General features: G+C 46.6%; 3 protein-coding genes across 4 annotated transcripts; all 3 read right to left on the bottom strand.

Moving 5' to 3' along the window:
* Window positions 1-6294: 6294 nt before the first annotated feature.
* LOC135825326 (uncharacterized) lies at window positions 6295-8952 on the bottom strand. Its single transcript, XM_065338063.1, has 2 exons — window positions 8631-8952; window positions 6295-7418 (listed from the first exon to the last, which is right to left on the bottom strand). Exons 1-2 carry the CDS (start codon window positions 8796-8798, stop codon window positions 6372-6374), a joined length of 1215 nt encoding a protein of 404 aa, XP_065194135.1. The 5' UTR covers window positions 8799-8952; the 3' UTR covers window positions 6295-6371.
* Window positions 8953-13162: 4210 nt separating this feature from the next.
* LOC135825147 (uncharacterized) lies at window positions 13163-38245 on the bottom strand. Its single transcript, XM_065337879.1, has 25 exons — window positions 38046-38245; window positions 36982-37041; window positions 35861-35942; window positions 35401-35504; window positions 34766-34938; window positions 34344-34422; window positions 33680-33793; window positions 32909-33003; window positions 30736-30826; window positions 30165-30332; window positions 29511-29580; window positions 29088-29226; window positions 28561-28770; window positions 27860-27994; window positions 27366-27410; window positions 26878-26960; window positions 26292-26414; window positions 25939-25981; window positions 25523-25651; window positions 24496-24661; window positions 20370-20470; window positions 18749-18998; window positions 16001-17968; window positions 14753-14862; window positions 13163-14340 (listed from the first exon to the last, which is right to left on the bottom strand). Exons 2-25 carry the CDS (start codon window positions 37007-37009, stop codon window positions 14065-14067), a joined length of 4782 nt encoding a protein of 1593 aa, XP_065193951.1. The 5' UTR covers window positions 37010-37041; window positions 38046-38245; the 3' UTR covers window positions 13163-14064.
* A 204-nt stretch (window positions 38246-38449) lies between these two features.
* Window positions 38450-54565, bottom strand: LOC135824485 (hornerin-like). Of its 2 annotated transcripts, none has more exons than XM_065337219.1 (7): window positions 52366-54565; window positions 45077-45592; window positions 44225-44496; window positions 43261-43475; window positions 40196-40374; window positions 39369-39475; window positions 38450-38591 (listed from the first exon to the last, which is right to left on the bottom strand). In XM_065337219.1, the coding sequence occupies exons 1-7, from the start codon at window positions 54293-54295 to the stop codon at window positions 38568-38570; spliced, it is 3243 nt and encodes a 1080-aa protein (XP_065193291.1). In that variant the 5' UTR covers window positions 54296-54565; the 3' UTR covers window positions 38450-38567. The 2 variants fall into 2 exon arrangements, with proteins under 2 accessions (XP_065193291.1, XP_065193292.1); XM_065337220.1 differs by lacking the exon at window positions 52366-54565 and adding an exon at window positions 47224-48693.
* Between the last annotated feature and the right edge of the window lie 17312 nt (window positions 54566-71877).

The following is a 71877-nucleotide window of genomic DNA, read 5'->3' as shown; positions in this document are numbered from 1 at the left end:
TACTGTACTTAATCCACTGTTCCTGTTCCTTTTCCCTTTCCTTTATTTCCCCTGATTAGAAGGCTTGAAAGTATAACTGTGATACCAAAAACTTTTACGATGTTCGTAAAGAGCCTCAAGTATGTCCTTCTTACCAGTATTAATATAGCAGTATTTGTCTCAGAGGAAAATGTGTACCATATTCTGTTTTCATTCTTTTTATTATGTACTTGTATTATCAATGATTGTCTGTGCATTCCCGCAAAACGTCATGTAGAAGCACGACCACTACGTGTCTAAGTATGAACTGTAATACAATCACGTGTCCAGTAGCTGTTCTGTGCTATGCACGTAATGCAAGTGATTTTAATTTTACCTACGCATAATCGTCACTGCCGAAACAGCAAACTGGCAACAGCCAACTGTTAGGGACAAGTGGGACTATGCTGGACGATTTAGAATGTAGAATGAGCTATCCGTTTTGATCCCGAACTTTGGGACTAAAGGTTTATGACGATATTATGATACAACTCCTACTGAGATAGGTATCTAGTCATACACGTATGGCACGCACGTTTGTGCCCTTCCTTGCTTACTACGGGAACTCACTGTCACTACTACCGCATATAAGGTATAAGCCAGCGCTTTCAAGCATGCAAAGAATCAGTTGAGTCTCGTAAAATCTGAAAAACTGAAGAAACTAGTTTTCTCCACCGCTGAAAACGTTGTACCTTCAGCATGCCCGATATAGTAAAGTAAGTGATGTTTTCATACTCCTAGGGGTTTTCCCTCTTCCTGTTGTTGAAAACGATTACAAAAGTGCCGAAAAAGAATTGTCGCAAGAGATATCCGTCACTAATATATCGGCCTCTGTGTATGGAACTAAACTGAAGATCTGCAAAAAGCAATGGAGCAAGAGTCAGTCGAGCCTGTTCTGAACAGTGTTCTTTTGGACGTATGGGAAGCAGATGTATTACCTTTGTTGTCACTTGCTGACATATTTCAGCTATGTGGTGTTACGAGACACGTCCGGAAGCTGTAACATGATGAAAACACGTTCAGGCGTTTATGTCAAGTGAGTAATATGTGATGTTTCTTTGCCGAAATTTGGTTTATTACAAGTACATGTATCTTGCTGTAAGAAGTTCGAAAAGACGTTCCTCTTCGAGACAGTCCTTCTTCTTCTATTGCACTAGCCGTTTCTAACCAGGCGTTGTTGGTAGTTGGTAGAGTGAGACTTTCGGCTGACAGGTCTCTTTGAAACTTATTTCTTACGGGGACTTGCGACTACATTCTAAATGGCAGACTATTATTGAACCACGTGAAGATGTAAAAGAATGTGAGCTGGCCTTGTGCTACATGTATTTTCCTCGGTCAGTATGGCTGGACTGTAAACTTCCCATCTTATGTATACAGTACACACTGTTACGGTACAAGTAAAGTATACAAACTAAATCTGTAAACTGCCTTTTACCCAATGTACCTGTTCATCATCAATTTATGTTGTCGCTGTTTTCCCATGCATGTAGAATTGATACCAGATCAGTCCAAATTTGAAACGGTCGTACATCACAGTTGCCAAGCACCTCTGCATCGCCACCAGAGTAACCAGCATACATAAAATCGTATCTAATTCTGGCAATGCCTGTGTTGTGCATAGTGATGATCCTCATGATCAACACCAGGTGTTCAAACAAAGAAATTCAATGTTCGTGCAATTGTGCAGCTTGGCGTTGATGCCGACTACAGGACGGGCCCAAACCATTATTAGGTACAGCCTTCCGCTATCGAAACCTTTAATACGTATGCTTTGTCTGCCATCCAAAGCCACATCTTCCTACCTACCCAACCTTTCAATTTCAATGATTGAGAAACATTGTAGAGTATCGGGACAACAGGCGAAGTACAGGTTAGAAGACGCGACGAATTTGTTGTTGGAGATGTGCGGCTCCTACGAAGTGTACCAAACATGTATCCTGAAAAAACTGGAAAAGGATATTCCGGAGACTGCATCATTCTTGAAATATTCGAATCGCTCTTGCAGGCAAGTTGAGCTTGCAAAATGCTTTGAAATCGTTTCAAGAAGAGATCCAGAATTGCTCTTATCCCTAAGATGTGAGAATCTGATACCAACACCTCCTCAGCACATTACTACTCGGTGGAGCTACAACTCATACGACTTTATAAAAATCAAGAAAGGTGACAGTGACCTCAGCGATGATGTTTTAGCCAGTCATACTTGGATCGACTTCACGGAGCAGCTAGCAGAGCATCACTCAGTACTCCAGCTCTTTATCAAAGGAAGCCCACGTTTATCGCAGTTGGAGGATTACTTCGTGGCTGTCATGGCGTACGACGAGCTTTGGTACAGCCTGCCCCAGTCTATTCGCCCAAGTCGAGATGTTCTCTATCGTGACCTGGGAATCTACCTACTTTCCACGCTACCAAGGTCGCAATGTGAAAAGAAACTGACCAAAGAGGAACTGCTGAACGCCATGGAACGGTGTGGCAAGATGATTGTTGACAGTGCAACCCGTGAAGTGTGTTGCAGCGCGCGTTCATCTTGCTGTATCCTGATGTAGTTGTGGTTGTTGTAAGTTTGCCATCGTGGGCAATTTGGCCTATGACGCAATGCCACCACATGTACTTGTTAATTCTGCACTGTGCTCTTCCGCCTTTTTGCCAATTGGATTTTGCTTCATCTCTCCGTTTTCCTCAGTTTTTCATAGTACATAATTATTACTGTACTCCAAGTGGGGTATTTGCTTACCTGAGGTGGGATAAACATTGGATTCCAGTTTCCAAAACAAGGATTGACTGTAAGGGCCAATTTACGATCGACTGTAAAACCAGGCATGGCAAAAGGAGAATAGTGGGCACATAATAGGGTAAACCCCTTGACTCATTACATTAATATTAGGTGCAGATTGTGTCTCAAAACCTCAATCATTGAAGTTGAAAGGTTGGGTAGGTAGGAAGATGTGGCTTTGGATGAGAGCCATATCACACTGATCACAGGCTTCGATAGCGGAAGGCTGTACCGCATAATGGTTTGAGACCGTCCTGCAGTCGGCATCAACGCCAGGCTGCACAATTGCACGAACATTGAATGTTTTTGATTGAACACCTGGTATTGATCATGAGGATCATCGCTCTGCACAACACAGTCATTGTTAGAATCAGGTATGCTTTCATGTATGCTGGATACTCTGGTGCCGATGCTGAGGTGTTTGGCAACTCTGATAATATTATACGAAAGTTTCAAATCGGGGTTGATCTGATAGCGATTCTACATGCATAGGAAAATAACGACAACATACATTTATGATGAACAGGTACATTGGGTAAAAGGAAGTTTACAGATATAATTTGTACACTTTACTTGTACTGTAACAGTGTGTACTGTGAACATAAGATGGAAAGTTTACAGTCCTGCCATACTGGCCGAGGAAAATACATGTAGCACCGGCCAGCTCACATCCTCATACGGTTCAACAATAGTCTGCCATTTAAAATGTAGTCGCAAGTCCCCGTAAGTGATCAGTTTCAAAGAGACCTGTCAGCCGAAAGTCTCACTCTACCAACGCATGGTTAGAAACAGCTAGTGCAATAGAAGAAGAAGGACTGTCTCGAAGAGGAACGTCTTTTCAAACTTTTTACAGCAAGATACATGTACTTGTAATAAACCAAATTTAGGCAAAGAAACATCACATATTACTCACTGGACATAAACGCCTGAACGTGTTTTCATCATGTAACAGCTTCCGGACGTGTCTCGTAACACCACATAGCTGAAATATGTCAGCAAGTCACAACAAAGGTAGTACTGCTGCTTCCCACACGTCCAAAAGAACACAGTACAGGCTCGACTGACTCTTGCTCCATTGCTTTGCAGATCTTCAGTTCAGTTCCATACACAGGGGCCGATATATCAATGACTGATGCCTCTTGCGACAGTTCGTCTGGCGCATATCTGTAATCGTCTTCCACAGCAGTGAGAAGAACACGCCCTATGAGCATTCAAGCATAACTTACGATATCGGGCGTGCTGCAGGTAAAAGGCTTTCAGCGGTAGAGAAAACTAGTCTCTCCAGCTGATTTTCAGAGCGTCAAATAACACTTTGCATCCTTGAAAGCGCTGACTTCTACCTTACACGTACTACTAGTGACAGTGAGTTCCCATAGTAAGCAAGGAAGGGCACAAACGTGAGGGCGCCACGCTTATGACTAGCTACATTTCTCAGTAGGAGTTGTATCACATCGTCATGAACCCTTATCCCCTGACCCCACTGAAAAAACAGCTCAGCCTAAAGTCCACTACTGAAATGTGCACCCTCCTGCGGAGCCCACGCTGCTTTGGCAGTGGCGGAGGCTCGCTTGCTGACGTAACCGTCGGAGACCATCATGAACAATGGACTGACTAATTATTCACTTGTCCTGTCTTTCTAAATAATATGTTATTGCACATGTTCTTGGTTAAGTTTTGTGCCTTTTTCGTGTATGTGGCGGTAAAATTTATATCCTTTATCTTACGTGCAGAGCAAAGAGGTGCTAGTGGATATGTGATTGTACTACATCATGTGAAACGTACATGTACATGACGGCGTGCGAGAAGGCCCAGTTAGGGTCCAGCAGATAATGCTCCAAAACCGTTCGTATAATGCTGACCGTAATGCTCCAAAAACCACCTTATAGGGATATTGCTCTTGGTTTGGGTCAAAAAGGAAGAATGGTTGCACATAATCAATCTTCTCCTGAATCTGCAGGAATATTGTCCACGAGCTCCACGACCTTTTGGCACTATCAGACTTCATCGATTCTCCAGTGGCTGCTCCCCATTGCAGTCTTGACGGACAATGTGCGAACGCGTTCTCCAGTGTTCCTAACAAATATGCGCCAAAAGCGCTTGCACCATAATGGTTTGTGGTTATCTTGTGAAAAAACTATTTTCGTACTTCAGTGATATAAGTCACAGAAAAGAAAAAGGACCAAGGAACTACAAGTTACGCTATAATGTCCACCTACACCACCAGTTACTAAACGATCATCTCATGCGATAACTTTGGACGTGGTGTTAGTGGACATTATAGCGTACTAGTTACTTGTAGTTCCTTGGTCCTTTTCCTTTTCTATAAACGTATCCTTGGCTTTCCAAGCGAGTCCAAAATATACGTCCAGGTGACAATTATGCCCGATAGTATGAGTAAACACTCGGATGCTAAGCAATTAGTAATAATTATGGGGAATTGGGTTTTGCTCTCTACATGGGAGCTCGCGGTTTTCCTCCAAACTTCAATTGTCACATAACTGACTCAGCACAGCCACCCAGAGCACACGAGAAGTCCAACGAACCATCCACTCGGCAAATCTGCAAGAAAGCACTACTGCCTGCTCAACACACAGTGATTCGTGGAATTCATGCCTCATCATTTGAGCTTGAGTAGGTTGAGGAAAACATTGCCTGAAGACCACAACTTACATAGTGCTCTCCAGGCGCGAACACAACAGAGACGCTCCGTTTCCAGCGCCACAAACACCTCGTGAACATCAGATAGCTGCGGGAGTCAGTGTCGCTCATGGATGTGCTGAACAAGCGTTGAAGGCAATTGGCCATTCGCAACGTTGTTGCCTCCAAACAAATATATTTTGCAAGCCCGATCTGCGGACAACAATGTGAAGACGAGGTTGGTGGGACTTCGGCGTTACTTGGGGAATTGTGTGTTGCTGCCTACATGGGAGTTCGTGCTTTTTCTTCTGACTTGACTGACTCACGACTGCCATCCGGAGCACAAGAGAGGTCAATCGACCCATCCACTCGGCGAACCTGCAAGAAATCACGATTCCCTGCTCAATACACATTCCACGTTGTGAATGGCCAACGGTCTTCAGCGCTTGTTCAGCAACTCCACGAGCGACACTGACCCACGCTGCTATCTGGTGTTCGAGAGGTGTTTGTCGCCCTTGAAAAAGAGCGTCTCTGTAAGTTTGTATCCCTGGTGATGCTTGTGCCTCGAAAGCACTATATAAATGGTGGTCTTCAGACACAATGTGCACATAAATTTAATGTCATGAGTCTACGCGAATACCCTATTATGTGTCCACTATTCTCTTGTCGCCATGCCTGGTGGTGCAATCGATCGTAAAATAGCCCTTACAGTTCATCATTGTTTTGGAAACTGGAACCCAACGTGTACCGCACGTTAGGTAAACAAACACATCACTTGGAGTACGGTAATAATTATGTACTTTGGAAAACTGAGGAAAAAGGAAATATCAAGGAAAATCCAATTGGTAAAAAGGCGAAAGAGCCCAGTGCAGAATTAAAAAGTACATGTAGTGGCATTGCGTCATAGGCCAAATTGCCAACAACGGCAAAATAACAACAACCACAACTACATCAGATTACAGCAAGATGCACGCTCGCTCAAACGCACTTCCGGGGTTGCACTGCCAACAATCATCTTGCCACACCGTTCCATGGCGTTCAGCAGTTCCACTTTGGTCAATTCCTTTTTACACTGCGACGTTGGTAGTGTGTGAAGTAGGTAGGTTCCAAGGTCGCGATAGAGAGCATCCCGACTTGGGCGCCTAGACTGGGACAGGCTGTGCCAGAGCTTGTCGTACTCCATGACAGCCACGAAGTAATCCTCCACCTGCGAAACACGGAGGATTCTCTTGATCAGTAGTTTGAGTACTGAGTGACGCTCTGCTAGCCGCACTGTGAAGTCGATCCAATTATGAGTTGCCAACACGTCATCACTGAGAAGGTCACTCTTATCATTCTCGATTAATATATAGTCGTATGGGTTATAGATCCACCGAGTAGAAACGTGCTGAGGAAGTGTTGGCACCAGATTCTCACATTTCAATGATGACAGCAATGTTGGATCCCTCCTTGCAACGCTTTCAAAGCATTTTGCAAGCTCGACTAGTTTGCAAGTGCGGTTCGCGTAGGGCAAGTATGCCTCAGTCTCCGGAATATCCTGCTCCAGTTTTTTCAGAATACATGTTTGGTACTCTTCATGGGAGCCACAAATCTTCAACAACAAACTCGTCGCGTCGTCTAAACTGTACTTCGTCCCTTTTTCTAGTCTGCATGTTTCCTCAATCAATGAAGTTGGAAGGTTCGATAGGTAGAAAGAAGTGTCTTTTGATGGTAGCCAAAGTGTTTTTATTAAAGGCCTCGGTAGCGGAGGGCTGTACCGCATAATGGTGTGGGCTTTAGGCGGCGTCAACGCTAGGCTGGACAGTTGCAAAATCGCTCTGAATTTTTGTTTGCACAACTGGTCATGATGATGAGGGAAATTGCTGTCGACAACGCTGTTATCGCCACACCTAGAATTGCGTTCATGTATGCTGGAGACCCTGGTGGCGATGCAGAGATGCTTGGCAACTCGGATATAAGACAACTTCAAATGAGGACTAATCTGATAGCGATTCTGCATGCAAGGGACGAAACAGAAGAAACCATCATGAATAGGTATATTGTATAAGCGGCGGATCATAGTTTTAGTCAATGCTTTTGTACCTGTGTTGTACTGTATCGAATTTACACTTGTTAAACATAACGAATCGTCGATGTTCTCGCTCTGCTTGCAAATCTGTGGCGTCAGTTCCTTGTTGGCATTGTTAGGATTTTATAACACTCTGTGTGAGACATAACCACTTTTCACATTTGTTTCTAATTCCACTTGAATGTTCACGATAATTTGGAATATTTTAAAATTACTTCTGCCCTATGTTTCCTCATATCTGTCCTCATCACAATTCCAAAAAACTTCTGACCAAATATTCTTTAATTTAAAAAGACTGCGCGTGATATCGATCTCAATGCCTGTGGTGAATCCTTGCTATGAACAAAGTGACTTTTAGCATTTTGTGGTGAGTTTTTCATTTCAGTTGACAATGTGTGCGTCCTCTGCTTCGTGCCTTTCACCCTCTATCCCATGTGGGAAACAAAGGACTGGTTCCTCGGCACTCCTGAGGAAGAAAATCATCGTCCTCTCCCAGACGTGCTGGAGCTGGAGAACCATTACAGTCGTCGCTGCTGCGTTTAGGAAAAGTTTTCCAAGGACCTGGCTGGGCACAGCGAAAACTCATTTTCGCCGTGCCTTTGCCATTCCTGAGTGAAAGACCTCGCCATGGCAAAGAATTTATTCGGAACAGCATCAAACATAACAAATCCCTGTTTCAAAATTTGAATTTCCCGCACTTGTTTCCACGAAACGTCATACTGGTAATTATCGCCATGGTTGTCACGACTACGTCGTCTGAACTATAACGTAAATTGTGCTAGGGGAAAGGTCAGCTTGAACGATCCCAAGAACGGTAAGGATTGCTTTTACGTTAGCGTTCTTTTACCTAAGGATATCTAATAATCTGCATAAGTGCAAATTTTTGTTCACGAAATCTTTCGTTAGATCACTACACCAGCAGGCTTACTACGTACTAAATTTCGTTTTTGGTCGAGGTCTGTCACCCCGAACGGTCAGAGAAAAAGCTTTAGTTTGGTACAAATTTTAGTTATTTCATGCCCCCTAACGAATAAAGGGAAAATTATTTCCAAACGAAAAGTTGTACTTATAATTATAGTATTATTGAAACCGTGTTTGGAACCAAGTTTCGGCAAAGAAACATCACACATTACTCACCTCACATAGACGCCTGAATGTGTTTTCCTTATGCAGCAGCTCCCGGACGCGTCTCGTAACACCACATAGCTGAAATATATCCGCAAATGACAACAAAGGTAATACTGCTGCTTCCCACACGTCAAAATTAACACTGTTCAGTACATTCTGGGCTGACTCTTGCTCCATTGCTTTGGAGATCTTCAGTTCAGCTACACGTACAAGCAGGGAGCCGTTATCATTGATTGTTGTCTCTTGCGACAGTTCTTCTTGCGCACATCTACAATAATCGTCGTTAACAGGAGCAAGAGGAGCACCCAGTCTTACGTAGATGCAAAAAACTGAACTGACGATATCGGGCATGCAGCAGGCACAGCGTATTCAACGGTGCAGAAAAATGAGTCTCTTCACCTGATTTGCAGAGACTCGAGTGACGTTTGTAAGCTTGAAAGCACTGACTCCTACCTTCGTACATGATGTACTTGTGACAGTCAGTTCCCGCAAGGAAGGACTGACGTCACAACGGTGTCGTGAGTGCCCTACGCGAATGATACTAATAGTTCTCTCACAGTCTCAGTGGGAGTTGTACTACACCTACTTGTACATGTACATGTACATGTATGTATTGTTCAGCGGATAATGCCGGCATTATAATTATTCGGCATTATATCATAAATGAGGCTAACTCGGCGAGCATCAGAGCATTATGGCGGATTAGATTCTGATTGGAACAAAACGAGCATTATGTGAGGTTTGAGTGGCATTACAAGTTGCACATTGGATAAAATCCAGATTTTTCTCAACAATCGGCTACATGAAGTCATGACTCATGAGATCCGACCCTCATCTGGTCTGAAAAGGGTGAAGCTAGCTGGAAGTTAAGTGGAACCCATTGTACGGGTACATGACTTATTGGACACGTAACACTTTTAGCACTTTGTACGCTGTACTCCTGTAGCGGACATGGAAATCCAGTCGATTGACCGGGGCCGGCGCCCTCATGCATGCACTCATGCGCGTACAGAAGGCTGCGTGCAGTGGTGCACATGCATAATAATGATGTGTGTACCGCTTATCCACGGCTGCATGGCCAGCGCCCTGGGGCCGCTAGACGTGCGACCGGATTTCCATGTCCACTAATGTAGTATGTAGCAATGCAGTTAGGTACGTACCGGTAAATGTAGTCATGTACAGTCGTAGCCAAAGAAATCCCACCCATAATATACAGTGAGACCTCGGTAGGAAGAACACTGATAAGACAAATGTTTGCTAACTCCATTGGATAAATCACTGTGCATTCACTGGGTATAACATACGGATAAGAAGAACTATTGTTATTATTATTATTTTGCTTGATAACGTTGGCATCAACCTGCATAAAGCAGGTTATAGCCTTCGCTTAAGCTGCCATAAAAAGAAAGCTCATCCTAAGCGAGAGGGCCAGAGGAAAAGATAACGATAAAGAGATATAGAATACAAAGAAATCCAATGAGTTAAACATACAATTCAAAACAAGAAAGAAAGAAAAAACAGAGCCGAAGCTACTAATCGGAGTTAAAGAATGTGTTGGTACCGATTGATCCGTCAATCGACAAAGGGAACTAATCCGTTAATATTGCGAAGTAGAAACTGATTGTAGCTGCAGATCTCCAGGCCAGGGCCAGCATATTGCCGAATCTGGATAGGTCTCTGCAGCATTTGATGTGGTAATTATCATAAATTGTTGATAAAATTGTTAGAGTATCTAGAGTATCTAGTATCTAGAGTATCTAGTGTGGTAGAGTACATAGTGTAATTGTATCCGTTATTATTGTTAAGAGTATCTAGTGTAATTGTATAACTTCAGCCACTACACACAGCACACATTATTCTCGCTCCACATACACCGACATAAAGACATGGACCCAGACAACAGAGGCAGGAGCACACCGAGCGAGGGTGCATGTAGTAGGCCGCAGCCAGATACACTGGTGAGACACAAAAAACTGACTGAAGGAGTCAGGCAAAAAGAACAGCAACAAAAAGAGAAAACATCAGATTCCATATTCGCACGAAAAATGATTTTGTTTCGCGAGAAATCATTTCTCGCCTCACTCGCTCCGCTCGGCCGGCGAGAAATAAAACGTTCCTTCCACTTTGGACGATCCTGGGCGAGCTGCCTCAGTGCAACTAGATCCTAGTGTGATGTGAGGGAGTTTGTGGATCTGGAATTGTTCAGGTCGTTGTTGATAGATCGCGGGAGGGTTGTTCTCGGGCGGCCTCGGAATCCTGAGCTTCCTGGCTGAAAGTATGCTGACATAGCCTACTGGACCGGGGATGATGTGTCTAGTCGAAGCATGTGGCCAAGCATTCTCCACCTAGCAGACTGGATGATTCTGCTGAGTGGCTTGGAGCCAGTGCGCATTTGTTATTGCGAACAAATATTATCGGTCCCTTGGTGTTCGTCCTAACGAGGTTTGACTGTGCTTACTAGTAAGCGAACAGCAGCACCCATGCGGCGCTCGGATAGACGGTGCAAGATGTACGGATTTTGGAATTTGAATTGGAAACGTGGCACTACATTTGTCTGAATTTTGACTCGTGGGGCAACCAAAGCTGTTCCATTATTGCATTAATCCGAAGCGATGATTTACATGGAGCAGATGTTGTTGTTAGAAATCATGGAGAGCCATGGATCATGGAGGAAACAAACGAAGAGGAGTTTTCTGGTTGTACCAAAGGCCCCCACTATAGCGTCTCCGCAAGATATAGCGATATTGAAGTAGACAGATCCATTGCTAAAGTTGGACAAGGATGAAGGAGCGACACATGCGTGTACATGTATTGCATTTCGGTGCGCCCAAATCACTAAACCATAAACCTCGCTATAACATAACTCCTGCCTTGTCCCGGAGTTTTCGGTATAGCGAGTCTGAGCGGTAGTAATGACAGTATGCTGTACCCATTACCAGCGACCGAGTTAGCTGGTTCTGATCTGGGACTTCACAGAACTCGGCGTTCACTTGACCCACTTGACTGGATTTCAATGGACGCTTTCGATTACACGCATTTCGGTCAATTCTAGAATTAGTTATTGTTGATGCACAGTTCGATTACACAAAAAGTGACAAATTCCGTCGTTAGAATTGATTTTATCCAATTCCGTCGAATCCATCAAGTCTGAAGAGAAGGCGGAATTTCTCTTATTCTGGCGCCAGAATTGCACTGTCGGTGTGTTACCCATTTGGTCATGACTCAAGCGCGCGAAGAGCCTCCCTGGCCGGCGTGTGCGCGATGCTAGGTCCACGTGCGCGCGATCGATCGCGAGGGTGTACGTGATCTCTTTTTGCGATTCATCAATTTCGTTTGTGACATGACATGAATAAAATGCGTTGTGAATTCCAGTCGTTCGTTTACAAGGCCGGAATACGCTCATTCTGGCCATTCCAGAATTTAAAAAACCAGTTCCAGAATTGTGTAAACGTGTACTAGTAATCGAAAGCGCCCAATGAGCAGCTCTGTCCAATAGGGCTTGAAAGTGATGACGTCCAGGGAGTAGTAAGTTGACATCAGATTTCTATTTTGGATCCACTTTGCTATTGCCTCAGTATGTGGGTGCATAGCAACCCACTCATGTCGTATGCAGGGGTGACTTTTACTTCACCACCAGTTGTAACCCTGCCCCCAGTAGCCAAATCGGTCAGTTTCACTGGCTACATCACTTTGCTGTAAGACGGCTTGAAATGTGCTTGGATCCATACAAAACTGGATCCAATTGCATCCAGTTTTGAATTTTTGAAAATAATTGTTGCTATGCTGTGACGTAGCACTTTCAAGCCCTATCAAGTACTACAACTAGTACAAGGGGAAATGCCTGGTACATAAGCGTCATGTGATGTGACAGGTCTGCTCAAGTCTGAGTCCTTGTTGTATGATATCCTGTCGTCGACTCTCTGTTACAGGCGAAAGAAGATGCAGGATCCGTCACCGTTTGTCATGACGTGTAGAAAAAAGAAAGAAGAATCAAAACTCAGTCAGAGCAAGTTTTCGGTATCCTTCGGGATCTCCCCGACCCCCCCCCCCCTGCCCCCTCCACGAAATCAAGGTGCTGACGTAATGAAGCGTGGACCGTGAATCCGAAAACACAATAATTATTAACCTTTATCACCCCGACCCATCAAGGAATGATGGGAATCGGCCATCTTGCATTCACACCATAGCATATTGAAACGGAAACCAACACCTTATCTTAGAAATGTCACTGCCACATTGTTACTACCACAGCACAAATATACAAAGGCTGTCAGGAGTGCTTTTCTAAAAGGTAAGGGTACACGAAACGGGCTACCACACGCGGACGCATGTTTATGTAGACACATGAATAGAAGAACTGTTCCGTAATTCTGAGTTACACGTACTGCATCGATCATCAGACGGAAATTCAAGATACGTGTACAGAGAATTATCTTCTCTGCATCTCAATAAAACACACGACCCCAAAGCACGACAGCACACCCAACCTGTCAGCACAGGCACAACCACACGCTAAAACTCATTAGCACGGGTATGAGGGATCCGGTTTTAGAGTGTATCGCAGAATCTGTTCAAAATTGAATACTCTCATCGAAACTCCAGAATATAATCAGCAAGTAGCCTTCACAATAAACGTACACTGTGTTTTAAGTCATTCACTTCAGATAGAACTCAACGCTATAAATATTATAATAGATTCACTCCCACAAAAAAAAAGTGCCAGAGCATTCAGTGTAGACTTTTGTCCGCAGGATCAGGGGGATCTAGTGGAGCGGAGGTTCTAGACACGGGCTCCCAAATGGTTAGAATTTACTAAATAGAGAAATAGAATATTATGGTCGCTGCAGCTCAGAGACAGTATGAATTACGTGTATAGTGTGGTTATTTCAACATGCATAGCACCACACGTATAGCACAGGCATGCCATAACATCATTTCAGTGGTCTCCAACATAGGATATCATTTCATTTCAGTGGTCTTAATTAAAGACTATATGAATAGCGGATATAATCTCAGCATTTCAAAAGTGTAAAACCTACATGTAAGTACGTGCCTGTGTGTAGGCAGGCACAAATCCACTATCCATCTTTTGTTTCAAGGGCTGGTAAAATAGCATAATAGTATACATGGCAAGCGGGTCCTGCTCCTTGCACATGGTAACAGGATAAATTGTGTTCACAACGAGCAGCTATTGGACACAATTTCCCATATTTTGCCACAACGGATGCTGGGCAGACATATTCGGGCGATTTGGCCGACCAACACCACTCAGGTGACATTGAACAGCACTACTTCTCCAATGCAAGTATCACTATCAATAATTACTTCTACCTCTGTTAGCTTGGTCAAACACTCGCTGAGTGCTCCTGCGTGTAGCTGACGAAATATTGTCACATACTTGTTGACTGCGCTTGCTTGTAGCTGACCACCGAGTAGTATAAGATCACACACTCGTAGACTGCCCCTGCTGCAGCATTTGCTCCGCGGCGCTTCTCTCGCGTATGTACATCTGACGACGGGACTCCTGATCGGCTAGCTCGAGCGGTTTGAAATCATCGGGCAGTGGGCAGTCGCGGCCCTCCACCTTGGAAACTAGACAGTACGCGTTGATGTCGAGAATCAGTGATTGGGCACGAGTTGAGCCAGACGTCAATCTCCGGACTTCGTCCATGACAAGTTCAATCACCTCGCGACAACTAGTCGTAGGGGTGATCTTAATCTGTTGGTACGCAAAAGAGAGAGAGAGGGAGGGACGGGGGAGAGAGAGTGATCGAGAGAGAGAGAGAGAAAGAGAGAGAGAGAGAGAGAGAAAGAGAGAGAGAGGGAGAGGGAGAGAGAGAGAGAGAGAGAGAGAGAGAAAGAGAGAAAGAGAGAGAGGCAGAGAAGCAGAGAGGCAGAGAGAGAGACAAATTAATTAGCACGCAGACAGATAAACATACAAACCGTTCGACCGACAGACAAGCAAGCCAAACTGAACAAATTTAATAGAGGTAGGGTCTATAAGGAATCAGAGAGAAGGCGAAAGGATGAGAAGGAGGATAAGGGGATAGGAACAATTTGGGAGTTAGAGAATGACCAATTTGGGACTGTTGAAGAATGACCAATTTGGGACTGTTAGAGAAGCAAATTACCTTGATATTGGTTCCCTTTGCCAGCAGTTGAGGAGAGGCGAAGAGTGGAAATACTCTCACCCAGTTTGCTCCACTGGTCGATATGCCACCGGGTGTCAAGAGCGAACCAGCTAAAGAACACACACAGCAGAACAAAATACAATGCAGATTGGATATCAAACTTCAAAGATCAGGTTTGAAAACAATGACTATTCCAAACCGGACCAATGAAAAATACAAGCTTCAGGCTCTTTGCAGTCAACATTTCAAAATGTCCACAAGCAGCTATATCCATGCAGAAGAATATAAAGGCAACAAATTAAATCATGCTTCAAAAACTTCATGGAGGTTTGAAATCAAATCAACAACCAAATTTTTTTTATTCTCTCTCACTGTATATTCATTAAGCTCAATTGATATGGATCAAGAGCTTCTTAAGCAGCCAGCATATAAACTGATCGCATCGAGGAGGAGTGGCGAACCACCAAGAAACTCGGGTCCCTATTAGGTGATGCCGAGGATATGCTACGGCGACAGCAACTGGCAACTGTTGCCTTTGGTAAACTCTGGACGCTGTGGATCCGTAGGTCGCTAGTTTCGGAGGATCTCCGCATCCGGCTCTATAATGCCTTTGTACTCCCTGTACTCTGCTACAATTGTGCAACATGGGCACCAACGAAACAGCAGCTGAGCCGTATTGAGGCCTTCCACCGAAAACAGCTGCGGGCGCTAATCAGCATTGTGTTCCCGAATCGGATTAGGAACGAGAGGCTCTATGAGCGAACCGGCGCGGTTCCTCTCGGCATTATCATCTTGAGAGCTACGTGGAGGCTCTTTGGGCACGTCCTCCGGCTCCCGGCTGACTCCCCACCATCACTGGCCATGGGAGCGTACTTCGCAGAGCCTCGCCCAGCGGGCTGGAGGGGACGACCAAGACACACACTACCAACGCTACTACAAGATGATGCCAAGCGGATTGGACTTTCCTTGTCAAGCAAAGTCGATCTGGAGGCGTTCCGTGCCCTTGCTGCTGACCGAAGCGGTTGGGTGGGCATCTGTGCCCGAGTGGTGTCGGCACCCTAGTTTTTGTCTTCTTTTCGCATATTTCTTCTTTTTCTGAAACTGTTATGGTCTTTTGTATCTATTCGAAGTGGCTTATGCGAACATTTTTGTCTGGTTTGCATGATTTGCATGCCCATTAATGCAGCTGCAGGCCATGCTGATGTCTACGCGAACAAGCACATAATAATAATAAATATATAAACTGACCTGGAGTTGGCGAGGAGCGGGCTGAGCGGTCGCTTCCGGAGTCTCCGCCCGTTTCTAAGTACGTCCGCCTATGCAGATGTGACTGGGTGGCTTGTGTTCGCATCACCCTCGCTGTGCTGCTCTGCTGCTGCTGTTGGACGTGTTGCTGCTGCTGCTCGTATTGCTGCTTCTGCTGCTGCTGCTGTGACGGCGGGCTTCCGAAGCTGGTGTCGGAAATGCTGCGTCGCGGGCGGCCGTGCGGGCGAGCGGCTCGGTCGACGGACGCAAACGATGACGCAGGACTGTGGTGATTGGTGGCGGCGGCAGCGGTGGTGGTGGTGTTGTGCCGTTGAGGGTGTGCGTACGTCGGTGGGGGCGGTGCCTGCTGCGGTGCCGGAACGCGGGCACCGAAACGGCCGAACTGCCCGTCGCCGCCGTGCACTGGCGGTTGCTGTGATGATGAGGATGTCGTCGGGCCGGTTGGCACGGAACTCCGCTTGGCGTTGCCGGCAGATGGGGGTGCGGCGTGTTGGTGCGTCAAGTGGTGCGATTGCTCCTCAGCCTGAGATTGCTGATGTTGCGTGACGGCTGATGCACCACCCGGCTGTTTTCGACGCAGCGGTGGCGTACGTTGAAACGTTGACGCACCGCTCGAGTCTGTCCGTGCGTAGAGAGTTTTCCCCGCCGGCGCGGACGGGTGAATGCGACTCGCTGTGGACGCTGGCAGAGTGCTGGACCGGTTTGACGAAGAGCTGCCCGCTGACAATTGCAACGTGGCAATGTTCCCGCTGCCAAACTCATCCGGTGACGATGAGCTAGTCACATGACCACCAGAGCGTGCCGAGGAGAACGAACCAGAGCTGTTCGACGGAGACAGGCTCCGGTTGCCGGTGGCGACGGCATGGCCGGTGTTGACACGACTGGAGCTGGAGCGAGAGAATGTGGACGAGGCGGAAGACGAACCCGAGTACGAGGAGCTCGAGTAGGTCATACTGTCCGGGGATGGTGTAGTGCCGTGGGCGTTCATCGGAGAGCCCCGCGTGTGCTCCAGAGCGCCCACGGCATTGGCGACGGCACCCATGTTTCCGCCCTGCTGCACAAACGTACCATCCGGTGACGTCGCCATCGTCATGGTGTGATGATGTCGCTGCTGTGCGGCGTGCTGCCTGCCCAGTGTTCCATCCGGCGAGACGGAGTTACTGCTACTCGTGTACGGAGGCGGGTGTTCACCGCCGTCCTCAGAGTACTGTGGGCTGCCGGTGCGAGACAGGCGATGGACGTTCATGGCAGCGTGGGACGAGGAGCGTTTCGGCGGCGCTGGGCTGGCCCGTCCCTTGTCCATGTTGTCGGTCAGCGCATGAACAGGACTGCCGTGAGGAAAGCTACGGGATAGCTCGTCGTCTGGGCTGCCAGCTTGCGCATGCGCGTGACGCCTGTGCATCACGGAATGTGAGTGCACATTGCCGGCGGAGTCCGCCTTGTGACGCGATATGTTCGGGTCCGACATGACCGTGTTGGACTCCGACGCGGACTGCGTAGCGCGGTCCATGGCGGCACTGCTGCGCGAATGATGACCAACGGCAGCATTTCCGGTGGCGTGCGAAGATTCACTTCTCTCCTCGAGCAGTGCACCGTGAGTGGAGGAGGAACGGCGCGAAGAGCGCGGCAGGGTGGAGAAGCTTCCGGCACCACCAACGTACCCAACGCTTGGCAGGGATCCTCGGCGATTCGTCGGCATCGTGGCCTGGCGATTGCCTGCGTCCCGTGCACCACCGCCACCATCTCCGCCCTGTCTCAGAGTTGTGCTATTATTCGCTCCGCCGTTGGCCGGTCCGTTGCTCTTGTCGACAATGTCATTGAATATCTCGGTTGTCTCCAGCGATGCACGTCTCTGCAGGTGATTACGCTGGCGCTTGGCCTGCTGCAGGAGCAGCTGCTGCTGCTGCTGAAGACGTACGGAGTTGGACGACCAGCTATTGTGCTGTAGGCCTGTGATCGAGAACACACAGACGTACACACGTGCACATACACGCGGACACATAGATATGGACCCACGTACGCACATAGACACATAGAAACATCAACACAGAACTCAATATCACGAGAGCTAGCTGTTTCAACCTTGTTAGGTCCTAACACCGGAACACCAACGGTACAGTAAACCCTGTAACTAAAGACCATCGTGATAAGTGATCAGCCTGGTACTACAGACCACTTTGCCCGGCACGGACGGTCTCACATTCACATAATGGCTGTGCGGGGCAAACCTTTAACTAAGGACAACCTGCCACGAAAGACCACTTTCTCTGGCCGCAAGGGGTGGCCGTTAGCCACAGGTTTTACTGTTGTTATAATTTGAAGAGCAGCAGAGTATTTTCAAAAATCTCAAATGCATTGTATAGAACAATCGACGAGGAGACAATAGTCGTAAAATGGCAATAAATAAGATAAATTGTGCACTCATAACAACAGCAAAAATGAAGAAAGTCAAGTTCCATAACGTTTTCTTGTGACTGTCATCAGTGGAACGCCGTCTCGCTTTTTGTACTTGTTAGCTGCTGTATTTCTACCTGAAACCATATTACCTACATGTATATTAAAGTGTGTGTTTTAGTTATTACATTTTTATGTGACGGCGTTCCACTGATGACAGTCACAAGAAAACGTTATGGAACTTGACTTTCTTCATTTTTGCTGTTGTTATGAGTGCATTGTATAGAGTTAGTTAATGTGTTGGAGTACAAAATGAATACCATCTGCATCACTTACTTCTTCTAGTGTTCACACCACGAGCTCCTCGTCGTGCAAAGCTTGGCAGAGCATGGGCCGACGAAGTGCCAACGCCCGCCGTGAACATGCGCCGGAGCACAACGGTGCAAGATGGAAGCTTGTCCTTGCCCTGGTGCACGATGTCACGGACCCACCTCATCTTGTCCCAAACGGCATCGAGATCCGACTGCAGGTGGTTCACCTCGTCCAGTTCAATCTGTGCTGCTAATGTCTCTTCCTTGGTGAATGCCTGAGAAGTGAAGGCGAGGCAAAGAGCGGTAACAATTTATGTGACTTTACTTTTAGTTTGCAAGCATGTATAATGTATTTATGTGCATATGTGGGTCTGTGCATGTATAATGTATTTATTTTATGTGCATATGTGGGTCTGTGCATGTACGTGTATGTACAGTCAACTTTGTGTATAACGACACTCGGGTGGGCATCAGAAAAGTGTCTTTATCCGCGAAGTGTCGTTATACCCGAAGTCTCATTACATGTATATGGGTAGAATGGACTTTGCTCTGGGCAGAGAAACTCTGTCGTTATCGGCGAATTGTCGTTAAATCCGCAGTCGTTATTAGCGAAGTTGATTGTATATGTGTGCGTGTGTGTGTGTGTGTGTGTGTGTGTGTGTGTGTGTGTGTGTGCGTACGTGTTTATGCATGCGTACGTCTGTGCATGTGTACAGTACATGTACGTTTCTGCATGTGTACATGGGTGTCTGTGCAAGTGTATGTTTGTGTTTGTGTATGTCTGTTCATGTGTGTGTGTGTGTGTTTGTTTGTGTGTGTGTGTGTGTGTGTGTGTGTGTGTGTGTGTGTCTGTCTGTGTGTCTGTGCATTATGTATGTTTGTGTTTGTGTATGTCTGTTCATGTATGTGTGTGTGTTTGTGTGTGTGTGTCCCATATGGTGCAGTGGTATGTGCAGCGATTTCCAATCGATAGATTGCGGGTTCGATTCCCGACGATTATGGTCACACACGTCTTTCTTCTCTTTCTCAGACTCTTCCTGACTTTTCTTTCATTCTCCTGGGTGGTTACCAACAGCCAGTGCATGCCGGAGTATGTGGTGTGATGTGTGTGCGGGAAAAAAAAGAAGAAAAAAAAAGAAAAAAGAAAAAAAAAGAAAAAAATGAAAAAGACCAAAAAAAGGGATTCACTGGCCAGAAAATGTCACTCCAAATAGCTGTATGGTGTAGACCAGGCTGAATGGTGACGGTCAATTCTTCAGCCTTGCAAGCTGTTGAATGGTGTAATCCCAGCACAAGTTGCTATGGCTTCTGCCGTAGCATTGCTATCATCGCCTCCGGCGATGGGCGTCAAAGGTCAAAGGTCAAAGGTGTGTGTGTGTGTGTGTGTGTATATGTGTGTGTGTGTGTATGTGTGTGTATGTGTGTGTATGTGTGTGTGTCTGTGTATGTGTCTGTGTCTGTGTATGTGTCTGTGTGTGTGTGTGTGTGTGTGTCTGTGTGTGTGTGTGTGTGTGTGTGTGTGTGTGTGTGTGTCTGTGTGTGTGTGTGTGTGTGTGTGTCTGGGCATAACGTGTCTTTGATCCAGTAACAGTTTTCTTTAAAATGCACGCCGAACTCAGCAGCAGTGAGTGTATCATGTTCCGTACCTTGCGTGACAACTGCTCGGAGCAGAGTCGTCGACAGTCCAGCACGGACGACACACGAGTATACAGATCACAAAACGGTTGGGAGAACATCACCTTGTGAGCTGCATGGGAGCAAGAGAATAGGCAAGAGGTATGTGAACTTCATGCTTTCTGGTGACGGGCTATTCAACCCGATGATGGGCCACGCCAAACGAGAAGTCATTTATTACCGTAGTGACGCGCATATAAGCACATGTGCCTATACATCAGCGCATCTATAGGCACATGCATCAGCGCACCCTCACAAATAAGCGCATGGGCTTATAAGTGAACCCAAATGCAATCCATCCCGCGAAACACAGACACCACAAAAACACCATGTTCACATACTGTAAAAGCCATTATTCTAACCAGGCGCATATATAACGATTTCCCAAAATCGACTAGTTTACGTGTACCAAAGGTAACGATTCTCACTCATTCTCAACGCTCAATAGGACAGTATATGTATCGATTTCTGTACAACGATTTCTATTTTAACGACAGATTTCTCCTCGTTAACCCTTTGAGACCCCAACGATCGAATTCGATCGTTTGGTATACAGTGACACTAAAATAATTTTATCTCTTGTGTTCCTTCACCGATTCTCATAAACAAAGTATCTACGCTTAGAAAAGACCCTTGGCTATCATGTCGAAGTAAGCCGAAGTCTCTAGGAGTTACGATGCCGCCGTGGTGAGACTCGAAGTCGGAGACAAACTGAAAAATGCACTCAGATCGAAAAATTCAAATTTTCACGCTGCACTTGGCATGAGATTTCCCCGGAATGGTACGTCATACTCAAGCATGCTGCACACAAAGATTTTGCGCTTGAAACGAGCTTTCCGCTGTAGTTTATTTGAAGTCGATGCGATGAAGGAGAATGGAATGGCGGCTGTTTGAACTTTGCTGAAGCTGTTCGCGCACGGCTGCTGTTTTGGGCGGCATTATAGGCCACGCAGAGCAGAGGCTGTGCAGGTAGTTGGCTTGAGTGTGGCACTATTCTCTTCGTCTTGGAAATACCTTTCCAACGGTGGTTAGTTTGTAAAAATCGGTGAATGTTTCATAGAGATACGAGCGAAAGTGCATGTCATTTGAAGGTGCGTAAATTGTCGTACTTTCAGTGGGGTCTCAAAGGGTTAACTCGTTAGAGTTAGCACTTCGTTGTAATATTATGGCTTTTACAGTAGTTCAATGTGCATTGCGGTATTGCACTATGTTGTTGTTGAAATTTTATTTTGTATCGCAGACCAAACGGGCAATGGTGCCCAATATTATGATGGCGATAAAGTAACGGCCGAGAGCCAAGGATACAACAAGCAAGCCTCCACGAAAGAGAGAAAAACACAGGTAACACAGACTGCAAATACTCAAAAAGAAAAAGAGAAAGGGAACAAAAGAAAAAGAAAGAAGAAGAAAGCACAGTTGAGTCACGACTCCAAGTCCAAGCCTAGATGCTGGCTAACCATAAAAATAAACCTTTAAAAGTCTCTTGAATGATCTATGGCAGGCGAGGGACTTGAACTCTTGGGGCAGGGCGTTCCATAATTTAACAGCAGAAACGAGCGGCCGACAGTCACCAGAGACTCGCCTGGTGGCAGGGACAACATACGCATTTGGATCATTGATCCGAGTGACGCCTTCAGTCTGGCGACGTAGGCGCTTGGACAGGAGATTACTAATTGTGCATAATTGTGTAAGGTACCGGTACACTAGCAACTCAAGTGCATGTGCCTATGCGTGAGACAAAACGACCCGCAAAAACTAGCAAAAAAAAGCAAAAACTCACTCCTAAGCGCATGTGCCTTTACGTGCGTCACAACGGTAGCAGTAAACAGCGCGTTTGGGAGTTGGAGAAGCAATGCTCAAGGCTTGGCCAAATATTCGAGTAGGCCACGGTTGCTTCAGGGTATATCCCGAAAGTTTTAGGCGTAAATGGAAAGCAGGCCACATTACAAATGTTTCAAACTGTGCTTACTATCATCACATGAGAGCGTCTATAGAAATCGCAGGTCAGTAGGCACTTGCAATTTACACCAGGATACAGACCCGAGCAGGATACACTTTGTTGTCCCGATGATACAGACGTGGACCCATACCTGCCAAGTACTGAGAGTGCTTTTTCTGGATCGCCATGGCAAAATCCCGGGATTTGCCTTTGTTTTTCGGGATATGTCATATCATTACCAAAAAATCCTTTTCCACTTTTGATGGCACCAACAATTCGATAATAGATGGTTGATGGTGATCATCGGATCACACTTACACATGTTCAAGACTCATAAACGGAGGTTTTTCAGAGACTGCTCATGGAAGGAGCACTAGTAGATCCACTGGTACTGCAGGCTATGGCGGTCCGGGATCAATAAGGACAACTACTGGCCTGTGACAAGTCATTTGAAGTGCTCCAAGTACAATATCAAGATTGTTTCTTGTACAGTGAATTTCGGGATAATCGACAGGAATTTCGGGATAATCGACAGGAATTTCGGGATCGCGGGCAGGGGCGTCACAGGGTGGCTGTGAGTGGTACGACGGGGGTCGGGGGGTGTCCCCCGGAGAAAAAAATAAGGGTTTTTCGGCTATTGTTAAACAGGCCACGTTTTAGCACTCTACAGCCGCAAAGGAGGGTTCCCCTAGCACTTATTAGACAACCCCACTCCAGCTCCAAACACATACTTCTCATGGATTTTTTGGTACTTTCTGTACATCGTAGGTAGCCAAGCAAGGCAAAAGGAACCCATTCAATGATTCAGGGCCATTGCCCTAGGAAAAATCGCAAAATTCGAAGTACAACAAGCGTGCTGCGCCTTCTATCTGATCTAGCGCCAGCCGCTGTGGAAAAACGTATGTCGTGTCCTGCAAAAGTCTGCCGCGTCGCGTGCACTATGTACACGGCCGCGGCCTGGACAGTCGCGAAGTAATTTTAGTTGTTTTTAGAGAGAGAAGAAGATCCTTTTTTTTTTGTTCGGTGGGATTGAAAGATCTGCCAGTGGACCGGAGAGCTGCAACACTGGAAGCAGAAGAAAGCGCTTGCGGACTCTTCTCTGTCTTCGTGGCAACAGGACTTTAGTTTGCGAGAGACTTTCGTCCTGTCGTCGCGGACGCAATTCTTGTTGCTGCTACCAGAAAACTCGGGGAACGAAACAATCATAAATCGTTATAATAATGGGTGAAGCGGGTCGCGTCGGTGAACAGCTGCAATATTCTGCCGCCGTGGAGCAGCAGTCCAAACAATTTTCAACTTCGGAGAATGAAGCGCTTCCCTTTTCTGTTGACAAGCGCTGCGTTCGCGGATGTAATGCATTTTCGAATCCGCTTGCAGTAGATCGTCAGGAGCCAGAGGTACTAGGTAGGTGTCGTTGTGGAAAGAATAATAATAATGTTGTAGCTGACAAATGAGATGCTTGTAGTGTCTCTTGACCGTGCTGATCACCATTGTAACATGGCCGATCTTGGAAAATTTTAGTTCTGGACCCAGTGATCGCCGCCAGCTCAGCTCTGTTTCCGTCAAGTTTGCAGTGGATGCGTCCGTGAGGAATCCATCGTCTGATTGTCTCTACCCGTGACTCCAACCGCCTATCGTAATGGATAGCTGCCTGGAGTCTTGGGCAATAGCTAGCTGCTAGTGCTAGGCATCAAGTCTGTATGCTCCTTGCAATGAAAGTAACAGTTGCGATGTTTTGTACAAGTCCGAAGATCCTTGAATTTTTTTATTGCTTTTTCGGATGAATTGGGTGGACCATCCTGGACGAAAAGTGGTACGACCATAGTCGTAGTGGTCGTACCGTGTGTGACGCCCCTGGCGGGAGTTCATCCAAAATTGCGGGATAATCCCGAAAAAATCTGGATACTTGGCAGGTATGTGGACCCCGAGACGAAACGGGGAAACGGAATGGCTGCAGTAGTCTCTGCAACTCTGCATACTACATGATTACACTTTGATCATGCCTGCACTTTGCAGTGTCACAATACACCATCAAATGGCCATCAGACAGATTTCGCAAACTGCAGCCTGCCTTGGCTCAAATAGGCACCGCACTACGTAACGTTAGGTGCACTCAAATACGTCAGACGCAGCACTTGAAATCACTGGACCCTGCTTACCCAGTTCAAAGTAGTGCAATGGCAGTGGTACGATGTCAGGGTTCTCATCCAGCACACACTGCTGACCAGGTGCTAGGCACAGTGAGTCAGCCGGTGGTAGGAGCAACACCATGGTGATGTCATCGCTCACTTCTATCACCTCACGGCAGTACAGGTGATAGTTTTCCTGAACACACAGGAACACACACACACACACACACGTGAACGCACATGCGAACACAAACACGCGCACACACGCACACACAAGTACCCTCACACAGACCAACACACAAGCACATTTGCATGTGCACACACACACACACACACACACACACACAAATACGGGAACACACAATCTATTTCGAGTACAAAATCACAACATAACAAAAACCCATTCTTCCTGAAGACAATACATAGAGTGAAATAAAATATATACTGTTTCTCTTTCAATTTGAAACTCGGATGTTGAGCCATAAATATATGTAAAAGAGAAAAGGACATATGGATACGAGTTAAGAGTAACTCTCCATCACTGTAACATGATACTATATACAGTCAGAAAGTGCAATAACTAGGCACAAAACTGACAGAGTACTGAGACATTCGACGTCCTGACACCTAACTTCAACACATCTCCGTAGCGCTAACCGACAGCCTTCCAACTTGGAAGGTTCAAGGTTATGGAAAGACCAAAGAGGGGAAGGCAAGCGCAACGAAAACGAGCAAAAGCTACAGTCCCAACGGAACAAAGAATGTCGATTGTTACTGGACGATGACGAGACCAGTACGATATTTGACAAAGCGGTCTAACTACAATTCGAAGCAGCAAAGCAGCACACCACCCAACTTGGGTGGGTCATAAATATCATAAACTTAAACTTCATAAACTCATAAACTTTCTGACTGTATATAGTATCATGTTACAGTGATGGAGAGTTACTCTTAACTCGTATCCATATGTCCTTTTCTGTTTCTCTTTCATCTGTATTATATGCGGTAAAATAAATCCGTCCTTGTTTTGTCCTGCAATGGGCTCCGGTTAACATACCATGACGTCCTCCTCTCCATCGTCCAGGTTGAACTTCGTCAGCAAGCGTGCCGCTCCACGAGCCAGTCGCTGCTGAAACGTGCGCCCGTGCTGCGTAACCTCATCGGGCAGAGGGTGCACATTGCTATCCTGCAATACAGCACAGTAGCATTCGAAAACCCCAAACAGAGACACATGGTTATGTGTCTGTACACAGGATGTATGTGTGCTAGCCACGTTACTCGCTGTCATAATAAGTATGCTTGTCTTGTAACTTGAGTTTTTCATTTCTAGTCTTTTTTTGTTGGCTATATTCCCAGATAATAAGTACTGAAGTTCTAGTCCGGTTAACCGAACCACTGGTCGTCCGAATACCTCGATTACACCACAGCACTCAGTCTTCAGAAGTTGAGCACCACAAGTGGACTCAAGCTTACCTGTGTCTGGTTCATAACACGCTGTAGCCACAACCACTCGTCCCTACAGGAATATACCCGATCATATACACACACGCACATGCACGTGCACATACATGAATACACGCCAGCATACACACACATACACACACACATCACACACATACACACATCACACACACACATATATCACACACATCACACGCTTGTAGCAATGGAAATTTCACACACACAGATTCAAAAACATGATCGCGAGCGAGCTTATGCACAACGCTCACATCACACACAGCAGAAGAGAGCAAGAGGACGACACGCAGCAAAGGTCCTGCAAAATCCAGGATCAGAACCTATGCTAAATGAAGCCTCGGGCTCACCTTGAAACGTTTGGATTGTCGCTGATCTTCATATACGGCAGCATGAGTGGATGTAGCCTGGATGTGTACACGGACATGTGTGATACCGTCGTCCTGAGCTTGAGAAGTCCGACATACAGACCCCTGGAAGAATCACAAGTGGAAACACAGTACAATACAAACATTCTTTGCGGACATTTCTTGTGCAATAAACACAGTCGTTTTCAAGAGTTTGTTTGATCAAACAAACATAAGAGAGGACAACTAGGAGCAACAGTGAAATAGAAGAGATCCAACAAACTATCTGAAAATGGAATGCAGACACAGAAACACCTTATTTTTGGTAGTATAAGCAGCACCCTTCATGTCACGACAAGCAGAAATCTACTTTGTTTATCACCGCTAATTTGACCATCGTAGTACGAGCCGCACCAACTTCCGTTGGGTGAATTACCGGTATGCGGCCTATACTCCAGAAAACACCTCGAGTTTCGATTAGCAGTCCCTGCCGATTCAGGGTGGATTGGAGTTTGAACCAACATGGCTGCCCAGTAAAGTCATGTGATAGCTGAACAAAAGTTCTACAGAATACGCCACAGCTCCTTACCTGGGTAGAGTTTCGTGCATGTTTGTGTGGAACGACACGACATCCAGCAGTTGGTTGACCAGCAGTGTGTACGCACTAGTATTCTAGAAACACACACACCACAGAGAACAGGATTACAGTAAATAGGGACAGTCTGGGTAGATAAAATAGGGACTCATTGCATGTCCAAGAGTGTAGAGGGATGCTCATGTGTTCGTATGGCACATAATGTGTGCGTTCTGCCAACGGCCTGGTGCAATTGGAAACACTCAACCACTCCAAACTGCGCCCTTGGCCCACATTCACGACACCATAGCGAGGAAATTCGTTCTTGAAATTGATGATATCTTTTTCAAATGGCCATGTTTACGGTACAGCTTTCAAGTTTCCTCCTGACATGCTTTCGAGCTCAACTAACAGAACTGTAAGTGACTAGGATTCCTCTATAATCCATTGCATACTCTGAGCATTCCTTCCGTGCCTGTATCATGTTTCTACCAATGCCGTACCTGAGAGTGCGGTGGTGGAGAGATGTCCTGGCGCACTGAATTTGTCTGTTAAAAAAAAACAGAACACAAGAAAACAAATGCAGCCGAGAAATTTTTTACGTCCAAGGGCTGCGTAGGAGAATTATGTCCATGCCTGGTGCCATACTTGTCTGATAGGACACAAGTATTGCAGTGTCCGGGTGAGCAAAATTGAACTGCCAATCCAGGATTCATGTGTGTGTGGTAGATTTGGATGAGAGATCTGTTAGCTGTGTGAAAGTGTGTTTGTAATGTGTATGCGTAGGTGCATGTGTATTTTTGGAGAACAAGTGAGAGAGAAAAGAGAGAGAGACACACACACACACACAGACACACACACAGACACACACACAGACACACACACACACACAAACACACACATATACACACACACATACATACACACAGACATACAGACATACACACAGAACAGATTTAGCACCGGAGTAGCGTAACACGTATGCAGAAATTCTTACGGATGCTGAAACGGACACTCCAATGTCGGGTTTCTCCACATTACCGGGCGTGTTGGGCCGGTCTGGGTGAACACGCTTGCGCAGGAATCTAGGAATTGGTATCCAGCGATTGCCTGAGCCAGCTGATTGTGACCTCTGCCGTAATCACAGAAAAAAAATCAATATCTCACACATCCTATATGAATTGATTCAAAGTAGAACTCTGATAACACGTACAGACATGGGGAACATGAAAGGGCACTGAGACTCCCTCGATTTAGGCTAAGTGCAGGATCCAAACGTAAAATATACATTGAGCATCAGAGAAACTTGTACTTCTTATTCGAACATACTCATCTGTAGAGCAATACACCTTTGACGGTTATCCGACCGCTAGAATTCAATGGCTATATAACCGTTAAGTAGTTTGCGGTTACAAACGGTTTTTCATGCACATGTATTGTGTCACAGTGCATGGTGTACAGCACGAATGTTAACGCCAGAGTGCAGGATAGAGCCTTGACCTTGGCAATGTTCTCACCAAGCAAGTGCACATGTTCGCACAGTACACACTGAGTGAGTGCCACTGTATGGGAAGCCTTCTGATGGTCATAAACCAAAACATTGACAATGTACCCCATGGGGTAGATGATAGCTATAGAATTCGAAATGAGAGGCCCTTAGTACCTCCAGTCATTACGATGAGAAATTCCTAAACGTACCGGCACTTGTTTCATGACGGTGACTATGGTACACTTGTTGAAGTCGGTGATGATGTCCGGGTGCAGAATACCCAAGTTCGGTTGGTTGAACGTAAGCTGAGCTTGAATGGCTGCCAGCAGTAGTTTGTGCCGGAACACCAGTGTCGCCGTGGACTGGTCAGAGCCGATCATTGCCTTTAGTGAGCGTGTATCCTTCCAGTTGAAGCAGATCTGAAGCAAAGTACACGGGATAAGACTTTGCACTTGTAATGCTATAAAACTTGGAAATGCTCAAACGAATATGTTTGTAACAGAATGCATCTGTTTAAGACTTTCTTTCAGTATGCGGGCACATAATCTCAGCAATGGTGGACACAAAAAGCCACGTGTATGGTTGGTAAGATTTATCATTTATCGCTACTTGACACCTTACATCACTCATGAAAATTCTCTCAGATAACAAAATAGTCTCTCTGCCGAGTAAACCCTTCAGCTCATTTCAAAATTGTTCGGGCATCTGAGCCACACACATACTTGGAAAATATTACCTTTGAGAACCACATGATGTCGGCAGAGTGCTGTCCCACACTGTGATCTTGATCAACTAGGAGAATAGGCAGATGGCCATCAGCCGTCACTTGCAGACGATTGTCATCCGTGTAGTTCACAACAGCCAGGTATAGAGACCTGGAAAGGGCAAGGGAAAGAGGGAAACGGATAAGGATGTGACCAGCAAACATATCGCAATGGTCTTGCTATTTCCGTTTGAGGCCTAAATGCTATGGAACATTCAGCGTCACGATTTTCAAATTCGCAAAGCGCTACAGTCAATGGCCATGCAAAAGTTCCACACACCTAACATGTGCTTAATCTGCGGACAGAACTGTTCCGTCCTTTGTGGACTCATACATGAGTAACCTTTGGATTGGCTTTGTTACAGTGTTAAAATGACAATACACAGTACACCTTACCCCGCTTCGAGGGTATGTGTGAACTTTCCACCAAACATCTTGAACCAGTTACGCTTCAGACCTCGGCTATCTGTAAGTACATGGCAGAGGAATCACAACACAAACACATACACTGTCACACATAGATTTAGTGTTATTTTGGAGCCATACCGGAAGCGGAAAGGCGGAAAAGCGGTTCTTGATCCACCCTGTACGTGAAACCGTGCAATTGTTTGAAGACATAGAACAAAGTGCGTATCACTGCTCAGCAGCTTCGCCACTATCTAGAAAACAGCTCAGATTTCGATCTAAAAACAATGAAAGTTGAGAAGACGACCACCTGTGCAAGAAGACCACTGCAAGCAGAACCATGGGACCTTGGATAAGGATGCCACCTGGTAACAGAGACCACATTTTGACGGTCGTTGGAGCGGTCTTCTTATCCAGGCTTCACTATACACGACAGATATGCACTGTGCCTGGTGTAACTATATGCGGTTTCTCACTGTGTTATGTATCTCCATACAGCCATAGTGCCCTCCATTTCGAGGCATGTGTCTAAATACTTTGTCCATACAATAATATTATTATTCAATACTACAAACCCCTGTGTTCTGGAAGTGTGAGGGGACTTCGTTTAGCCGGGAGCTAACAGTTGTGCACACGTCAGCCTACCTAGAGCGTCCTCAGTGTCCGCGTCCAGCACACTCTGAGCGAGGCCGTCCAGCGTCATCATGGTGTCATGTGATGTGCATGAGCGGTCCGGTACATGGGTCAGAATAGCATCATCTGTGCCATTACTACCACCATCAGTATTGCAATCATTCACAGCCGTTCTCCAGTCTAGAAGAAAGCACAAGATCAATAAGGATAGGAGCTAGTAATGTTGGGAATCAATGAAATTTAATAAAAAATCATTTCACAAATATTTGAAACAAAGACATGGACACAAATGGTGTAGCAACGAACATGATAGATATGATGTGCAGAAACAGACACAGTTTGGTAATGCAAATGAAATGCCAAGTGCAGCATACTTGAAAGCACACAAGGATGCCCGCCCACTCTTACAAATAAACATAAACACACACACACACACACACACACACACACACACACACACACACACACACACACACACACACACACACACACATACAAGTGTATGCATGCACTGACTGCCAGACATGCACATCCACCAGCACAGCAGCACGCTGGTTGGCCTGTGTCGCCGTATTAAGCTTACTGGATGGTGTGGCACACGATGGCGTTGAGTAGCATGGTGCACTGTACCCCTGCATGTTGAATGCCTCCACATACACATAATATGTCACATCCTGGAGCAAACGACGGACGAGAGGTAATGGCAAACACGTAGCAAAAAAAGTTAATCTTATGAACTAGGGGTAAAACGATTAGTTCGAATACTCGAGTATTCGTTCGAAAATTTCAAACGAGCGAGTATTCGAAATTTTGCACTCGATCGTTTTATTTTTTTATTTTAGTATTGGCATTCTATTTTCAAAAACTTCTGTTGTACCGCTCATCGACTGGTATGCATGCATTTGAGTAGTATTTTATGGCTTGGACGATGCGATCACCACGGCAAGTAACGTTAGTTTGTTATGAGATAATATAAGCGCTGTTGAAAATCGTTACTTTACACTCTATACAAGACGTTGGCGACTTTTGTTCTATGTTCACAGATAATTTATTCCGAATTGGTCGAGAACTCACAAATCTAGCGCTTTTGAATTTTGATAAAAGTACTCGAAATAATCGGATACTCGATCGAATATTACGAATGAGTGATCGATTGGTCAAAATAGATACTCGTTTCACCCCTATTATAAATATTTAGCTTCTCGATATCCAAACCGGCAACATAAAATCAACTGTCAGAAGTTCACGGCATAGATTCAAGGCTATGATAAAGTGGGTGTGATGGTAGAGTTCCAAGGATAGCTGGAGTTTGTTTAGGTAAATGCTGCCCAGGTGAGTACATGCATTGGAAGTATGTTGTCAAATGCGACAATGTTCTACAAATCTAGGCCGATAGCTGGCCTTCAAAATCCACATAGTTACAACTACTCAAAGCATTTTTATAAAGAGCTGCAAACCCCGCCAAGAGTGCTCGAAATGCACCAAGAGCAGTGAGCGTTGCACAAGGCGAGCGGCAAGGGTTCGCGCTAAGGTAAGAGTGCTGAACCTAACGACATTGCTGACTACTAGGGAGCATAATACTCAAATCTGTGGACAGCAACTGTTTCGCTCCGTTAGAGCTCATCAGCACAGCTCAGAGGACCGAAGCGCAGCTCTTCGCAATGAAATACGTTTGCGTGAAGCAAAGCATGTTTATAAAGAGCTGCAAACCCCGCCAAGAGTGCTCGAAATGCTCCAAGAGCAGTATAACTACATAGTAGCCAACTTTAAGTACCGTAATTGTGCAGTCAGATCCCTCCTTTGAATTGCGTCTTCGCTTGAATAGTGCCCCCCCCCCCCCCCCCCGAGCTTGTAATCAAGCACATGTGCAAGTTTGGTGTGCTTTTGTTAATGTCCTTGTCCATGTCATTGCACTGGTGGTTTCAGGATCAAAATCGAAGTTCTTGCTGCCCTTTCGGTTGAGTCGTGATAGTTTACAGTAAACTTTAGCCTCTGTTTTTTCTTTGTTTTATGCTGGATGACGCACATGTACCAGCAGTGAAAAATCAGTGCCCTCTCTTGAGCAGTGCCCCATCTGTGTTGGACATTGTAAAAAATGCCACAGGGTGACTAATCGCGGAAGTACGGTACCATATTTTCCAGAGCATAAGCCGCTTTAAACACCAGTCTTTCGCGCAAAAAAAGTCGGCGCAGATCATACTATGTTGGCCACTTTAATCGTCGCAAATGGGGCATAATGTCTGTATTTCGAGACAAAAAGACCTTAATGCCGGCAAGAGTGTGCAACTCCAGCTATGGGGTCTGCGACGGCAGAACTTCACATCACATGATGAACCCGTACACATTACTTGCACTCTGCGCATGATAGATACAGGGTTGTACGCAACCCAGCTTTGGGTACAACTCTCTCGTGGTCACTTTGCAATGTTTACCAGCATAACCTTTTGAACCATGTCACGTGATGTGAAGTTCTGCGGTCGCAGCACAGCATAGAGGTTGTGCAGGCCGTTGCACACCCTTGGGAGTTATGTACTCTTGACGCCGGCTAATACTCCATACAGTACGGTACACATATATGGCTCAATATCCGGAACAGAGCTTTCCACCAGAAATCAGAACAGTCCGTTTCACTCTTCGTGACCCTCGGGCCACATAGCTGGTGACTAGTTTAAATTGGAAGGATTCAAGGATACGCTTCTGGCCTGTTGCAACATCTGCAGTTTGATAACGACAGCAGTTGAATGTTACCCACTTACTTCGTCCAGATCTTCAATGATATGACACATCACTTGCAGGTCAGTCTTCACGAACTCGTTGCTGTCGGTATAATCAGGAAATGCACTCCAGACAACTGTGGAAAACACAAGCAAGTGAGGCAGGACAATTAAACAATGGTCGAGGAGACAGTAAGCCTAAAACGGCAACGAATAAAACAAATTATGCAGCCAGAGCAATGTGAAATAAAGATCTTTTATATTGTTATGACTGCTCAATTTGTTCTAGTCATTACCATTCTAGGTAGGACAATTTGAAAACAGACAAGCACGACACGTTATTTGTCACAACTGTTTCGGGTTGGCTGGTGATTGTGAGCAATGCGAAACTCACAGCTGAACCAACTATTTGATTATATCTTTCGTCTTGTAGGACTCCTTGTAGGGTAGTGCCTATACTGTTTGTGTGATGCGTAGCTTTTTAGCTATTCAGTACTCTATTCAGTACTCTCCCAACCATGACTGATGAGATCTATATGATCGAAACAGCTCTATGGAGGAAGTGAGCAAAGAAAAGGATAAACTGGAGAGTGCAGCCAGTGAGGTGTTTGGACTAAATGCATGATAAGTCTTCGTAGCATAAGGTATGATCTGTTCAAACAGCTATATGGAGGTAGTGGAGCCAGACCAATGTCCGCTAGAAAATGCATGTACTGGGTAATTTCGGTCTTTCAATGCAAGTGAAGTCTTCATATCATTTGTGTCGGTGTGACAGTGCTAGGTAAGACACTGTATGAACAAATTGTGACTTACTCTTGTATCTGGTGACAACGGCACCGTTGGTTTCCTCCGGCTCGTCGAAATCCACCCGCAGTGCTGTTGGCGACATGACGGAAAGCTTGACCCACTTCGGTGGCTCTGACGCCTCTGCGGTGCAGGCAATAACACGAGGAACACACAAACACACACAAAATGTAAATATTGGCATAAACTGGAGCTGGAAGTTTGCCTAAATTTAATATCAATGTATATTCTCAATTTAATCACCAATTTATTCCACTTGAAGAGTAATGGTATGAAAGGCTTAGTCGAAACTATGTGGCTTCTGTGGTTTGCTTCTCTCCAACCAAAAGTCAAAAATTCCCAATTGTTACTACTAAAGAGAGGACCGTAGGTCAACAAGTAATCTGTTTTGTCGGACACTAACAATTATTGTGTGTTGCTCTCTACATGGGAGCTGGTGGCTTTCCTGCCGACTTGAGTTCTCACTTGACTGACTCATGACAGCCATCCAGAGCACACGAGTCGTGAGTCAGTCAAGTGAGAAGTCAAGTCGGCCGGATACCCGCGAGCTCCCATGTAGGGAGCAACACACAATCCCACAAGTGTCGCCGAAGTCGCACCAACCTCTCCTTTACTAACTATTATACTTCAAGTATAAACAAAAAACCTGTTTATCATAATTATAAGCACGTACTGGCTCTGTCATAGATCTGCAGCATACGCCGAAGTGTGTGATACCTCCACTCCCAGTCGCGCAGCTGACGTTCATACTCCTGGGGAAAGATGTGGACACAAGACACACATAACATCAGGTGAACAGATGGAGACTTTTTTGGGAACACAGCCCCATGCTGTGTGATCAGTCGTGTTCAGTCGAAAAAAAAACACACACAAAAAACCCAGGTGGAGACTAGATTGTGTGATTTGCACAACAAAATATTCACGGTTCGTGTGAGACTCGGTCAGACTGAGTATTTTGCATATGTAGGAACTCCACCATCTCTATGATCGAGGCACACACGCAAGAATAGGCCATGATTAGGTAATAAGCTTAGTTTGCTCATGGTACCTACTGAAATGTACGAAAAGACCCAAATAATTTCACTTGCAGCATACCTTTAGCTTTGAGCTTGACGCAGTCAGTGAGCCTTGTGGATGGTTCACCCCGACACCATTGGGCATGCCACCACCCAGGTTGACAACACTGGTCGTCAGCTTCTCCACCTGCTCTTCAGCCTCCGTGACCAGGGTAGTGAGTCGCACACTGCGAATGTAGCGGTTCTTGATAACTGCATGAAGAAATAAAAATACATTCCACAGAAAAAATGAAAAACGGTGGGGCACAGGCTTTACATTAGAGTCCACCAGCTGATACAGGTTTTCCAACAGTCAGACGTGCACAAGGTAGCAAGCACCACACTGACAAGGAGTTCTGAGACATTGCACGGCAAGAAATGAAATGTTTTCATTAATAAATTTCACGGTTCCCGCTAAACTCAGACTGAGCTTTCCGCATCTGTGGCACGCCACCACCCTCGAGGACCAAAGGTGCACATGCAGCTCCTGAAGCGGTGGGAGGTGAGCAGATCGGACCCAACACAAACAGAGGGGGGGGGGGGGGACAGGTAGGCGATCGGGCACAAGAAACTCATGACAACTACGGCAAATCATGAAACCGAGAAGCCAGTCAGTGAACAGCACTGAAAAGCTCGACTTTCAACCAGAGACATACTGCATCTTTCTGTCCTTACAAATAGGGTTTTCCTTGCCACCATGCTTCATGATAAGCTTTGCAATGACCACCGCATCCGTCATGACTGCCACATCTAGCGGTGTGTGGTCTTCAGCATTGGTCCTGTAGCGAAGAAACAAGAAGAGAAAACTACCACTGAAGAGCTGACAGTTTCCTGAGTGAGTCTAAACAATAATGGCTTCTGAGACCACACGCAAAAGAGCTGACTATTCCAGTGGAAAAATTGCTATCGACTTCAGTTCAATGTCATGCTCTACATGCAATCACTGTGAGACGTTTCTAAGCCGACCACTCAAGAGACATTCTAAACCTGGTCATTGTAGCCAAAACGTATGAACAAGTCGAGAAGCAGCAATTTAATGCGAATAGCCAAATGCTTTGCCGTCAAAAAGTACTGACAAATTATTGGCTTGTGATCAGAGTGCCAGAAAGTGAAATGCATAGCAACCGGCACTTACTCGTTGATGTCAAAGTTTGGTGACTGCGTGATGATAGCCTCCGCACCGTCAAAGTCTTGTCTCTCAATGAAATCAAACAGCTCTAGTAACAGTTTTACGTAGAGACCATACACAGACACACGCACATACACACGTACCCACACATACAAACATACATCCGTGCACACACAGACACACATGTAGACGTATGCGCACAAACACACACACACACTTACACACACACACACATACACACACACACACACGCACACACACATACACACACACACACACACATACACGCGCAGGCACACAGACAGGAAAAATTCAGGGCAACGCATATCAGAATAGAGCAAACCTGATAGCAAAGAAGCTGCATATTTCGTGCCCGGTGCTTCAGAGATACACATGTGGCTAATGTGTAATTTGTCACAGAAATACTAGACGGTGCACCTTCAGTCCATTTATCCAAGATTATCCCTTGGGCTTTCAGAGCCCTGATCTAGAAAACATAGGTAAATTCCCGCCTAAGAGACAGGTCTGGATTTGGGACCTGCAGCGCTATACTCATACACCTGGCCATGCTAAATCCAGCCTGAAATTTCAGAAAATTAACCCAAAGTTCTACCTCCCTCACTGGTAAACAATGATGAATTGCAAAGTGAGCATGCACCATGCAGGATCCACGATTACTTTCATTGTGAGAACAGTACTGTCGGTTGCCGGAGAACTGGGAGGGGGGGGGGGGGGTCAGCCTCATAGCCTAGACCGTTCCTATTGTGTATGGCAGTCTATGCACAGATGAGTCACCGTGAATACATCAGTATGCTGTGCTTGGTAAAAGTCATTCTTCGACACCAAACAGTCCTGCACCTATGATACATAGCGGTACTAATCATCTAATGATGGCGTACGTACAGGAGAGCGTTAGTTGGCCAGGTTAGCATGAAGGCATTGTGACCAGCTGCATTGTGGCGGTAGGATGTTTATAAGTCTACTTCAGGTCCACCGGAACTCAAGCGAGATCATAGATCAAGGGCATGCATGGAAATCGATTTTGAGTCATTCACTGATACACTACACAAAACACGGGGAGTGACAGGGTAAGTATGTGATGAATGTAAGTTTGCAAAGAGGCTCACGGTCAACTGGATTCATCTTCTTCTTCATGTTCAGTAAGGTTCTCCACGGTGGTGCTGGCCCTGGGAGACACAACCACACGCACACGTGCATACACCCACGCACATGCACACACACACACACACACGCAAACGCACACACACACACACACACACAAACACACACACACACACACACAAACACACACACACACACACGCAGACCCGTACACACGCACGCACACGTGCATAGGTGAGCCAGGTGGTCGCAGCAATAACAAGCTGACACTTGATCATGTCAGAGAGCCAAGTATGCACGAGTACAGTGAATGGCAACAGCATAGAGAGAGAGAGAGAGAGAGAGAGAGAGAGAGAGAGAGAGAGAGAGAGAGAGAGAGAGAGAGAGAAGAGAGAGAGAGAGAGAGAGAGAGAGAGAGAGAGAGAGAGAGAGAGAGAGAGAGAGAGAGAGAGAGAGAGAGAGAGAGAGAGAGAGAGAGAGAGAGAGAGAGAGGGAGAGAGAGAGGGAGAGAGAGAGAGAGGAGAGAGAGAGAGAGAGAGACAGAAGACAGAGAGAGAGAGAGAGAGAGAGAGAGAGGAGAGAAGAGAGAGAGAGAGAGAGAGAGAGAGAGAGAGAGAGAGAGAGAGAGAGAGAGAGAGAGAGAGAGAGAGAGAAGAGAGAGAGACAGACAGACAAACAGAATGTACACGAATGTGAAATGTAATTCTATGCTGGTCATGAGAATCAGGATCATGGCACTTGTATTTCAGTTGGTCTGGCCAAATGGGATTATTCACCGGAAAAGGATATTATTGACGGAAAATTCCTTTTTGCACCATTTGGGTGTGTCAACTTTTTCGATGGCCGGACCTACAAGACACTATCATGTAGTCACGGTTCTTCGTTGAGCGAGCCGAACACGAGAAGAGGTATGAACATTGGTGGACGGGATAAGTCATTTCGTCATTTGAAATGCCTCTGGTAAGGCCCTGAGAACTGACCCCCCCCCCCCCCCCCCCCTGCAACATGTACGCTTGGAACAGTGTTTGTTTTGTTCAGCATGTTGTTCCCTATCCATGGTTGTACATACCAGCCGGTGCTTGCGCTGTATTGCTCGTGGGGTGGACGACGTCAGGGTACTGCTGGACGGTGTGCCAGTGCTGGTGTTAAGAGTGGCAGATGACGGCCCATCATCGGCCAGGATGGTGGTCGAGAGGGCTGCTCGGCAAACTGCTGGAGATGAGACTGGTCATAGTCTGTGGAAACAAGAATAACGGGAGACAAATCTTTTCACAAGAAAGATGGAGATTTTCGCACACATGGGTTAACTCATGTCAATCCACGTCATCAACAGGGCTAGCAGTTTACATGTAGGATTGTGTGACTCATTCTGTATATTATGAGTTAGTCAGAGGTGAACATTTTGGGGCAGGGTTAGCTCTGAAAATGTTGGTGATTGGGTGAAATACGATACAAATGCAAGACATACTGGTCTCCATCTGCCTGCCCATCGACAGAGCTGACCGAGCTTCTCGTGACCATGACTGGATGGGGGTTCAGCTGATAGGGTCATTGCCGCTGGTGGTTGGCTAGTTTAGATGACCGGTTCGGGTCAGGATGGAAACGTGTACTCCTGCTGCAGAGCACACCAACACAAGCCAAGAGAAACGATACTAAAGTGTGTTTCAAAATATAGATGCGTGATTTCCAAAAACTGTTAGGCCACCATCTATACCACATAAAATCTGTGATCATGTTGTGCATTAAACAATTGAAATTGGGCCTTTGCTATCCGATCGCCTAAAATTCTATGAGAGAAATTGCGGGAAGGAACCGAGCAATCTTCCGAAAAGAATTCTCAAAAGCTATTATTTCAAAAATACCATGCATCTATGCGTCTACATTTTTGTACAGTGGAATTCACTGAGTTTGTGCCCTGATACGACATGTTCTTGGTTTACACGGACTTTCTCCGATCCATGATCAGATAAGAAGTGTCTAGGTTAGTAGGAACATTTTCCTGCAGCCCATGGAGGGGGGGGGGGGAAGTACGGCTTTATCAGAGTTCTACTGCAGTTTACATAATAGTGTAAAGCTCGGGCTGCTAGTAGTACCGGAGCACATAGAAATACCCCCAAACAAGGAAGGATGGGATAAGTTTATGAACTATCAAACAGCATAAGAAAACAAAAACTGTGTGGTACCTGTCGGTACTGATTTTCGGAATGGCTTACAGTCGAATTTATGCAGGATACTGTTTTGGAATGATTTCTAGTAGAATTTAGCCAGAAGTTGATTGGTGGATTGTTCTTCTGAATGGTTTTACTGCTACTTTCAAGTATAATGATACGGAAGATCACTGTGCCTGGTTTCCATGCAAAGATTATGTTGACATCATTTACACAAGAAATACCTGAATGTCGGCAGATTTGGACGCTTTCTCCAGCTTCTTGTTCTTCCCGCTTGCCCATCGGCGAGGGTTGGCGAAGCCGAACAGCCGCTTGCCACTGCGCTTGTCGCCTGTCATGTGAACGAACAGCATAGGACAATGTATCTAAGGGATAGCACAGAAACTATCAGGCTCGCTAGAACCGGTCCGGTTGGTCAGGTTAACACCTAATCAGCCCATGTTTACAAGTGAGGAGATTATTCGTAACAGTTATATCACACACAGAGTATGAAAGGCTTTGGTATGGCGGGTCCGATATAAAACTGCTTCTGGCGGCTCTGAAAATGTATGGTAGTGGCAATACAGAACAATGGATGGTAGTAGCAACCCACACTCGTTGACCAAAGTTTTTTTTTGGTGTAAACTTGTCCTGCGGTGTCCAGAGAATTGCACTAAAATGAAGTGAAACTGTCAAGAGGGGGTTGGCCAATGGGCTTATTGCTCAATAACTAACATGAGTTTATCTAGAGAACAATAAGCATACACTTTGCCGGCCATCAAATGACAGTGACCATTGGCGGTACTCTATTGTTTCCCGTGTATAAGCCGCACTGGTATATTAGCCGCACCCAGATTTTTTGTCGCAAATTACAGAAATCTACAGTGAATAAGACTGTTCATTTGGCCATCATATTATACGACGCGTCGACCTTTTGGAGGGGGGGGGGGGAGTGCGAGTGCAGATTTTACTCCAGAAAACCGGTATATCTCAATGTGGAGTAGAAATGACACAGACATGCTGTGTACTAGTATATTGCAATGAACATAGAAGATCACCAAGTGCTTCTCACCACTCGATGGTCGTTGGAGATTGGCAGCGGGTATCTGTTCTGCCGTTGCTTCCACTTCGTTTGTACCGACAGCAGGCTCCGCTTCGTCATCATCTGCCTTCTGGCTGTCGAGCGAGTCACCATGTCCATCATGCTGTGGCGATAAGTCCTCTAAGCTTCTTGAACTAGGCTTCTTCAACCTGGAACCGAAGACAAAGGCAAAGGTAAGACTGTCAGTGTCGGCGAGATCCTTATCAGGAAATACCCGCTAGCATTCTGTTCCATGTTGTATACAACATACAAACTCGTAGCTTCAACTAAGAGTTATAAGAGCTGCATTGCAAAGCATGGTTTTACCGGGTTTTCGCAACCCGGCATTTAGTTAAAAGTAAAAAAACATCCACACATCTGTTACGGTACATGTCTAAACCGTCTTCACCGAAGACTTGGCATATACTCCTCTAAAACACCGATATATCCGTGTGCAAGGAGTGCGCGGATTTACTGAAAACTGAGAGATAAGTATGATGGGCCTTTCGATGCAGCTTTTCATTTGACCGGGTAAATTAGCTTATCGTACCAATGACAGAATTCCTGGTTTGACGGATAATCCGTTACCGCACTGGCCCTAATCATTAGTGGGCTTGCGGCGGCTGCAACAACAGCCATGGCCAAGCTGCCAACGCTTCCTGATCGGTTCTTTAACATGACCAAAGGATAGAGCACGGACCAGGTCAACAGCTTTCACTTGGTGTGATGAGGTTTTGCTGGTTTCACCGACACAATGAAAAACCTTTTACTCCGAACTGTCGTGGTAGTGCTGGATATTTCCAAGCTATGTGGCGTTGATGTACATATTCACGCTCTGCAGCAGTTCTGCATATGTCCACAGATCAGTGGCACAGGCCAGGTGCATACACCAGGAACACAGCATCACAGAGTGGCTGGAAATCAGACCACCAAACCCATTCACGTTCATACGACGTGAGCCGGCGTCAACGCTTCGGAATCGGAACAACCACTGTGCTTTTCACGACAACACTGGGCCTATCTGAAGCTGATCGTGGTTGACCATTTTCTATCCGTTGGAACTAGGCTAGCGAATCGACCACTCAATCAAACCACTCCGGTGATGGAGCATGGTTGATTCACTAACCTAGTGATTGTTCACATCTCTAACCCAGTGATGCTGACTCGCATTGTGTGTATATGTACATGAAGGATTTTGGCAAGCTGTTCTCCAGTCACCCAGGGACATTCCTCTCAGTCCATCGACGTGACTTGTACAGAACTGGCAAGGAACTTGGAGTATACTTTAACGACGCATAGATACACCATACACCTTAGTAAACAAAAACCGTTTCAGTTCATCAAGAAAGAGTCTTGGTTTGTTTTTGTCTCCACATGTGTCTTAGTAAGGCTGTGTTCCCAGTTAAAAAAAGGCTAATACAGCTCATATTACATACAAACTAAGACAACTTAGCCCCAGGAGATTGGGATGGGGCAGCGAGGACACAGCCAGTATCAACATCAATGTGACACAGATGGTTCCATATACATCCTCTACATCTGATCTGTGTATTCGTTACTGTTCCACCACTTGTATTATTAGAACATACACAACCGGGCCTAGTCAATAAACACGCACAGCTGGTTTGCACAGGGTATTCTGGCAACGGAACCTCCCGGATTTACTGATGTGTGTGCGTGTGTGTGTTTAGTTCAAGGTATATGTTGTGTGTGTGTTTTTTTAGTTCAAGGTATATGTTGTGTGTGTGTGTGTGTGTGAGTGCGCGAGTGCGTGTGTGTGTGTGAGTGTGTGTGTGTGTGTGAGTGCGCGAGTGCGTGTGTGTGTGTGAGTGTGTGTGTGTGTGTATGTGTGTGTGTATGTGTGTGTATGTATGTGTGTAGCAGACAGTGTAACCGTTCATTCCCGTTTTGCATTCCCCAATTTACAGCAGGGATTCGCAGCAGTATGAACAACGGAAGTTGCTACATCCTACAACACACAACACTCTGGCCTTAGGGCTTTGACCATGCACCCCTTTTGATCAAATTCATCAAACGAGTCCAGCTGTACAAACTTTACTTGACAGCATGGATAGCGGAATACGTCAATTCAGAGTGGGATTCGGAGTACAAATGATCAAAGTCAGAGGTGACCATAATGTTGGTACAGGTCCTCCCTCGTTATATAGTCCGGTCAGTACATAAACCCCGTTTGTAAATAGAAATCTAAAATCCCCTGGCGAAACATGGTCTATAAGACTGTTTACAGGTCCGGTTACAACATAATTACATCATTATTAATGGCACAAAGATTATCTACTAACGAGGGAGGACCTGTATTGCCATGAATATTTTCACTGATTAAGGCAACGTCTCGACCCATGTGAGCACCTCACACATTTGACTGCTCTCCCTCTGAGACAGCGTAGCCAACCCCGCCTCGTCATTTGTTGCGGGACGGATTATCGCAACTTCAGCCCATTTTGATGATAGTACGAGAAGCATTTAGCCATTTCCCATACACTCATACCTCTCTTATCCGGACCTCAAAGTTACGGACACCTCAGTCTACGGGGCACCCTGTGGGTGACATTCAGTGGAAATATTACTACTCTGGTGGAAATAGTGACGTCACATGGCTGTATCAGGCGAATGATCACGGATTTGATTTCCAGGTTATCATTCAGATACATCCCAGTCTGTGAATTTACGGTAAAGGGTAACTCCTATGATGATAGAAATATTCTTTTTTTTTGTTATAGCCGAGGTACGGCATTATTATAAGTTCATTGAACACGTAGAGCATAGTGCAGGGTCATCAAAAACTGGCACGTCACAGTAAAACCGGTGACTAACGACCACCCATTGGGGCCAGAGAAAGCGGTCTTTAGTGGCAGGTGGTCCTTAGTTAGAGGTTTTCACCGCACAACCATACATGAATGTGAGACTGTCCATGCCTGGCAAAGTGGTCAGTAGTGCCCGGCTGGTCGCTAGTCACGGTGGTCTTCAGTTACAGGTTTTACTGAATATCCATAGTCCTTTATGCTGAACTGTTTTGGATAAGGTAACATTCTCACCTTCCTGCTTTCCCCATGCTCAGCTTTCTTCCCAGCAGCCATCCCTTGCCATCGGTGGCGGTCGTTGCCGCCTTCGCAGCAGCACCACTGTCCGTTGAGCCGCGGGAGCTCTTGCGCCGCAACGAACCACGACGCTGCTCAAATCCCAAGTGTTGCGGAGAACTAGACAGTGCGCAGTCCGGTGTAAGCTGGTTTGAACCTGGACTCGGCGAGCCCTGAAACAAGAGGAAACAACAATGATTCGTGTTGATATTGTCTAAATTACAGCGAAACACACATGGTAAAAACTCAAATAAGACATACTTGTTGCCTAGTACTGACTAAAGTCGTCGAGAGCAGCGGTGTGGTGATCCATACTGAAGTCTATTCGAATCCGAAGTACTGTCGTGGATATGGAAGTCAGGTGAAATGACCGCGGCCGGAACCGTTATTTGCTTAGCGAGTACACCCGCTGTAACACTGTGAGAATGGACCAGTAGTGCGCACTGCTGCGCGGTCAGTACCCCGTGGCCGCTTGACTTCTCAGCGGAATTCAATGTCCGCAATAGTACAACCGGGCAGCAGAAAGGCAACGTGAAGTAACAGATGGAGATGCACTGTCCTTATATCCCCCCCCCCCACCATCCAACATCTTTTACAGGACTAGAAAGTGCTATGCTAGAGTCAGGCTGGAGTCATCACAGCGCTGATTCACTCAAGTCCTTCAACATTTGGGGTGGTTTGGTTTCCTTCACAGCCGGGTGACACGTCCGTGAGTAGTGAGTGAGTGACCTGGGCGCTCTAGGTCCAGGATCTACTACAGATACTCAACGCGACATGAGAGTGTATCTACCAAATATGGTACTACAAGTACTACAATATGGCCAGAGTGGATCCAATGGAACCCATAAGTCATAATTTGTTGACTTCTGACACCATCACTTTCAAGCCATATTGGACACTATGGACAGGAAGATTCACCCACCTGGAGCTCAAACCCATCGCTCTGGTTCGACGGAATTCGCATCAGCGCATTAGATGAGCCAGTAGGGGCTGCTACCGCTGCTGCTCCTGCTCCCGTAGCAGCATCGGCGCCTGCTTCACACATGGACGCCGGGAGAGGATCTCCCTCGCCGGGCAGAATCAGACTGTCAGATTCGCGTGACACTGTTGGTGAGCGTGGCTGGAACTTTGGCGATGCGCGCGGCGAGCCGCTTGACTGACGAACAATTCGATGATGCCGTAGTGTGTGTGGTGCTGCGAGAGTCATTCATAGCATAGATATGAAGAAAGAGAAGGAGATAGAGAATGAGAGAGAGAGAGAGAGTGAGAGAGAGAGAGAGAGAGAGAGAGAGAGAGAGAGAGAGAGAGAGAGAGAGAGAGAGAGAGAGAGAGAGAGAGAGAGAGAGAGAGAGAGAGAGAGAGAGAGAGAGAGAGAGAGAGAGAGAGAGAGAGAGAGAGAGAGAGAGAGAGAGAGAGAGAGAGAGAGAGAGAGAGAGAGAGAGAGAGAGAGAGAGAGAGAGAGAGAGAGAGAGAGAAAGAGAGAGAGAAAGAGAGAGAGAGAAAGAGGGGAGAGAAAGAGGGAGAGAAAGAGAGAGAGGGAAAATAGGAGTTAGACACAGAGGAATAGAGAAGAATAAAAGGACAAAAGGACCAGAAAGGTAGTTGTGTTAGACCATTCATAGAGACACAGCAGAGAGTACATACGTTAGCAATGGAATTAGGCAAAAAGAATACAACTAGTTTCATTCAATAATTATATGATTTAAAAATAAAAATGCTGGGTGCATACACTCTGTGATTTGATATCAAGTTATCAACCGGCATTACAACTTACATGTATTCTTTGGTACAATCGACGGTGAATCTCCACCAGCAGCAGCCGCTGATGACGCTTTGGGTATGATGTCTATTTCGGCGCCGTGACGCGCATAGTTATGAGCGCGTAGCACTGTGGGTTTCTCCTCTTCCTCACTGTTCACAGCAGCGAGCTGCGGATCTGCGTCGTCGGCAACGTCCAACCGATGCGGCTTGTGCTTGCGAGCTTGCCCAGAGGTGTCCGGAAAGCGAAATGCGTCATCATCGTCTTCGGACCTCCGCCGATGGTGTCGTCTGGAGGAGCCGTGTGCCACGGTATGATGACGGCCAGCTTTGCCGGCGCTTGAAGAGCTCCCCGGTTTCGTGCGCAGAGGCAGCGACGACGGCAGTGGCAGCAGCGTTGCGAGGTCAGCTTCCGACGGCGGTGGCATGTCCGAGCGAGACAGGCTGGACGTGGACACCTCTGCCGAATTGAGCGCACCGCTGCTGCAGCTGGGGGTCTTGAGCAATGCGGGAGAATGGAAGGCATCGTCGTCTGCACGTAGGGCAATCAAGAAGAGCAATGATTAGTACAAGCAGTACAGGAGAGCGTACATGCACGTTGTGTGAGTCCGTCAAGAGAACAAATGATCATATGGTGTGTATTTGATTAGACCCAAGGCAGCAACACCACTAGACAACACGGAAACAATGATGAACCGAGATGATTTATGGACACGCATGCAGTAGTAGGCTTTCAAACTCATCAACGACACAAGCGTCAGATCAAATGATACATCCACAGCGCTTTTCCATTAGCTTGCATTGAATGATGTTAGACGGATCTCCGACAAGATTAGAGCAATTTTTAGCTTTGACACCTGATTATGTAATTGTGAGCGACCAATGTGATCGCAGATTGTGGGAGATGAGCTCAGGAGAGTAAAACATAATTATCTACAAGCCCAGTCAGTCCTCTCATTGATATGATGACAAAATTACCTGTCTATGACTAAATTATCTGTATGACACACCCAGGTATTTCCCCACAAATACAACAATCGCACTTCATACATGAACATTTGAGGGAGCTGAAAGGGAAAAAGTCTGCACAAAGTCTGGACTTGCCTGGGTGTGCATGAACTGTCGTGGACATGGAAATCCGGTCGCACGTCTAGCGGCCCCAGGGCGCTGGCCATGTAGCCGTGGATAAGCGGTACACACATGCATTTATGCGCTGCAGCGTGCTGGTCGCATCGGATCAACAAGTGCACTGCACACAGCATTCTGTACGCGCTGAGGGCGCCGGCCCCGGCCAAATCGACTGGATTTCCATGTCCACGACCGTAGTTGTGTGTGTGTGTGGGGGGGGGGAGGGGGGGGGGGTGGACGGGAGGGGGAGAGGGGCCTTGACTCCTGGCCAGTGATGCCCTACCCCATATCCAAGGTATCTAGTCCTTCGACACAAAGCAGACAGGAGGTTTGCCATGTGCTGACTGGTGCACATCGGCTAATATAGTATGTTTATCCAGGAGGGCTGAGTCAAGCCTTTCAGTCAGCCTTCACACCCACCTCCTGGGTAGGAGGAAGAAATTTCAGCAAATAATCTCAGCTCCCAGTCAAACCCATCACCTGGACTTACTGGTGAGCCCACTTCACACTGTGTACACTCAATTTGCTTTACTCTATGTGTAGTAGTTGATGAATGTACAGGAGTAAGAGTGTGTTGCCAATGTTGGGACAGTACAAGTACCCTGGAAATGCACAGGCTTCAGTCTGCGCTGTAAAGCATACTAAAAAGTATAATGACCACTTACTGTCATTTGTAAACAATTACACACAGCACAAGTTACTTCTTTACACATTACTCACAAGGTGTGCAACATTACTCTTCATTCATAATATTGAACTACCAAGTGCATTTCCTTCCAAACTTTTGATGTACAGACAAACATGCGATTAGGGGTAGTCACTCCAGAACCCAAACCGTTTCTCCCTTCTACAACATGTAAAACGTTACGTACACCTAATCACCATGAGTCATTGAATGCATGATCACATCGACACGTAGATCTACTGACATTCTTTCCTATGCATTTTGAGAACTAATATTATTACTTCCGTGACGTTGGCCCTGGAGTCTCGTGAACTCAAATCACTCACAAACAATCCCCGTGCCAACATTACCTTCCTCTTCTGAGTCACTTCTGGCTTTTTGCGAAGGAAGGAGAACCAGCGATGATTGGCGACCCACGTCCTTCAATCGACGCGGTGCCTTTTCTTTCTGCTTTCCCCTGGATAGCATTGTACCGAAAGAGAATTTCTTGCTGCTCGTTGACTTGGTGGACTTCACAGACGCCGTACTGTGAACGCTGAGACAGGATAGGGCTGGTTTGAGTCGTGGCGCATCCTCGTCGTCGTCCGCGCCCTCTCCATTGGCCGTACTACTTGTGCCCTCTGTTGACACGGTGCGCTCCGGAGCGCTCAGCTTGGAGGCATCGTGCTTGCGTCGACCTAGCGACCAAGAGCGAACAAGTCGCGTTGCTCTACTCGTGGATGTAGAATTTGTAGAATTCATTTCTCCGCTCGTGCCGGAAAGACTTTCCCCGCCGGTCGCCTGCTGGTATGCAGACGCAGCAGCCGACCCGGAATTCTTCACTGGAGAGAATGATAGAGCGTGCTTCTTCCACGGTGGCTCCATGTCGTGCAGCGCTGCGCACTCGAGGCGCGCTCGCAGGATTTCCGATTGACCGACCAATGCTCGCGTACAAGAAACTGGAGCTAGGTCAAGTAGCCGCTCTGCCCACTACTACTACACCATGCCGATGCTAAGTTTGTTGGCATGAACAAATCCCTGAATAACAATCCTGAGCCTCAGGGATCGAGATTCTCACAGGCAACAGCCTGCTCTCTCTCTTTCTTCAAAATACTTGTAAATAATAATAATAATTATTATTTCTAGTGGAAAGGTGCAGGACAGTTCAATGCTAGAAAGTCCACACTGCTCCTCCCGAGCTAAACAGCCTCAACTCCAAAGTCCATCACAGTCATTTTCACAAGTATCCACGTGATGAGAGAGATTCCGTAATTAGGTTCGAAACACTCCGGAGACTCCGCACTGCCATGAAGTCGTTCGAGCTCGCGAGGCCAGCTCAACAATGTGTAGTTCATACTCAAGTAATTCGAATTTTTCTTTGTGATTGCCTGGTGGCCGGCCTGGGAACGTCTAGTGGTGACAGAGAGGATTGGCCTTGAGTCTTGACTCGCAACGGCCTGGAGTGTTGGATATGTCGTTGTGCAGTCAGACGCTCCTCTTCTCGGTTACAATCATTTGAAGACCAGGCTAGACGGCTGTCAAGTTTGCATCCCAGAGCTGGATCTGACAGGCTCGTGAAAAGGGCCCAAAAACGATCATGCTTTCTTGCTGTACTAGACTATAGTCATGACAGTGTGACAGAGACTCGGGCCGGCAAGGTGGGATTATTTTTTGTGTTGTTGTGATCTGCGTAGATCTGTAACCAGAGTGATATTTGGCGAAGCCCATTCCTTTCCAGTTTTCAAGTTGACACTTGACAGTTTTATCGGTCTGACCCGGCACCTCCTTGCGTTTCTCCGGTCTCTGGCCACCCATCACTCATTAGCTTGCCTGGCGCGTAGATCTAGTACTAGATTCCTTTGCATTCAGTTTTCACAGACTTGTGCAAGTGGTGGAGCCGCCATGGCGTTACAAAGTCCATTTTGCTGTGTCACTGAACTGAAGCCCTAGCCCTAAGTAAGTAACTTTTGGCCCAAGCTGTTGCACAGTCATGGCCAAAGAAATCCGACCAACATGTATGAGTATGAGCCCAAATAGCGCCGAGGCCTTTGCACAACGTTAGTTTGCAGCCCCTGGAGTTCCCGGATGCGTGATGAAAAGTGGCGCTACTTTCTTTTGACTCGTGGGTCGGATTTATCCGGCCTCGCCTCCATACTACCATATATCATAGGGTACAGGATCGGTCGGTTTCGTGTGCAATTTTTCACACTTCTTTATCGCACGGCGAGGCTGTCGTTGCACATTCGCGCAGCCAGTAGAGTAGAGGATCTATGTATACCTGGTGTCAGTGCATGTGATGCCATTCACCCACGCAACGAGCAGCAGAGATCATGTGGAAGTGACTCTTCAGTTGAAGTAACATTTCGAGAGGTGTGTGAGTCGCGTGCACAAAACTCGCGAAGCGTGAGGTGCGAGGTCGGGGACTTGTTGGCAGTGGACACGTTTTGACAGTTTATTCACACTCTAGATCTAGCTGAATAGTTTTGAGTGCATGTATTCAAAGGCTCAACGTGTTAACATTGCATGCTGACTAATAGTACATGTAGGCAATAGATAAAATCAATGACAATGTACTTGAGAATGCATCCTTCAGTCAATGTTCCTTTCTGATTGCCTAACATACTTGCCTGTATTTCAACGACTCCCTAAAGCCAAATGGCTACGTATCCTGGTGGAATTCTCCGCCAGAGCATCTACCCTCTTTTCTTTCGTCCTATAAAGAGCACTTAGGGTTACCTGTCACAAGGTGGCAACGTCTGTAGGGCCTTCCTTATCAAAAGAACGAGAGAGCTTGGAAGCTCAGGGCCCTACGCTATGCTTTTTTGCCTTGATGACCTAGACAAAAAAGCATAGGGATGTTAAAAATTCTTATAAGTTTCTACTTTTTGTTTGAGACATAACCTGGGATTCGAACCCGCACCATCGCCCTGCATGCATCCCCGATACACTTCGCATACATACTAACTCTTCCAAGTTGCTTCACGTTATGATCTTGTATTTGAAAGCCCTATTTGAATAATTATGCATTGTGGCCAGCCGTCTTTGAATGTAAGGTACGGTACGGGATAGGTACGGGACAGGCACGGGATAGGTAAGGTCGAGGGTAATACGACACCGTCTACCGCCTTGATGACGGCAAAAAAAGAAAAGGGATGTTATAAATTTTTCAATTCTCCTATTTTTTAAGGCATTACCTGGGACTAGAACCCGCACTATCGCCCCACATGCATTCCCCCATACACTTCGCATTCATACTCATTCTTCCAAGTTGCTTCACGTTATGATCTTGCGTTTGAAAGCCCTATTTGAATATTTCGGCCAGCTGTATGTGGCCAACTGTGTTTGATGGTACGGTACGGGACAGATACGGGATAGCGCCAGGCGTGACACAAACACACAAACAAAAACACCAAATTAAAGCTGTGTGGACCCTGGCTAGCGCCAGACGTTACTGAAGTAACGTCTTCTGCATAGCTACGGGAATAAAATCCTACTGCTACTACTACTACCATCTGATTGTGTTAGTTGGAATTGCATGTCCCACTGAAAGCCTTTAGCTGCCCTCGGCTGAGAAAGGAATTCAACACACTTCGATACAACTGGCACACAGTTTCTGTGAATGCTTTCAGACGTGTTTTTCGTCTTGTAAAGGATAGCAAGCCGAGATACAAGTATGGCAAAATGATTGCCAAGTATTGGTTTCCCCAGGGTCCCGTTCATTTCTTCATAGTTTCTTCATCATTTAAAATGATGATTGTTATCATGATATACATGTATCTTCATTTGGATTTACCGCATTTACGATACGAAATACTCTTGATTAACACAAACATTATCTTCAACTGACAGAAACACCAAACCAAAGCTGGGGAGCTTCTGAGAAGCTTGAGCTAGATGGTTCGAAGTTCCAACTTCATGACCAGTTTCATCATCCAGAACATCCTTTCTCTTCCGCAATAATCATTCCAAGGATTGCTACCTGCACCGTGACCCATACAACTAAAGAGCAGCAGTGGCGGCACCAATGAAGGATGGTTAAGTTCGTTACGAAAAATCCAAAGGAAACCGCTGCCCACAGTTGCTTTCCTTGGCCGTGGTAGAGCAACACAAAGTAACTGTGACTTCCTGAAGCTCTCATACCTGGCACACTCAAACGATTGTGATCCTTTGTACGGCATTTGCCGGCATATAACACACACCTGTGTACAATGCCCCCCCCCATCTTTTAGCAATGTTTTGTCAATTTTAGGTATATCCGAGTATAATCCGCAGCCTAGATTTGAGAACATTATCGATTGTAAGGACAATATTAAATTTGACCATTGACAAAATGTACCTTCTTATAGGATCTAGTACCCGCACAGCGCGCACCCCGAGATTGTGGTGAACTGGTCACACATTACACGAAATGTAAGAAATGGGACATGTTTGTCTCCACCAACGCTTGGAGCGATTCTGAAGCATTTTTTTTAGCCCAAGCCATGAATGGGCTTCCTCGCAGCTGCCCTCACTCAACATGAGTGTTGGAAATCACGTTACTAAAGCTAGTGCTTCACCTATTCGCCAGCAATTTCAAAATTCCTCGCACATCATCCCGAAACGTAAGCGTTGGTCTCACCACCAGCCGGCGGATGAATCCCTCAACACCCGTTTCTCCGCCCAGCGACGTCAGTCACACAACTTTCCCTTGGGTGCAGCCTGCCTCGCCGCTCCCGCTCAACCATTGCCAAGGCTTTCCCTGCTTGCGTGCTGAGCGTGTGGAACTCCCTGCCTTGGAAAATCCTCGCACAGCAGCCATGCAAGAACGGGATGCCGCAGTTCAAGAAGATGGTCCACCATCACCTGTTGACAAGCAACTGGATGCAAGCAACCGACGCCTTGTAAAACTGCTACATGAATTTGTTGAACTACACACTCTTATGTACTCTCTCTCTCTCTCTCTCTCTCTCTCTCTCTCTATTGATCTTCCCTCTCCTCCTGCTTCTCTTCTTCTTTCTCTTTGCCTCACACTGCTATTTATCTGGTGCGTCCAGAGCGTGACGATGTCGAGATCAGTTGATCGACGGAGCGCCTGGCCTCACCACCATGGCTGCATATTCCCGTTGGGTGCACACCTGGCTTTAAAAATAAATAAAATAACAACCTCGCTCTGTTTTGAGTGTCTTCCTTTCCACAAGACTCATCTTCTAGGAACATGTTTTCATCATCTTGATTTCAAACACGTTTCAAGGCCTGAAGGGGATGACTGGGGCCCCTAGCTCACTGACTAAGTGCATGCAAGTTTTCCACCCAGTACTAAGACACTTTCACACACCTCCAAACAAATACAGACACACACAGATCACATAGTGAGTGAGTGTACACCACGTGGACGGACAAACCTAGGAAAGATTCCCCCGGACATTAAAAAATTTCAGTCTTTGCTGCTGCTGTATAATTATGTACATGTCTGGTAGTTGTTACGAACAGGAGAAGTTATCAGCCATCAACATACAAACGTAAACACGACCTACCTCCTTCTGCGGCCGCTACTGCTATGTCCACACCACAGTCCAAATCTGCGGAGTTGGTCACCCAGAGAAGCCCCGCTACGTCATCTAGTCCTGGCTCCTCCGCAGGTGACGGTCGAAGTTGGCCAGGTCGTACCAGCTGACTCTGAGCACGAGTCTTGCGCAGTTTCGACGCTGGAATTTTGTTGGGACTGGTTCCGCCGCTGCTGCTTTGGCCGTGTTCGTTGTGGCTAGAGTTGATGGAATGCTGAGTCTGTTGTTGCTGGTATGGGTACGTATTGCCTCGATGACCAGCTGGAATTGATTGATTACCTGTCATACCCCTACCGCTACTGGTCGGCCCTAGTCCGTGATGATTCCTGCTGTGCGGAACTGCGGAGTGAGCATTGTTGCTTCCAGTTCCCGTCGTTTGTCTGGAGTGACTTGAACTATGCATCTGTGGGTGGTGGGGGTGCTGCTGGTGGTGATGATGATGATTGCTCCGATGGAAATGATCACTGTTTTCGACCAGATTCGAAGTTGGAACGCCGCTGCGGGGTATTGATCTGCCCTTGTTGCGTTGTGGTGTCGATGAGGAAGTCTGGTTCGTCGTAGAGCGGTGGTGTTGGTGTGACGACGTTGTGTGGAGTTGGTCCGCGGCGACAGGTCCAGCTGCGCTAGGATTGTGTTGGCTGGTCCGTTGCACTGTGGCGTGATAGCGCAGGAAAATTTCGTCAGGATCTGGCGAAGGCGCTGGCGACGGCCCGCCATACTTTGGTGACACGCTGGCACACCAGCGAGCAATGTCCTCCTCTTTGGAGCCCATATTGGCTGGCCGACCGATCAACGGAGATCTGGGAACGAACGCTGCTGCTGTTGGTACTGTGCTTCCAGCAGTTGGAGACTGGCTCGAGCGATGGTGGTGGTTGGGATTCGATACATTCGAACCAGAAGCGACTCTGCTTGCGATCCCCGCTGCGCTGGCTTGTCTCTGTCCAGTACTGGTACTTGCGAGTCGACGAGGCACGACCACTCCTGCTCTTGCTCCCGCAGGTCCTCCAGTGCGCGCATGGCTTCCTATTGGATGGTTGTTCATAGATGTTTCTGGTGTAGTACCACTACCACTACCAGTGCTAGTGCTAGTAGCAGTAGATGCCTTGTTGTTCACAACTGAAGCCAGGCCGCTTGTCGGCCTTGGTATCCCACTGCGAGTTGTTGAAGCTGCAGCCCCTGCACAAGTGCTACTGCCGTTGCTACTGCTGCTGCTGCCGCTTCCACAGGTCACGGCAGTGTTCCTACGACCGTGACTTTTAGCCGCGTGATGGTGGCGCTTGGCTGCGGATGCTTCGGCAGCGGCAAGAGCAATCGGAGGTATGCCTCCTTGCTGAGCGGCGCGAATAAAAGCAGTGAGCAATGAGTCCTCTTCGTCACTGCCTTGGTCGTCGTCTGCGGGTGCTGATGACACTGTCGCAGCTCCCGCATCTATGGCATCGGCAGTCGACGATGAAAAGAGGTCGAGGAGGGATGAATCGGTGTGCCTTCGAAGCCGCGCATTGGCGTAGCGCAGAGCTCCGCCCGCTATTGATCGCACAGTTACTGCATTTTTAGGAGTGACGCTGCTGCTTGATATTTTGCTGCTGGTGATTGAGGTGGATGACTGCGTCTGAGGGATGGACGTGCTGTTGGTGATGTTACTTGTGGGTGACTTTCGACCTCCCCGTGCCCGCAACCCCTGACGGGGCAGAGGAATGCCAGAAGCATTACTCGGAGCGGCTACCCTCTTCTTGACAAGTCCGTCGAGCGTCGTCGAACAATGACGTTGCTGATGTGGCCGCTGCTGGGCGGAAGAGAGCTGAGCAGTGAGAGGTGTGGACAGCGACGACAATGACGACGTGGACGAGTTCTTTGGCGCTGCGTTTGCAGAGGGTGCCATACGCACGGAACCCTCGACCATAGTGAACAACGGGTTCAGATAATCCTCCTCCTAGTACTACCTCTGGGGCCATCAAATTTAGTGTAGATTTGCCAAAGTGGATTTGAAGTGAGGCAGTTTAGGCACGCGATGGAACTGAGAAGTGGTGCTTCACGATTCGAAAGGAAAAATACATATCCACAAGTGCCTCACATCACCTGCTTTCCATAGTATGGAAATGCCGTGATTATGCGCTGAGAGATTTGCTCCTTCCTGCCTGCCGGCTGGATAAGCCTAAAAACTGCTCGCCAGCTGCATCGTCTGGTGCCCCCGACGTCGAACTGTTGTACACCGATTTCGTGATGCCAGTCCCAGCGATCTTGCTTTGATGGTGCGAACAGAGAATGCGCTGGGTGTCTACGATAGTGGGGTTCTCTCTAGCTCTCAGCGGTGGTGATGCCCGCGGTGGGCAGGTACCTGTGCGCGGGGTATGTGATATCCATGCACGTGTTCAAGCCTTCTTGTCGCAGACACCGCATCACCTCCTTGGTCCACGGTGGTCACTTGCGCTCTGTAATCGGAATCGCCAAAATTTGACACCCCCTTGTTAGCCAAATCTTCACACTTGCGCATCTACTTTCTGGATCGAATTTCAAAAACAAGCCTTTTTTACGGGCACGGAAAAGTTGAGGTTAGCAAAGACTCATCATTCGCGTGTGGCGGCGCCGTAGCGAGGTCCACTCTACACATCCCTTGCACCTTGGCCACCGACACCATCTATGTTTTCGGCCGTCGCGACATGACGACGAGCGGAAATGAACTGATGTGTCATCATGGTCATTGTCGGTGGCCTCGTGCATGATCATGGACGGTCTAGGTAGGCAAAGAAATAATTATATTCGGCGCCTGAGTTAGGATGCGATTCTACTACTACTAGTACTAGAACGGTGTAGATCCGCTCCGCCGAGAATCATTCTACTTCTACTAGGCAGAGTTGATCTACACCGCGCCTAGCTGTACTAAAATTTTAATACTTTGTGTAGATGTAGGACTAGGGACTTGGATTTTTCAATCAAGTGTTACATTGTAGTTCTTCGAGTGCGAAGACTAAGGACAGTTGTTGTACTTTACTTCTGGGCCTTCAGATCGAAGGTTGTGTGTGTGTGTGTGTGTGTCTGTCTGTGTACGTGTGTGTGTGTATGTGTGCGTGTGTGTGTGTGTGTGTGTGTGTGTGTGGGTGTGTGTGTGTGTCTGTCTGTGTGGTGGGTTTGTGCTGTGTGTGTGCGCGCGCGTGTGTGTGTGTGGTGTGTGTGCCCTCGCCTCAGACGCCGTGTACTTGGTGTGCATATGTAAATACAGAACAATGTATGTGATGTCGACTGACCTACTAATACAGTACTCTATCAGTCTATGGTACACACAGTCGCATAATCGAGAGCCCTTGCGTGACTTTTCTGTTTCTTTTCAAGGCTTCCTCTAGGCTACCGGCGCGACAACGTGTTACGCGGCTAGAAACGAGCAGCGTCTGCAAAACTGTGTGTGGCAGTGGAGCCTCAGGGCGTACAGTTGTTAGTGATGGTTGCGTGGTTGGGAACCATTTTTCAGTATCGATGGTAGTCCAGGTAGTCGCTGATGTGGTAGTCGTTGATATGATCGATCTAGCTACTCGTAAGGGGTCGTCCATAATTATCGAACTTTTTTCAAGAAACGAAATAATTTAGTTATGGGGTGGGAGGGGGTTGACCAATTTCGTTTCAGAAAAGTTCGATACATGTACATGTCTTTAGGAGCAGTGACACACTTGCGACTTTTGTTGTATACGCATGTATATCTCAACATTTTGTACGTTCTGAGGGGGACGGAGGGAGGGGTTGCCCGGTTGGGTCTAAACTAAAATAATTCGTTTGGTGAAAAATGTTCGATATTTACGGACGGCGCCTAAGTTAGTGCGACGGATTGGATGATCACAGTTTAAACAGGGGCGTGCTCGGCCCCCCAACTAGGGGGGGGGGGGGTGCTCGGGAGCCGAGGGGAGCCCCCCCCCAGGCAATTTTCTGCAATTTGTTTGCAACCTGTCTTGAATTTTAGAGCATATTTGCATACATTACAATTGCAATTACCCAGATTGAACATTTTTGGGGGTGCACGTGCCCCCCGTGCCCATCGCCGAGCACGCGCCCGCAGTTATGTAAAAGTAGATCGAAATGTATGCGCAGAGAAATGCTGTGCCTACGGCATAGACGTTTGATGTACATGTACATGTACATGACTTATTATATAACCTAACACTGGTTACAAAACCCAGTATTAGATAAACCTTGTTATAGTTCATGCAATTTGTTAGATTGACAGCATGAAACAAGGTGAAGGACACTGTGTTCGGAAACAGTGACCTTACTACAACCTTCCGCGGTTGGCAGAGCCCCAGTCCCTGCGGACCATCTGAACCATAATGGGTGTCGCACCCAGTTCTGACCCTCATTATGCTAGGGGGGTAGGAGACTACGCCTGACGTTCGTTTTGTATTGTCTTTTCTTTATGTCGTCCTGGTGGGCATGCGGCCACTGAAACCTCAACTACTTGTATAAAAAAAACTTCATCACCAACCCCGTCTACAGAGAGCACCTTCTCGCGACAGTGTCATGGTGATGACAAAAAAACTGTTGACAGCTGACGAGCTGAGAGACGGAAGCCATGGGCAGAAGTTGGAAGAAAAAGACGTTTTTTCTACAAGTTGAGGTTTCAGTGGCCGCATGACCACCAGGACGACATAAAGAAAAGAGCGAAGAATACAAGACGAACGTCAGGAGTAGTCTCCTACCTTGCATAATCAGGGTCAGAACCGGGTGCGACACCCATGTGGTTCAGATGGTCCGCAGGGACCGGGGCTCTGCCAACCGTGGAAGGTTGTAGTAAGGTCACAGTTTCCAAACACAGTGTCCTCCACCTTGTTTCATCCTGTCAATCTAACAAATGCACGTTACTTGAAGTTGTAGTCTAAGTTGTAGAGGATTGACATGTACATGTACACGGCTTTGGCCTCAAAGAAGTCAAAAACGGCGTGTTTAGGAGCCAGGCTGAGCTGTACTGACGATTCCATGGGGTGGGTCAAAACTTTTGGCCACCACTGTAGGTGATACAATGCAATACAGTCAACTTCGCTTATAACGACACTCGGCGGGGCATCAAAAAGGTGTCCTTATTCGCGAAGTGTCGTTATACCCGAAGTCTCATTATATGTATTACAGTGGGATGGGACTTTGCTCTGGGCATGGAAATTCTGTCGTTATTCGCGAATTGTCGTTATATCCGATGTCGTTATTAGCGAAGTTGACTGTACCCTTGTACTTATCTGAAGTACATGTACATGTACATGTACATTCACACATAATAATTTTGTAGTTTGATGTTATCTGTACCGTTACCATGACTACGGTACATTTTCATCCTTTGCATTAGATTTTGGTAGTTACGACTTTACTTCCAAAAGCCAAAAATGAAGAGGTACGGTATTATGTCATCAAACGTGCTTTATACTATGTTACTTTTTCTTTTTTTTACTATGTTACTGCACGGAGTTCAGAATCTGTGTTATATCGAGCACTGCGACTAGCTGGCGTGGGATCCATTCCGTCCTCTTTTCAGAATTGCCGGAATTGAAATTAACGACGGTATTTGTGTAATCAAACGGTGAATGAATTATTATTATTATTATTATTATAGACAACACCTCATGGCATGAGAAGAAAATCAGCCAGTACGGGAGATGTGGGTGTTAGCCAACCATGGTGAATAAAAGAAGAAAAGTAATGGTCAAGACGGAGAAGCATGGGAGGGACAGGTGATGGTGAATCTAGTGAGCAGATTTAAATGCGTCCAGGGTACTGGCATTGCGCGTAGTAGCGGGCAGCGCAAGCCAAGCAGAGTAAGCAACAAAGAGTGGAGAGCGTACAAGGGAGGACGTTTTAGCCAAGGGGAGGGCAACAGAGCATCTTGTCTGGGAGCCATCTGTGATTCGGAACCAGTTATACACGTTAAGATGAGGAGGGTGTAGAGCTAATTTAAATTTGTGAGCAAAAGTGCAAATTAATTTTTGACGGTGGGTCGACAGTGGGCAAGCATTTGCAAGGACATACAGGGAAGCAGAAGAGTAGAGAGGGGGTAGACTAAACAGGATACGAAGAAGTTTTCTATGGTGGATTTCGAGACGCTCAGCGAGAACCGAGGACAAGCCACACCAGCTAACAGCAGCGTACATGAAAAGAGGCAGGATGTACAGTTTGTAAAACAAAATTTTACATTTGAAAGGAAGATGGAAACAATGGGGACGTATAACACCTAGGGCAGAGCTTGAACGGCTGCAAAGAGCATCAATATGGAAAGATCAAGAGAGACGATCATCAAGCATTATTCCCAGGTGTTTATGGTTGGAAACAACCTTTATGGGTTCTGGGAAATCAGGATGGTGTAAAAGTGACATGGATGAGATTGGGGGAAGGAACATTATTTCGGTTTTAGTCAGGTTGGGTCTAAGTCGCCATGTTTGCATCCAGCGTAGGACACTGCATATCTGAGCCGACACTCGAGGTACAAGAGCCGCTGAGGACGAGGATGCTGACAGTAGGGTTGTATCATCAGCAAATAACGAGACACCTGGGTCTATAGAGGGTAAATCATTTACGTATGCTACGAACAAAAGAGGTCCAAGTATGGAGCCTTGGGGAACTCCAGAAGACACTGGTAGAGGATCAGAGTTGATGGAGAGGGCAGAAACAAACTGGGATCGGCTACTCAGATAGGACTCCAGCCAGGACAGAGCAGGGCCAGACACACCAAAGACAATATGTAGCTTGGCAAGGAGGCCACGATGCCAGACAGTATCAAAGGCCTTTGCCAAGTCAAAGAATCCACCACAACTAACTAAAAAACACACATTTTAAAAGTTGTTTGGACGGAGTTTCACTTGTTTTAGTAGTGTATTTAGTTACTACGCAATACTGTGCATGCTAGCTACATAAATGTAATCATAAAAACTATTTTTGGTTTTGCGTTCAAGAGGCATTTTACCACAATTAACTCTATAAATGACCGAAATGTGTGTAATCGGAGTTGCGGTTCACACGAGGTACAAACTGCGTATAACTGATTGCAGTACAAAACTGCTGATATCCAGCATGTGTTCACACGGTGTATGTGAAAGGTTGCGTAAAAAAACCCGCGGATCCAAAAACCATAGAAACTGGCTACCATACGCGTGGTCTCGTCTCAAAAATGTTTTAGAACAAAGTTTAGTTTGCGTCTGAATAGTGAATAGTGCTCTTCATCGGATGTCAGCCCACGACTGATTGGACTATTCTTGAAGCCACAGTTGTCCGCAGAGCTAGCTGCACTTCTTATGCTGATACAGTAGTTGTAGTTGTTCGCTTGAAGTTGTTGTTTAGTCACTCACGCGCCAGGCGCGGAAACTACTCCAGGCTCCGAACGCGCTCTCCATGTCAAACTCCGGATCAGCTTGGCTGCCCGTGGCAGTCGATCTCTTGTACTTCTTGTACATTTCCCTGGCTTTTGATTTCACGCTGTCTACTATGAGCGCCGTCACCTCCAAGTCAAGGCCATTTTCCTTGGCATGTTTGTTCAGCTCCTCGGCAATTTCTTTCTCACGAACAGCGCGTTTCTAAATCTTGCCACTCTTCGTCTGTTGATATGTAGCCCATAGGTCGACGAGCTTTGACTCCAAAACTTCTGAAAAAATCTGGCGAGGCATCGTATCAAAATAATTGAACTTAATTGAACAATGAAGTGAAAATATTAAAGCACTTTCAACCCACTTAGTCTCTGTCAGCAAGAAACAGCGTGTATCCTGCTTTCTATCCCCCTTCAGGAGTTGCTGAAAACATATACGAGTTTTCCCGCCACAGGTGAAAGTTGTCAAGTTAACCACAGTACAAGAGCACGTTGAAAGCATGATATACGGTGTTTTGTACCTCGTGTGAACCACACCTAAGTCGGACGCGCCCATTGTACCAGTAACTAGAGGGTTGCTTCCCACCTTCCCACCGTTAATATCTCAAGAAAAAGTCCAAAACAGCAGCAGTCAAGAAAAACTGTTCTGACTACAATCATGTGTATTCCGATGAAGAATAGTTCATGGATTGTAGCACAGCGCACTGCAAGTGGTCACACTTTCGACACTTTCAGGAACTACAAACAATTCAGCTACACTTGTCCATGGTTACCTACACTGACATCTCCCATGACATGCAACGTTTTACTTCAGAAGTGACTTGTTTCACACGGAGAGAAGGTGGGAAACGTCTGAGAATCTCTACCCCCTATTCCCAGTCCACGTTTTACTGGTAACCGTTAGTCCTTGGACGTTTATTCACAGTCTACGTGTTAAGTTAATGGCTAGTGTTAGGCCTTGGATTTATCCTCCCAGTCTACGTTTTACTGCTTTTATATTTTTTAGGATGAACTTCTTGAGCCTTTCGTACGGGAAAAATAACACATTTGTGAAGCAGAACCACAATTACATAAAACGAATCATCGGATATACATGTAGTACTGATGTTTTACTTCATGAGTATTACCGCCGAAGTCGCAACATCTAAGTTCGTACGTTTCACTGGATACTGTTAGTCTTTGGACCTTAATTCACACTCTACGTTTACGTGTACGTTTACGTGTTAAGTTAATGGCTACTCCTTATGGGGTTTTCACAAAACAGGCAAATCCACGTGCACCGGAAAGTTGCTATGGTATTTTAGCTGTGAACGATAAAAGTGCCTGAAAGTGGCTGAAAAGTGAAAGCGAGCTGGGTGCCCACTGTCACGATAATCGTGGCGTGCACGAGTACATTTACACCATAAAGCTCGAAACAAGACTTTCTTTTTTTGCGCGGCTCTTTAGAGCATGATAATTATCGTATGTGTGGTTTGAAAATTTGAAATACCCATGGCTACTGGTCGGTGAAGCATTGAAAAATGCAAACGTGCCTGTCGTCAAGTGCAGCTGTGTGAATCCACACAACACTTTTCTAGGATGTCACTCCCTGTAAAACGTGCAAGTACCTGTCGTGTGAATACACCATAAGTACTCCATGGATTGTAATTCACGGTCTGCGTGCTAATACGTACTGTTGACTGTAGGACTGCTATCAGGACAGCCACGTCAACCAGCAGGTTTAAGTTAAGTCGTAAACTCTTTCTATGCGATGTGATGAATATCTTGTCGCGATATGACTAGAAAGTTTTGCTTCACGGCGCTAAAGGCTTATCAACGCCATAACAAAATGCAGGTGCGAGCAATCGAAAAGTTCCATAGCGCTAAACTAGCACGTTCATTCATAGTACTCAGCCCATAATTAACATTTCCAGCTGTACAACGGTGAGGTCACTAGTATTAAGATAAACAGCATGTAGAGAACATTACATGTTACATGTGACAGGTTTTACATCTAGCGATGAAACAGCGCAACAGAAGGCTGTGAATATCTAACAATCCGCTGGTTAAAAAAGTCTTGAATTCAAGTGCTTGTAAATATACCTCGCAGGAAGAACTGAGGAAGCCCCAGTGTAGTCGTCATTGCTCGGTTAGATAAATTGTTGAAGATGTCTTCGAAATTGTCCATTGTTGAGTTGGAAAACTTTGTGAAAGAACTTTGCTCCAACAACCAGTTACGAAATTCTGTCGGAGATGAAGATGTGAAAGTCCTGAACACTAACTCGGATGGGTCAAAAAAAACAGTATGGGGCCCGCTCCTCTTCCGCCCATCTGGAGCCGCAGTTTGGACATGTCACCCGAATAAACCAAAGCGACGCCTTATTATGGAACCATTTGTTCCTATCATTAAATTTTCACAACGCCGGATTATTAGCAAGGATTGGGTGAAAGATGCACGCTGGCAGGATCCGGTAATCCGAATCAAGATGACTCAACCGTCCTATCAAGGACAACCAGGACTTTATGACACGGCCATTTGTGTCTTTTGTTTTGACAGCTATTATGATAATGCAGGTGTGTGTCACTGGGTAATTGACACTGTGTACTGGGATATTATCGGAATGGAAAATGTAGTACTGCCCTGTGAAGGTGGAATATGGGAACTCTCACACAAGGAAGCAACGCAATGGCTGGAGGTGATGATAGCATACGCACAATCCAACCAAGTTGAGCAAGTCCAGGTCGGGATAAACGTGCTCACAGATTCTAGTCGACCACTGAAGTGGGGACCTCCTCTATGTAATCATACCTCATATTCTGAATATCAGTTTCTTATTTTCCTGCAGTTGCTTCGGGAAGCACCAGAGGGATCGATCTACATTGTAAACCAGATAGAGCCCTTTTTTGGGATAACATCCAAAATAAGCCTTTGTATTGACAAGGGTATGAATGATCGTAGCGGACTATATGGACAGGGGTGCATGACGTTAGTAGAATTAGAATTCCTTATGGAAGTAAAAGAAAATGTTCGGAAGATAATTCTCCATTATGTAAAAACGTCCCAAATCGAATCGTACAATGCTGTAAATATATATTGAAAGCTTGCCTGAAATCCCGTGAATTTTCTGAAATCCTGCGAAAAATGTACATGTCTCTATTTGAATGTAATTGATTTAAAAAATGGTTTGCTTTTGAATTTTTTTTCCACATGCATTTCCTGGTTCTTATACTGTGTCTGTTGTGTTAAGTCCCTCCTCCTGTACCTCCTACAAACTTTTCCAAGCCGGTCTGCATGCACACTCGTACTCACCTTTTGTCCCGTGTTGTCACCTTTTGTTCCATTGTCCTGGGTGGCTACTTCGTCGCCCATATTTGCCATAGCCACCGGGGGCCAGGCCCTTTTTCTTGCCAGTATTCAGCCGTCACTCGATCTCAATCTCTTCCACAATATTGTCATTCGTTTTTGTCTCCGTCTCTTCGTCTATTATAAAATAAATGCCTTCCCAACTACCTTTTCTCGTTGTCCATTGTGTCTGGAGTGCATAACTCGTCTTCGTAGTCAACAGCTGTATTGCATTTCAATCCTTTGTGTTAATGTTTTTCCCATAGAAGAGGCTTTCATTCAAAAAGTGGTGGATATCACGCAACTGCATTGTAAAATTTACGAGAGAGCCTGGAAGCTCAGGGCCCTACGCTACGCTTTTTTTGCCTAGCGCGAGTCAACTTTCTCTTTGCATTCGATGGTAACACGACACCATCTAGCACCTTGATGACCTAGGCAAAAAAGCATACTGATGTTATATATTTTTCATTTCTCCTATTTATTTAACAAAAAAGACAATAACCTAGGATTCGAACCCGCACTGTCGCCCTGCATGCACTCCTCCCATACACTTCGCATACGTACTTATTTGCCGTAGTTGGCTAACACCATCTCTCTTTGTAGTGGCCGGTGTTCTCACTGTGCTATGAGATGCTGTAATAAATAATTAATAAATAAAATATTCTGCCAAGTTGCTTCACGTTATGATGTTGCATTTGAAAGCCCTATTTGAATATTGTGGCCAGCTACTGTAGCTGTCTTTGACGGAACGGTACAGGACAGGTATGGGGACAATTTTTTTTTTTTTTGCGCTTCAGTACAATTTTATTGAAACAAAGAAAAATGATGGCACCTTTGTACAGCGGATGGCCCACGCCTGGTATAAAGTAAACGTAAAAGAGAAAAAAGTATTACAGTGAAATCGATAACAATAGTTCAGTTCCCACACAATACCGCTCCTGAGCCGGATCAGACCACAATCCTAGCCTCGGCAACCGCCAGTGCGGCAGAAGCAGAGACAAGGCGGTGGCAGTGGATCGGTCGGCGGGCACCCCGAAGACAGGCAACACTTGCATGCAGGAGGGCGAAGCTCAGCCGGGCACGAATCCAGGCCATGACAGAGGAGTAGGCTTCACGAGTCTTCTCGGACAACATGGAGGCAATGCGCTTGTAAAGAGAAATAGCTGAATTGCCCATGCCACCAATTGCCGAGAAAACCACAGGGATGAAGCCTGCCCGCTCAACGTGCTGAACCCTTTCTCCGTAGGCCCGGCGCTTCTCACGTTCGTGTCGCTTGTAGCAGGATGCCGCAGATGATGAGCGATTTGATGGAGCGTGCGGGTCGAAGACCCGGACGTCCAGGTAGCTCCGTTCAAACCGGCCGCCATAGATACCGCTCGCGACAACATCCAGCCGACCCAGGTCATCCCGCACAGCTGTGCGATAGCGCAAGTTCTCCCCGGTCAAGGGCTGGAGGGTTGGCTCCACGTTGACGTCATGCGCCACACGGGATAATGCCTGGCTTGCGGATGCTGTCCTTGTACGGGACACGTACGGGATGGGGCCAGGTATGCCGATGATGTCCTTAATGGTACGGTACGGGATAGCGCCAGGCATGCCGATGCTGTCCTTGATGGTACAGTTGGTTGGTTGCTTGGTATATTTTATTTTACTTCGCCAGAATGAACAGGCATTGCTGCCTTCTTGCCTGGACAAGTGGATTGTCCAAGCTCTCACAAAAAGACGAAGAAAGGAAAGAAATATTACATGAGAGTGTGAAGCATGCAATCTGACAATTGTCCAGAGTACCTTAGACTATGCCAGCACATGTTATGTTCACTGCTTGTCTGCTAAACTCAGAGACAAACTTTAGTCAACCAGCAATAGGTGCCTAAGGCGAGTGTTTGGCCATGATCAGTATACTTCTATCGATTTCATTCTCACCAAATATAACCTGTATACTTTCTCTCGCCGTGTAAACTTGAAGCTGTTTGTGTTTGTTTTTAGGTGTCTATCTCGTTGCACCAGTCCTCTTTTAAGCACGATATTTACCCCCCGCTCTGCATCATGCCGCACAAATGCTGCTACCCGCGGTCAAGCTTCAGCCGCTCTGAACCTACCCAGAGCTACGTCTCGTTACGGCCTAAATGCTATTTCATTTTTGGCAGCAGACAGATGGAACATGCTTCCACCTGGATGTCGTCAAGCTAAGCCCCTTTCTGCATTTGTCACAAGCACCAAGTCATTCCTAGGGTTCCCAGTAAAAAGGCAACGCCTGTTGGGAGTTCCCTAGTAAAATAATAAATGATACTACTACTACTACTACTACTACTACTACTACTACTTATAAAAAAATAATAATAATAAAAATAAAAATAAAATATTTCCATGAGAGTGTGACGCATGCATGATGAGAGAGGATAGATAGATTCGAGAAAGAGATAGATAGATAGATAGATAGATAGATAGATAGAGAGATAGAGAGAGAGACTGCTTCATTGCCTGGACAAGTGAACTGTCCAAGCTCTTACAAAATGACCAACAACAACAGCAACGGCAACAACAATAGCGACAGCGACAACAACAGACCAACAACAACAGCAACGGCAACACCACAGCACCAGACACAACAACAAGAGAGAGAGAGAGAGAGAGAGAGAGAGAGAGAGAGAGAAAGAGAGAGGAGAGAGAGACGGCTTGACTACCTGGACAGGGAATTGTACAAGCTGTCACAAAATGACCAACAGCAACAGCAACAACAACGACAGCAGCAGCAGCAGCAGCAGCAACAACAACAACATCAACAACAACATCAACAACAACAACAACAACAACAACAACAACAACAACAACAACAACAACAACAACAACAACAACAACAACAACAACAACAACAACAACAACAACAACAACAACAACAACAACAACAACAACAACAATAACAACAACAGAGAGAGAGATAGATAGATAGAGGGAGAGAGAGAGAGAGAGAGAGAGAGAGAGAGAGAGAGAGAGAGAGAGAGAGAGAGAGAGAGAATGTGTGTGTGTGTGTCAGAGAAAGAGAGAGAGAGAGGGGGGGAGAGATATGCGGATTGTTAAAATGGATTTCGACATGAAGTTAGGTACACAGAATGTTAATATGGGTAAAGGCTGGGCAAGTCGAGAGCCGTGGCTAGAGCTTTAAATGTCTGCCAATCACCTTCCGTACGGAGTGCAACTGGGAGAGCATTCCACAGAATGCTGCTAACAAACTGAATTGAACGACGTCCAGCAGGACCAGGGAGGAACGGAACTCTCAGCAGGCTTGACACTTGACCCCGTGTCGTCCTCAGCTGAGGTGTGGCAGGGTCGTTGATCGGCACGAACAGATTCTTTAACAGGGGACTTGTCTTGTCATTTAAACATTTGAAAACGAAGATGGCAAGCTTCTGGAAGAGAAGCTGTGGCAAGCTTGGCACACCCAGTAGCTCGAGAGGGGGGCAGTCGGGACCAGAGTCCTTTGCTGCAGGTTCGCTCTGACGCCGGATTTTGACAGGCGGTGGAGTTTATCCAGGAGCTGCTTGGAAAGACTGGAGAAGAAACAATTGGATCCATAGGACAGATGAGCCTGTATCATGCTGACATACCAGACTTGGCGTGCTCTTAGGCTCAGGGACCTGCCGTGTCGCCATAGCTGTCCAATTACTGGCCCGATCTTGCGTGTTACATGGCTGATATGTGGCTGCCAGGAGAGGTCATTGTCGATTACAACACCCAGGTATTTCGCAGATGTTGTTGCTTCCAGGGGTTGTCCTCGACAACGTACATGTTCTTGAACATCAGCACCGCCTCTTGGCTTTACAAACAGAACTTGGGTTTTCTGGGCATTCAGAAGTAGGCGGATGTCATCTAGCCACTTGGCGAGGTTGGTCGCTGCAGACGACAGAGACTCACAGACTTGCTTGGGACACGCGTTGGAGCAATCGAGAGCGATGTCATCAGCGAATTCCTGATCTGCCACATCCGGAGGCATCGTTGACTTGACGTCAGCAGTGTAAATTACAAACAGGAGTGGGCCTAAGACACAGCCCTGCGGAACACCGCGAGAGCAAGGAACAGTCCCTGACAACTGATCCTGCAATTTGATCTGCCGTGTCCGGCCAGACAGGTAACTGCAGAACCAGTTGAGTGCAGTTCCCGAGATGCCTAGCTTAAAGAGTTCAGTAACGAGTCGCTCATGCCTGACGCGGTCAAAGGCCTTTGACATGTCGACAAACACGATGCCGGTATACTTGCGCTCTGCCCGTGCCATTTGCCATCGATCAACAGCATACGTTAAGGCATCTTCTGTGGAGTGAAGCTATCGGTAGGCGAACTGAGTAGGCGGAAGAAGTTGCTTGGAGTCCAAGTACTGCGTGATCTGATTTTTACAAATGCTTCTGTGATGCGGGATATAACTGGGAGCAGTGACACAGGGCGGTAGTTCTTTGGCAAAGCTGGGTCTCCACTCTTGAAGAGCGGACTGACGTGGGACAACTTGAAGGACAGGGGGAACTCACAGGAGGACAGGGATATAGTAATGATGCGTGTAAGTGTGGAGACAATGGTTGGATAACACTTTTGCAGGATGATGCTTGGAACTTGGTCACTGCCTGTTGCCTTGAAAGGGTTGACAGATTTCAAACTGCTTGCCACAGTTCGGGACAGGTGCGGGATAGCGCCAGGCATGCCGATGGCACAAACCAGGGAGTAGTACAATACCGGTATTTTACTGCTCCCTGGCACACACAAACAAAGAATGAAACCGACAAACAAACAAACACGGAAGGAGAGAGCTTGGAAGCTCAGGGTCCTACGCTATGCTTTGTTGCCTTGCTCATCGTGCATGTTGTTAGAACTGATGGAAAAGGTTTTTTCCTTTGATGAGTTACATCATTGTATTGCAAAAAACGTTTCAATGAGTTACTAAAGTAACGTCTTCTGCATAGCTACGGGACCGGCGCTGACTATGCCGATCACGGGCGTTCTGGAGTCGACGGGATGTCTGTCCTGACGTTTTGTTTGTTGTTGTGTTTATTTTAATTCGCAAACCAAACGGGCAGATCTGCCCAATGAAAAGGTGGTGAAAGCAGATAGAAAGCAGTAATAAATGAAATTGGGGAGGGATGTAATAAGGATAGAGGTGGAGAAAAACTAAGCCAGCTGATCATCGAACAGGACGTTTGGCACTCTAGGTACTAAGGGTGTGCGGGATCATGCTGGCGCGGAACTGTCGGAGCGTGAAGATGGCATGTACATCGCTCGGTAAGGTGTTCCACAGCTGGGCGCCCCGGAACGCGAGGCAACCCTTGCCGAACCTGGTACAAACTGGCGGTTGGCGCAGACCCATGGTGGAGTGCAACCTAGTTGGGCCAGCTGACGAAGGAACTAGGAGGGCTTGCAGGTCAGAACTTGCGTGTCCATTCCGAGACCTCCAGACAAGAACGATGAACTTCTGCCTGAATATCTCGGATACTCTGTAGTTGTCCAATTTCAGCAGGAGGGTACGCGCGGAGGTGTGATGCGAGAGTCCGAAAACCGCCCTTGCCGCCCGATTCTGCATGACTTGTAGCCGAACCAATTGGTAGGCAATAAGAAGTGGGGAAAACGCATTGGACCCGTACATGAGGTCAGACATGATGATCGCTTTAAGGTGGCAGACTACCCAAAATTCGCTGAAAAATCGAATTTGTAAATTCATATTGAGTGCTACGTAGTTGAAAGAGCTTGAATAGCTGCAAATTCCCTGAAAATTGTGTCCCGATCTGACCAGCCGTTCAAGAGTTATGGCCTAAAATGTGCCCTTGCAAGGAAAGATTTTTTTGTTGCACGCTGTCATTTGTTGGCAGCACTGTATTTAAATGTGAGCAGACTGTGCGCAACTTGTCGTATCATGGAAACACGCGAAAGTGTGCAGAATTTTGCTCCAAGTCCAAAAAATCACGTTTTTGAGCCACGTATTGGGCTGCACGGCTGCGGGCTTTGCCCGCCGCCGTGCAGCAGGACTTTTGCCAGCACCCTCGTGACGTTTGCAAATATGTGGCTTGATTATTGTAATTGACGTTGATTTAGTGACGTTGGCAAGTTTGAGTCGTGTCAAGAAGTCAGGTAGGATTCAGTACTAGGCAGTAGCGGAACGTGTGTGGTAGTCTTTGCCGCTTTCTGAGGGTATCCTGGATTTGGTGTGCAGCGCTGTGGAAATGGCTTGCTGTGGACGTCCCAGCACTGGATGTTGTATCAAAGGTACGACATCGTAGCACGTGCTAAACCTAAAAAATAATCAAAACTTGACTTGGGTCTGTGGGAGTCTGTGAGAGAACGCCCACTCGTTCCGTTGTGACAGATTCCAGGGCCACGTTCAGGGGCCCTACCCCACCACCCATGGCTGCTTCTGGACTTGTTTTAGGTTTGGGTCCCGCGCACGGACTGAATGGGCACGACAATGTGAAAAATTGTAAATGCATTTGTTTGGCTCCTGGATGGCTCGCACACCTTGGCACTATTCCGGAAATTTGATTTTTTCCGGCCAGGAAAGCCTGTCAGTGATCAACGTGGGGCGTCCATGACAGATCCGAGTCGAGGAGCACTCCAAGATACCTGGCCGCAGTAACGACAGGCCTCGGCGTTTCATGACAGTTTACATTGATCGTGTGATGGGGCTGCTGAGGCTGCCTGTTGGGGTATACAGGGATCACTTCGATCTTGGCTGCATTCAAAATGAGACCACGGGTCTGCAACCAGTCAGCAAGTGCAGAAACCGTGCTGATAGCGTAGCAGATACCGTGTTCAGGGATGTGCTGCTGCTGATCAGCGCGATGTCATCGGCAAATTGAACTGATGAAGACTGTTTAGCTATGGTTGGAACTTCGCGGGTGTAGATACTGAAAAAGATCGGTCCTAGAACAGGACCTTGTGGCACGCCACAGGACGGTGCAGAAATGGCACTCTGATCCCGTCCAATACAGATACGCTGAGTACGGCCCGACAGATAGGCGGAAACCACTTTAGGGCTGTCCCTGTTATGCCCATGTCGAATAGGTCCTCGAGTAGCCGTTCATGACGAACCTTGTCGAATGCCTTTGACATATCTAGAAGGCATATGCCAGTACACAAACGCTGGTCCCGTGCGATAAGAATACGATTTAGCATAAGTACCAGGGCATCCTCCGTTAAGTGGCCTGCGCGGAATGCAAACTGAGTCGTGGGGAGGGTACCAGATATGTCCAGAAACTGGGCTAGCTTCTTTTGTACGACTTTCTCCAAGAGTTTTGACAATATGGGAAGTAGGGACACTGGACGGAAGTTAGTGGGAATAGACGGGTCCCCAGCTTTGAACAACGAGATAACGTGTGCGAGTTTGAAGGCTGTGGGGACAGTGCCATTGACAAGCGAGGCATTAAACAACGTGTCCACGGACGCAGCTAGGATATCGGCACAGCACTTCAGAAGTTGACTAGGTATCCTGTCGCCTCCTGTTGCTTTGGCAGGGTTCATTTGTCGGAGAAGCCGTTCTACTTCGCCAAAAGACCCTCGTGGCAATTCTGACATTGCAGTCTGAGGCTGTGGACCTTGCGGCGTTTCCTGGACCGGCGCGAGCTCTGCCAATCACGGGCGTTCTGGAGTCGACGGAATCTCTCTTCCGAAGTTTCCTGTGACCCCGTTCACGCTTATTTTTGAGACGACGGGATCTCTCTTCCAAAGTATTTTTCTGCTCACGCATCCTATCACCTATTCGGCAACTACCGTCCATTCTTAATAATGCAATGAATATAACTAAATGCGCACTCATATCACAACCATGGGGACGAATCATGTATTCCAGAACGTTTTCTTGTCACAATTATCAATGGAATTCGTGACTAAAGAGAATGATGAAACTACAATAGGATTTATACACTTGCAGTGGAACAGCGAGGATACAAGCATAGTAAGAAAAATAGCATAAACCTAGGAACAATTTGCACAGGTAATAAACTATAGGTGAGGTGAGAAATGATAGGAAATTCAGCAAGTGCAGTGTGACAATGGACATGCATGTGTAAGTGTGTGTGAGTGCGAATTTACTGGAATAGCGTAAGTGTGGTGACATTTTCTTTTTGTTTACAAAGATTTGGATCACGAATGCGAATGTAGACTGCTTCTAGAACTTTTAACTGCTTGAAACTACTTGCAGAACGAACAACACTGAACCAAGAATCATCATAACTTTCACGACACACGGGGTTAGACAACAAATGCAATTTAATTGCCGATGTATTCTTCTTCTTCTCACCGCCTCCGCCTTCACTTGGTTTCTGACCGCCACCGTCCTTCACACCATCTGCACCATCATCGTCATCATCGTCACCGTCCTCTTCATCATCGCTGCCACCTTGACCTGTCGTCGGCTCTCCCAGCAACTGACCACCGGGTTCATCATCGTCACTGCACACGTCGCTTCCACACTCCTCCTCCAGCTGCCGTCGCGTTCTCTTCCTGACCGGTCTTCCCTTGCCATTGCCAAACGCCTGACAGTCGTCAACTCTTCCGCTGGCATCATCCATATCCGGAGAGTTTCGATGCATCTTTCCAGTCACCTCTGCAAACCGAGCTGCCGCCAGCCGTTTGCTCCTTCTCAGCTTTGGTGAGTTGCGGTTGTCTGCGTCCGGCGTTCCGGTACTCGCTGATAATGAAGATAAGACACAGTGTTCGTCTTTGTTTACATTAATGTTTGTTCCCAATTTCTGCGTGCTGTGTTGGTTTTTCCGAGACACCGTTTGTGGAGCAGAAGCCTCTGCCGGAACGGACAGTGGAGTTGGGTGCTTACGTGGTCGGCCACGCTTTGGTCGGGAGGACCTAGCCG

This window comes from Sycon ciliatum, chromosome 9 (genome assembly GCF_964019385.1).
Source record: "Sycon ciliatum chromosome 9, ocSycCili1.1, whole genome shotgun sequence".
NCBI classification, from domain to species: Eukaryota; Metazoa; Porifera; class Calcarea; order Leucosolenida; family Sycettidae; genus Sycon; species Sycon ciliatum.
The sequence above is the reverse complement of the archived record's forward strand: the minus strand, read 5'-3'. Positions and strand labels throughout refer to the sequence as shown.

Bases quoted from the DNA above. Each gene is read 5' to 3' on its own strand.
- LOC135825326 (XM_065338063.1), bottom strand. From the start codon at position 8,798: ATGGAGCAAGAGTCAGCCCAGAATGTACTGAACAGTGTTAATTTTGAC. The intron at 7,419-8,630 runs GTGAGTAATGTG...CCTTGCATGCAG, and splicing joins CATTCAGGCGTCTATGTGAG to AATCGCTATCAGATTAGTCC.
- LOC135825147 (XM_065337879.1), bottom strand. From the start codon at position 37,009: ATGAAGAAGAAGATGAATCCAGTTGACC. The intron at 27,411-27,859 runs GTAAGAATTTCT...TTTTTTTAACAG, and splicing joins GAGTGTCCGTTTCAGCATCC to ACAAATTCAGTGCGCCAGGA. The intron at 24,662-25,522 runs GTATGTTAACCG...CTGTGTGTTCAG, and splicing joins ATGGAGAGGAGGACGTCATG to GAAAACTATCACCTGTACTG.
- LOC135824485 (XM_065337219.1), bottom strand. From the start codon at position 54,295: ATGGTCGAGGGTTCCGTGCGTATGGCACCCTCTGCAAACGCAGCGCCA. The intron at 43,476-44,224 runs GTGGGTGAATCT...CTCTTGTTTCAG, and splicing joins GCGATGGGTTTGAGCTCCAG to GGCTCGCCGAGTCCAGGTTC. The intron at 40,375-43,260 runs GTGAGAATGTTA...CTTCGGTTCCAG, and splicing joins AGCATGGGGAAAGCAGGAAG to GTTGAAGAAGCCTAGTTCAA.